This window comes from Lycium ferocissimum, chromosome 8 (genome assembly GCF_029784015.1).
Source record: "Lycium ferocissimum isolate CSIRO_LF1 chromosome 8, AGI_CSIRO_Lferr_CH_V1, whole genome shotgun sequence".
Taxonomy (NCBI): Eukaryota; Viridiplantae; Streptophyta; class Magnoliopsida; order Solanales; family Solanaceae; genus Lycium; species Lycium ferocissimum.
In genome coordinates, this window is record NC_081349.1 from 48,405,386 (window position 1) to 48,477,474 (window position 72,089).

General features: G+C 34.4%; 5 protein-coding genes across 14 annotated transcripts in view; 3 read left to right on the top strand and 2 right to left on the bottom strand.

Moving 5' to 3' along the window:
* Positions 1 to 3,010: 3,010 nt before the first annotated feature.
* On the bottom strand, positions 3,011 to 5,287 carry LOC132068672 (small ubiquitin-related modifier 2). Its single transcript, XM_059462340.1, has 3 exons — positions 5,205 to 5,287; positions 3,566 to 3,715; positions 3,011 to 3,396 (listed from the first exon to the last, which is right to left on the bottom strand). The coding sequence occupies exons 1-3, from the start codon at positions 5,274 to 5,276 to the stop codon at positions 3,331 to 3,333; spliced, it is 288 nt and encodes a 95-aa protein (XP_059318323.1). The 5' UTR covers positions 5,277 to 5,287; the 3' UTR covers positions 3,011 to 3,330.
* Positions 5,288 to 6,690: 1,403 nt separating this feature from the next.
* LOC132068673 (uncharacterized) lies at positions 6,691 to 20,715 on the top strand. The gene is made up of 13 exons (XM_059462341.1): positions 6,691 to 6,918; positions 8,153 to 8,766; positions 8,961 to 9,121; positions 10,636 to 10,696; positions 11,180 to 11,245; positions 11,358 to 11,443; positions 12,233 to 12,296; positions 17,258 to 17,470; positions 17,887 to 17,952; positions 18,235 to 18,314; positions 18,396 to 18,522; positions 18,828 to 18,886; positions 19,987 to 20,715. Exons 1-11 carry the CDS (start codon positions 6,774 to 6,776, stop codon positions 18,508 to 18,510), a joined length of 1,671 nt encoding a protein of 556 aa, XP_059318324.1. The 5' UTR covers positions 6,691 to 6,773; the 3' UTR covers positions 18,511 to 18,522; positions 18,828 to 18,886; positions 19,987 to 20,715.
* Positions 20,716 to 37,931: 17,216 nt separating this feature from the next.
* LOC132066441 (uncharacterized) lies at positions 37,932 to 38,909 on the bottom strand. Its single transcript, XM_059459753.1, has one exon. The coding sequence runs from the start codon at positions 38,907 to 38,909 to the stop codon at positions 37,932 to 37,934; it is 978 nt and encodes a 325-aa protein (XP_059315736.1).
* A 12,725-nt stretch (positions 38,910 to 51,634) lies between these two features.
* On the top strand, positions 51,635 to 66,369 carry LOC132068674 (cell differentiation protein rcd1-like). 9 transcript variants are annotated; one of them, XR_009417466.1, is made up of 9 exons: positions 51,635 to 51,729; positions 52,904 to 52,975; positions 54,265 to 54,354; positions 55,306 to 55,348; positions 55,945 to 56,344; positions 62,021 to 62,115; positions 65,493 to 65,607; positions 65,718 to 65,787; positions 65,923 to 66,369. XR_009417466.1 is itself a non-coding variant. In XM_059462342.1 (6 exons), exons 1-5 carry the CDS (start codon positions 51,664 to 51,666, stop codon positions 62,105 to 62,107), a joined length of 420 nt encoding a protein of 139 aa, XP_059318325.1. In that variant the 5' UTR covers positions 51,641 to 51,663; the 3' UTR covers positions 62,108 to 62,115; positions 64,251 to 64,379. The 9 variants fall into 9 exon arrangements, 1 of the variants encoding a protein (XP_059318325.1); XR_009417464.1 differs by having other exon boundaries at positions 56,240 to 56,344; XR_009417468.1 differs by having other exon boundaries at positions 54,265 to 55,420; positions 56,240 to 56,344.
* Positions 66,370 to 69,564: 3,195 nt separating this feature from the next.
* Positions 69,565 to 72,089, top strand: part of LOC132068675 (DNA topoisomerase 1-like) — an 8,277-nt gene continuing 5,752 nt past the window's right edge. The window contains exons 1-3 of one of the 2 annotated variants that reach the window (XM_059462343.1): positions 69,565 to 69,640; positions 71,049 to 71,627; positions 71,719 to 71,913. In XM_059462343.1, the coding sequence (XP_059318326.1) occupies positions 71,091 to 71,627; positions 71,719 to 71,913 (732 nt within the window). In that variant the 5' untranslated portion in view covers positions 69,565 to 69,640; positions 71,049 to 71,090. The remainder of the gene's footprint in view (positions 69,641 to 71,048; positions 71,628 to 71,718; positions 71,914 to 72,089) is intronic. The other variant, XM_059462344.1, reaches the window with a different exon arrangement.

A 72,089-nucleotide genomic window follows, 5' to 3' on the forward strand; every position in this document is an offset into this window, starting at 1 on the left:
CTTATTTTTTTTCTTAAAAATCTGTATTTTCTAAAAATATGGAAAACTGAATTGTTTTTAAAAAATATGAAAAAATCCATTTTTTTTAAAATCTAGTTTTCTAAATTTAGTTTAAAAACTGGGTTTTGTACATTTTAAGAAAATAATTAATTTTTATAAAATTCAGTTTTTTCACATTTTGACAAGAAAAAAACTTTTTCCAGCTTTTTTTTTCTAATAATCCAGATTTTATTTGAAAAATAAAAGTGTCCTAAGAAAATGAAATCATGAAAATCAAGATTTTTTTAGGACATTTTAAAAAAATAATCAAGTTTTCCATATTTTAAAAAAATCCATGTTTTCAGTTTTGTTTTTTTTTAAAAAAAAAAAAAAATTAAATTTTCAGATCTTTTAAATATCCATTTTTCATTTTTTTTTTAAAATTGTCGCGAATTTTTTTTTTTTTAAAAGAAAACAAATATATATACGTGTGGCAAGGAGAGTGTATGTCGCTCTCCCATATGAGAGTGAACATCAGCGTTTATGGGGGTAATTATATCGTTTTAGAAAAAATTAGGAGGGTAATAGGACCCAGAAAAAAATAAGGTGTAACGTAGCAATTTCGAGTATAGTTTGGGGGTAATGATGCCTTATCCCTAAGTTTTTATATGAAACTTACCCTCCTGTGCTTATCTTTCACAAATCTTGTAGAATTGGACATCCTTTTGGAGGTGTTAAGACTTGATGATAAATACTCCCTGTAAATGATCAGAGTAACTATGACTTGGTGTTTTAGGTGAATATCTGATAGTTTAATATAAGGGAAAAGGTTCAAATATACCTGTTTACTTTAGTTTATTGGCTAACTTTACCCTCTGTTAGCTAAAGTAGTCAAATATACCCATCCCGTACAAGTTGGGGCCAAATATACTCCTACCGTTAGCAAAGTTTCAAAAATATCCCTCAATTCTAACATATTTCCACATAAACAAGTATAGTCATTGGAATTGGGTGACATGGACGTCACATGACATTTAACTTATTTTATGTGGTGCCTACGTGACAATTTTTTTAAAAAACAATCTATAAATTGATTTTTCTAAAAAAAAAAATGTTAAAAATGACTTTTATAAATATGAATTTTATTTGATTTTATAAAACCCGCTTCTTAAAAAAAAAAATCTAAAAAATTGGATTTTTTATTAAAAAATCTGGAAAATGATTTTTTGTAAAATCGGTTTTTCAGATTTTTTAAAATTAATCCAAATAAAAAAAAATTAGGCCACTTTTTTAAAAAAAAAAAACAAAACTTTACAATTTTCTAGATTTAAAACAAAAAATCATTTTCCAAATTTTTTAACTAAAATATCCAATTTTCAAAAGTATATTTTAAAAAAATGAGTTTTATTAAAACAAAAAGTGTCAGATTTTAAAAAGCCATTTTTTTCCATATTAGTTTTAAAAAAATCAATTTTCTGGATTGTTTTTTAAAAATTTGCCATGTCTGCACCACATAGAATAAGTTAAATGCCATGTGGCGTCCATGTCACTCAATTCTAATAACTAGACTTGCTTATGTGGGAATATGTTAAAAATATGTTAGAAATGAGAGTTCTTTTTGAAACTTTGCTAACGGTAGGAGTATATTTGACCCCACCTTATAACGAGACGGGTATATTTAACTACTTTGGCTAACGGAGAGCAAAGTTAGCTAATAAATTAAAATAGAGGGGTATATTTGACCCTTCTCCCTCAATATAATGCTCAAGAGAGGATTGTACTAATTACTTAGCTCCAAAAAGAACAATGGTATTTCTTAGCAGCCCCGACTTACATCTAGAGAAAATATAATTGTTTGGTCTGTCCAAAGGATACAATACGTTTCAGAGGGAAAAAAGAGAAAAGCAACCACAAACATTTATTTGAATGGAATTTTTTCATACGTTATCTTATTAGAATTTCCACCTATATTTTCTCCCCTATTGTTGAGTTTGAACGTTAATCTATAATTTTCTTCTTCAAATATTGCTACTCTTTTCAAAATGTAAAAGATATTTATTGCATTCAACTTTTACGATTGTAAGAAGGCATTGCAACTTTTACGATTTTAATAAGGCATCCAATCTATTTATACACAATTATTTTCTTAAACCATTTTAGGAAAAAAAAAATTTAGATTTAAATCGAGCGCATATCATTTAAAAACTTGAATAAATAACTATTCCAGGAAAATTACTCAATAGTAAGCTCTACAAAGCAGCCACAAAGGAGACAACTAATGATTATAAGGCATTAAGTAGCAACAGCTGCCACAAACATAAGTACCATCAAGACTAAGGACTTGAATGGGTTGTGTAGTTCTGATTCAAATTATATAGCTTATTAACGACTGTCTTTATATTTGTTTTTTTCAAACCTGTTTTGAAAAATTATTTTCTTGAAGCGACAATCTATCAGAAAATTTCTCTAGCAAGCGAAAGTAGGGATAAGGTGCATGTACAAGCCTCCACACCCCGCTTGTGAGATATTTGCTGGGTATGTTGTATATTACCGACTGTCTGAGTGAACCCTAAACTACTCGCGAGCAGCACACACTTGCTACTATTGAATTCATTATTACTGTTCCTACTATTCCTGTGCACCAGGTTTTAGCACACGACTGGATGCCATTTCCTATGGTAATTTCAAGGACATGAACCAGAGACAGATCTCAAATCAACGCATTTAACTAAACTCCTTATTTTCAACCTACATGTACATATAAAAAAGAGTTCATAGTACACATAATAAAATCACTCTCATTTTTGAACTGGTCTCACCTCTAATGATATCATCAGTCAAACAAGGCTCCTTCTTATATCAGTATTTACTTCTATCACATCAAGGAAATCTTACCAAAAAAATTTTGCTATTCCCAAATAGAGAAACGGGGTCGATCACCACAATCAACCTATTGTAGCATCAAAGAAAGTGAATGAAAGCTCTTAAACAAACCACTGGCGAGATATTGCCACACGAAGCTTTTACACTAGAGATGGGAATCCACACTCCGATCAAAACATGAACGTGCAGCTCAGCTCAATGGAGCTATTTGAGAAACACAATAATTTTAGAACCGACAAATATCTCAACTTATATCATTCCAACTAATGATATAGCTAACTAAAAGATAGATTTCACGATTTACTTGTCGGGTAAACGGTAAGAATTAAGTTCAACTCGGCTGGAGCAACTTAAGTAAACAGGCCAATCTCATTACATCATATGGGCCATAGAGTTGCAAAACCTGTCTCATTTAAGTTCAAATCATGAAAACACATAATAATATGTTCATTAACAAAGAGGGAAGATTCAGAAAGTTGTGCCTCCAGTTTGATGTAACATTGCATCGATTTCATCACCATCTTCCATCTCCAGCTGAAGCAAAGAAGAAAAATTGTCAGATTATAGGAAAATTTATTATGAGCGCTAAGCACATAAACAAGCAAAATGAGTGGGCTTTTCTGTGTCCCGTAGTCTTTTCCTTTCTTTTTTCTTAGGGGGTGGTGGGGGTGGGGTGTTACTCTGCTTGTATATAGAGAGAGACCTCATCTGGAGTCTGCTCCGTTCGAAGACGACGGCCATCAAACAAGAAGGCGATTGAATTGAAATCAACTGACTGCCTGTCACAATATGCATTCATCAATTTTTTTAGCTGAGTGCTTCTTTTGATTCTGAAGAAGACTTCGTTCCCATCCTGCAACCAATAAACCAACCAAATCAATCACTCAGTCGGCCATTTCCCTCCTCTGTAATGTGCATAGAAACATTTTTCTGAAATAATAGGCTCAACCTAATCCATACCATGAAGACGAAAGTTGAGATAACAGAAGAGAAAAGGAACCAAAATGTTCTTAACAGAACATTAACAAGCACATATGGGATCAACTGTACTATATTTCTCCAGTCCAAAGGCAGGCTTGTTAGTAGGTAGCACTAGCAAAATGAAATAGACCCTAAAACAGAAGAATAGGTTTCTAATTAATGGTATTATCCAGCCAACCCAGGTTTACCTTGACTTAACATGGAGAACCACAGCTACATTTAAATCATTGTTGATAGCTATAGTCCTCTATAATAAAAGCCAAAAAAAAAAAACCATCACTTCCCATCCTTTTGATAACTTTCTACAAAATCCATAAAATCATTTGTTAACATTGTCAAAAAAAAAAAAAAAAAAAAAAAAAAAACCATAAAATCATTTAGTTCAGTAACACCACCATACAAACAAAAGCAACATCCGGACCCACCGATTTATACTGTAAAGACACAAGACCACACGATCATTTGCATCCACAATATTAACCAAGACTAAAGTTGGTTTAAGCTTTAGCATCGACAAAACATATATTCAGATCTCGGGAAAGACCACAATAAGTGGCACACCACTACCATCCACAGGAACCAAATTTACCATTTTATACCTATTTTACCTTGTTATTAATAACCCAAAATTTTCAATTCATTTGCCAACACTTTGGATTTATAATAGTCAAAGTTGGCTTTCAAATAGCTAATAAATGTCTTCAGCAGCGTCCCTCCATTACTCCACTTTATTATATGTGTGTGTGTGTGTGTGTGTTTGGGTGGAACCTTATGTTGCTTCTTAAACTTATTACACTTGTATCTTACCTAGTCGCGTCTGTTTTCTTTTTTTTTATTGAGAAGGTAACATCTAGTCGTGGCTGTTACCTTTTTTTTCCCCCTCATTTTGTCTATGCTTATTACTCCCTCTGGATCAAAAAGAGTGTCCACTTATCAAATCAAGAAAGAATTAACCTTATTTTTTCAGATTTTCACCCATTAAGTGCTATGTGATCAAATCCCAATACCTATTTAATTAGGAGCAATTACCTATTTTTTGTTCTAGGAGTTAGTATTTTCTTAAGGGTTGTGCAAATGGCTAAGTGGACATTCTTTTTGATCCGGAGAGAGTATCAAATAGTCCTATTTTATCCCACCTAGCTTTACCTTGTTACCCTACTTTCTTGTAGGTTTATCCTTCAAATTTGGTGGTGTGTGACACTATATAAAGACGGAAAACGAAAAACCAATACAGTACAACACAATAGGATATATTATGTAACAACCATCCAAACAGAAAGTACTTTTAACAAAGGCGTACCAAAGGAAACCCTAATTGTCCAATACGCTAAAAGAGCATATTGTAAGGGAAGAGAAAATACCTGGCCTTTAACTTTGAGATTGATGTGAGCAGCTTGATCCCCTGTGGGCTTCTTGTCTTCCTCTGTTGACATCTCTCAAACCCTTAATCCAAAAATATGGTTCCACGCTCAGTTATTTCTATCATTTTATTTATATTGGGCACCACTTTGGTTTTGTATGGGTCACTGCTCTGGCCCAAGCCCTTTAACCCTATACTATATATTGCCTTAAATATCATTTTTTTTTTTATGTAGTTAAACCAGGGATCGGAATAAATAAAGAGAATTTCTGTAGTTAAAAATCCCAAAATATATTCTCTCTGAATAAAACAATTCCAATAAATACTTTCGAACATAATTTCAAACAAATAAGGACCTGTTTGGCCACGAGAATTTTTCACTTTTTTCGAATTTTTTTTTCATTTTATTTGAAAATCAGCTTTGCTCGTGAAAATTTACAGTTTGAAGTTGTATTCGGTATTTGAAAAACATCTAAAATCATATTTTCACCCTTATTGACTTTTTTTCGCTTTTAGTATGTTCAAACAACCAAATATTCTTTGCAAAAATTATAAGAAAACACAATTTCATCTTCAACTCCAACTTCAAAATTTCAAATAAAGTGAAAAATATTTGTTTTTCATGCCAGATGCCTACTTAAAATGACACTTGTACAAAGCTACTCAAATAATGCTTTTGCGTGAAACCTCAAAAGAGAATAATTGAGCAGGCGTTTGGACATTATTTGATTGAAATATTAGAGGAAGAAGGTACTCGCTCCAACTAGTTTACTTATCTACTATATTAAAAATAATTGTTCAATTTTACTTGTTCATTTTAAAAAATTCAGAGATAATTTACCAATTTTTTCTATTTTACTCTTAGTATTAATAAGTCAAAATGTTCAATTCTTTTTTTCAACACTTTGGAATTATACTACTTAAACTTGGCTTTATGAAAATCTTGGTTCCACAACTAACTTTTTTGAAGAATATATGAATTGTTGGAAAGCATGACTTAATTAGTTGGTTGCACATTTTGTTTATAGACTTCAATTGATTTCAATCATTAGATAATTAGCAATAATTAGGGGTAATATGACAAATAAAACTGGAGAGAGGGAGTGTACTTACTACTCCATCTGTTTCAATTTATGTGAACTTATTTCTTTATTATTTTGTACCAAAAAGAATGACTTCTTTCTATAATTAGAAATAATTTACCTTTATAAAATAATTTATAGCCATACAAATCATACGTGGCTCATTTAACATCACAAGTTTAAAAGTCTTCTTCTCTTTTTTAAACTCCATATCCAGTCAATTGAGTTCACATAAATTGAAAGAGAGAGAGTTTAATGTTCCCGTTTTTCCCCCCGGTCGCTAAACAAGAACACGGACGAGGGTAAACCAAAGGACTTTGATCTGAAAACACATTATTTGACAAGAGGACTTTTAACAAACACTTGATGTGCATTTCTTTTAACCTCAGGTTTCTTATTCTCTTCTTCTTTCTGAGCAGTCATTCACAACATTCTCCTCTTGCTCTTTACTCCTGTCACTGCAAAACTGGTTCATTTGAGCACATCCAATGGCGAAGAACAAGGCATGGAGAATAATCCCAAGACCCCTCCTCGAAACAGTCCTTAACAACCACGCTCAACACCACCGTGTTCCTCAACCCCTTTTTCTCCACGGCCCACGTGGCGTCGGCAAAACCACCCTCATTCTTGAACGTAAGCTAATTGCTTCACTCTATTACACTATTCATTCTTATATTAACTCCAAATGGCTTTACTGTATTTTATACAAACCCATTTAAAATTTTTGGCAAAAGCTTGTCCTTATGCCAAGGGTCTATCGGAAACATGCTCTCTACCTCTCGAGGTAGGGGTAAGGTCTGCGTACACTCTACCTTCCCCAGACCCCACTTTGTGGGATTATACTGGCTAGTAGGTAGCTGAGGGTGTGTGGGGCACAAGCGGATCCATAATTTAACTTCTACGGGTTCAATCTTAAGATTTTTACTTTTTTAGTATTGAACTGTATCTTTAAAGTTATGGGTTCATATCTACTATTTATTACAATTTTAATAATTTTTTGCACATAAATTTATGCTCCGCATCGAGATTGGGGGTTCAATGGAGGAATACCTGGAGTGTGTTACTTATTCTCCTCATTTACTTTTCCTTCAGTAGTAGTACTCAGTTATCACTTATTTTTCGATGTATATTAATAGCTATTGCTGCATTTGTTTTGTATCTTGCTATTGTGCTGTCTATTTTCTTACAATCTTGCATCGGATACCTTTCTTTTGAACTGAGGGTCTATCGGAAACAACCTCTCTACCCCCACAATCAGTGTATTACACAAAATTTTCATATTAGCGATTACCAATCCAAAATTCAAAGTCAAACGGGTTTAGTGTATTACACACACACACACACACACACACAGACACACTTTTAATTTTTGGCATGAGTAATTTTTGACCTTATAGATAGGAGGATGGGAGGATATGAGGGTTGCAGATTAGGGTAGGAGGTTAGTAGTTAGTTGAGTGTTGTCTCGCTTTTCTACGGGATAGGCTTGGTGGTAGTTTGGAGCACCGTATCTGTTGTATCTGTTTCTACTTTCTTACCAGAAGTATTAGAACTATTCTCATAGCTTTTTGTTCTTTGGTTATCGCATTATTTCGCTCTATGCTATGTACTGCCTTCCTTATTAGTTGTCATGTCTCCTTCATTTCCGAATTTCCTTTTTCAAATTGCTTTGAATTGTTTTACTTGAGCCGAGGGTCTATCGGAAACAACCTCTATATCTCCACGAGGTAGGGGTAAGGTCTGCGTGCACTCTGACCTTCCCCAGACCCCACTTGTAGGACTACACTAGGTATGTTGTTGTTGTTGTTATTGTTGAACTTGCTAATTAGACATGGTTTTTTTGTGTTAATACAACTATGTTTTTCAGGTCTTATGGGTAAATGGAACAGTGGCCCTCATATCACAGGCTACGTGGACTTTGCCGAATCCATAAAAGATCATCACCCAGTTCATGGCCAATCATTTCCATGGGGTTCTTGGTCTAACTGCGATCCTCCTTCGCTGCCTTTTCTTAGAAATCAACTCGAAAGTTGCTTGGAATCGATGGCCCAGAAAGGTATTAAGCTTGGAACTATAAGTTCTCATCAGATTTTCACTGTTTTGAGTAAATGGCATGGGCTTAATACAGCACTTAAACAGATCCTAGATGGTAGTAATTCCAACCCTAGAAAGGCTGTTTCAGTTAGGAATAATTCAGTGTTGAGTTTATGGGAAAGGGCGGTTTTTGCGTCTAGTGTTCGATTAAATGCCCAAGAGAAGAGTGGGTTGAGTTTGGAGGAGGATACATATTATAGGGAAGCAATGGGGGCTTTGAATTTGGCTAAAGAGGTTATAAGGGTGCAGCAGAAGTGGAGAGCTAACGCGATTAAGCACTTGAATCAGACCGGTGGGTTTTCAAGGCCGTTGGCCAATTCAGCAACTGATTGGCCCTGTTTGTTATTGGAACTCCTTTCATCCGCCGCTGAAATAGATTATTTTCAGGTAATCGGAATTAAGTTGGGTCTTTGATTTCATACAATTATAGGAGTTTAAATTGATATTATACAAGAAAAATGGCTATTTATATGTATTGGTGGAAATTATGAGTAGGGAGCTAATACCTGAAATACGAATAACTTGTGTCTGGTGCTTTATATAATATGATGTTTTCTTGGTTCGCATGTCAAAATGAATAGCCGAAGCTGGTGATAAACAATATTGAAGTTCTAAAGAATGCAATACTGACGGATGATTCTACAGTCCGTGCATCCTTGTATCATGATAGTCTGGTATGGAGAATAATAGCCTTGGGTGCAAATGAGAGATCTCTTCCAGTTATTCTTGTAACATCTGATAGGTAATGCAACTTAAAATTTTCTTTTGGCCCAAGACCAAGTCGTTGAACTTACATTTTATAATGCTCTGTTGCATCATGTTTGAAATGCATGCGTTATGTCTAGGATCTGCATTTGTCATGCATCTCAATGGATCAAATCGTCAAACTTTCATTTTATAATGTTCAGTTGCATCATGGGTTTGAAATGTATGCATTAAGCCTCATGTTATATCTAGCATCTAGATAAGTCACACAGGTATATATGGTGCCTCTCTGTTCAGAAATTTCAAGTTTAATAGTCACAGAATACAGACAAAAGGAAGTGTAGCACTCCAACTTCCATATTCTATAGAAGAAATGCGGTAAAGTGCTATGACCTTATTTAAACAAAAGGCTTTAAAGTGATACATCTTTTGTGGTTGAAGTGCATGGAGTGTAGAGGAATATAAGTGGCATGAGGTTGTCTGTGCAAAGTGCTACTTATCCTCCTTGGCACATCTGATGCATGTTTGAACGTGGAAATCCTCTGTATCTTCTATGAATTAGGAAAGCTAAAGTACGAGTCAGTTTTTTTTTTTTTTTAGAATAATTACAATTACCAAGAAATCTTTGAGGGCCAGTTGCCACACTGTTTGAACTCGGCATATAATGGCCCCCTCTCCTCTACCCTTCTCCACTTAAATATCAGGTTTTGTGTTTGACTCATGATGTGCACCTAACCTACGCATTACGTGTTGCGCTCTTACCACTAGACCAAAGACCTGAGGGGCAGTATGAGTCAGTTTTTCATTCAGTAGGTCCCAAAAGAATGATCTACATCCCTGGATTTGTGCAAAATGCATCCCTTGAATTGAATATGTGAATTTATGTAAGCTTCAGTGGTGTGCGGGATTAGCATGCTTTGGAGGTGAAACTTCATTGCAGCATCAAACATCATCAAAGAAACTTGGTGCATCATTTGTTTAGAATGCAATGGGTGATGCCGGGCACAGTGAAGGAGGCTTTGCATAGTTGGAATCAGAGAAGAGGAAAGAGAAGATCAAGGGAATGGAGTGTCGTCCTTTAGCAATTATGTGGGTCAGTGGGAAAGAGAGAAATAGGAGGGCATTTGAAGGGGTGGAGCAAGATTTTTTAAAGTTGCAAAGTAGTGTTTTATATCTAGTTTTCTTTTGGTGTACTTATGAGGTCCCTATTTGTATAGAGGATTGGGACTCTTTTGTTGAGAATCATATTTTGGTGTAGATTCTCTCCTTTTGGTATACGGGGATTTCCCCATTTGTTAATAAAAATATTTACCTTATCAAAAAAATTACTGTTGCTTGTCTAACAGTTAGAATTGATGCCCCTTTATGAGAAAACCATAACCACATGTAATATACTTGCAATATAATGATCTTGCTTTGAATACTCTTGCTGTCTCACCTGCCTTTCAGTAGTTATATTCATATTTGATTGTTATATGCTCTGAAGAACTATCTTTAGCTTCCTTTTAATTTGATTTGGAGATTCAACACTTAACAAGAAAATTATTGCAGCTACTATTCATATCGTGCCTATATGGATTTTGGATTTCCGGACATTTTCATCTCACGTGAGGTAAACACATCAGAATTATTTAAACTTACTGCTTCACCTCTCAATGGGTATGAATCTTTTGTTTTGTTAGCTTATCAAGGAAAAAGAAAGAGGATTCGAAGCTATTGCACAATTTTTTCTATGTATTGCTTTGGTAAAGTGCAAAAGTGTTATGATGCAGTTTAAACCTTTTTCTCCTGCCTTGTCTTGATGGGGGATCTATAAAACTATGAATGATTTTCTCAAGCGCATGCTGATTGCATGTTTTCTTCGCTTTTCCTCTTTATTTTATTTATTATTGACATGTCTCTTCATTGAAGTGATAGCGCCATCTTTCTCGTAGTGGTTAAATTTAATAGGCAACTTAATTTATGTATGTCTGGTTTCTGTTTGTCTTGCACGTCTTACTAAAATTTGCTTTTTCTTGTGAACTATGGATACATCTAACTTTATTTTATTTTTTGATAAGTAGCTGTGATATATCTCACTTTGTTGGAAATGCAGACTTTTGGGTGGACTCCTGCAGAAGCTAAAATGCATATGGTTGATGACTATTTTAGTCAATCAGAGGTATAGTCTTCTTTATCCCAGATGTACAATCATAAAAATATGCTTTTTGGCTCAAATTATATCATGATGATGATTTTGCATTCGGCTGGTCTTGAGCTCACTTATTTTGCAGTGGAATGTGATTGTTGAGGTGCTAGGACCAAATCCAAGACATCTATTTGAGATTTATGCACTCAAGCTAAGTAATTACTACCAAAAGTGAGTACTTATTACTTATTTTCTTATATTACAATTGATCTACGGCAATAGAAGCTCCCAGCTCGCGATTGTCATATAAATATCATGAAACCCAGTCAATTTCATAAACTGCTGATCTGGGGTTGTTTTTCTTATAAGAACAATAGAAATTCCAAGTATGCATTACACTGTGAGGGGAAATGTGGTTGACCAGTTTCTTAGTTATATTAAAATAAACCATTTTTCCAAGAGAGACCAATAGTACTGGTCATTTTTGTGTTTTTTTTATCAAGTGCCAATGGACAGCTTTTGGGAACTTCCTGGAAAGCTTTCTATGGCATGTAATCTGCAGCAATTTACATATTACTTTTTCTTTGGGAAATTAAAATGAAAGGGGTCTCCGGGAAAATAGACTAAGGTGGGGAACATTGTCATATACAACTTTACATCCCATGTCTTCCAAGAAAGCAACTGCTAAAGATCTAGATATTTCCAGTGCGACCTCTAAACCATTCATCATTTATCATGGTGGGGTTACATAGTACTTCTTTTTTGTTTTGGCTGAAGTATTGTTCCTTTATACTTCTTATATCTCAGCTTTGTGATTTACAGTGCATGCTTCATTCCTTCTTCACCTTTTCCCTAACATTGTCTTTTATTCTCCTTGTATATGTGACTTAAATCTCACTTAGATATGTGCAAAAATTGTCATTTCCTGTTAACATATGTGGAATACTATTAGATAATTTTTCCATCCTTGACTAAATTATAATCACATATTAAGCCACTCCTATATTTTGTGGAATCTAGGGTCATGAATGAGAAGAGCAGTAAATTTGAGGATATCGTGGACGCATACTTGGCATATCTTCAAGTAAGTTCCAGAATAAATTACAATTTTCACTGCTTTTGTTTTTTAACTTGTTTCAGTTGTGGAGCTTTTACCCCTGTAAGTGTATCAGCTGAAGTTTGCGAGTCAGATAAATGTTAAGAAAAAAAAAGGACAAAAGGAAAACCAACTTTTCAAAATCTTCTTATCTTGGGATTCCTTTAAACCTATTGATTTTGATCAGGATGCTCCTTTTGAGTTCATTCATAAAAATGAAGGCATGCTTCAGTTTTTATCACTTACTAGATGTGGTATGTCCGTGCAAGCACGGGCCTAACAAATTGAGATTGAATTACACTTCTTCGTACTTCTAAACATAGAGTAAACGCCATTTCATCGATTCAGACTACACCAACTTCCAATTGGCAAAACATAAACTAAAGCCAGAATAAAATAAAACTACAAAATTATACATCAAAGAAATATTTGTATTGTTCGAGCATGACCCAAGATTCTTGGGTCGTAGTATTTCTTCATTGCTTGGAGAGCACAACTCGTACTTCAATTCATGCCAGCGCACAACACGTGTTTCTAGAGTGCACTTCATGCAAAAACACAGCACTACAAGTCTACAACCTCCAATAATAGAAACACAAGTTAATAAAATACACCTAAAGATACAAATGTAAGAGGCAATGTCCTTATTTCCATATTAGTAAAGCAAAAGCAAATACTCATTGTAGAACCTTAATCTTTAACAACTATCTTCAATCCTACAAAAAAGAGCATATGCTCGATTGCTTCAGCCGAACTGAACAACCAAACATGTGGTTAATGATCAGTAGGTTAGAAAATAACAATACGACCCTTTCTTACTAAGTGATTTGTTCAACATATAACAAAAATCACCGGTTAGTCCCATCACTTGCCAGGTTGATGACCAACTTTTTATTTAATCACAGGACCTGTGAAATCCAGTACATACGCACGCCTTATATTCTAACAGCCAGATTTAAATGCATACAATATTTTATTTGTAACTATAAGACAATGTTGAAGGAACTACTTGGAGTTCATACATGAATATGCACCACATTAGGTGATGCACTTCTATAAATCTCACCTTTTATACTTTGAATTCTTAAATAGAAACTGTTAAGGTATATATCTCAAAAAAAGATCACAGCAATAGTAAACCTAACCACATGTCTACCAACAGAACAGAGGTAAGAACTCAAGTATTAGTACCAAATTACCAAGTGTGGAATACCTCCAAAGATCGGTCCAAAAGACACCAGTTAAGGGGTCTAAGCTCTTTGAAGACATGTATGGTGTGAAAGGAGACCGACTTCAAGAGTTGGTAGTTTTCTATTATGAATTCTAAGGCTAATGAAGTGCGTTATGGGCTTCTTTCCGTTTCCTGTAACCATGTACTTGTGTCACCACAACTTATGGTGGTGTTTACAAGGATTACCAGTTAGCTCTGTAAATTTGTTGATGACACTTCCACTTTCATGGCTGCTAATCTTGACTCTGCCAATATAATTCTCAATTCGGTATGCCCTAAGTTACATTTCAGACATTTGACTTCATATTTGAACAGCTTTATTTATCACTCTCAAGGAGTTGAGAATAAAATAAAAACTTTCATTATCACTTTTTAAAGTTCTTTAGTTAAGAACAAACTATACCCCATCATTGTCAGCTAATGCCTTGCCATAGGATTAGTTCAACTACCTTTCGGGCAACACATGCCAAGTTGCCAACAAAGGATTTGATTTCATTATGTAGCTTTAACTTGCTGATCAAATGAACAACCGTGTGGAGCAGGGAGTAAGAGGAAGAGATTCCAACGTTATCCACATAATTAAATCAAGTAGTAATCTAAGTTCTGTGATAAATCACCAACGAAAACACTACCAACTATCAAGCGATGAGATAGGAAATACATTAATCTTCTTTAACAATGTCCAGAGATGCGGCAAAATGATTTGCTCGATTGTTCCTCCAACCAACAACTCCTTCAAATCAGTACTTGTGAAATGCTGAGAATTAAGATAGTGTTGAGGCTTTACAAAATCTCTATAAATAAAAATATTGGCAGAAACTAATATTTGCAATTGATTTAGAAGCACCTTTTCCAATTGTAGTTGACAAATGAAAATCTTATGATTTTCTTGTCTTCACAAGACCTGGTCTAATATTAGGAGGTATAGGAAGCGTGGTATCAGGTATGTCTGTCATACTATAAAAATCCAACATGATAAATAGAAAGGTCCTGGTGTTTGTGGAGAGTTGATAAATCCATCAAGAATATCTGGAGAATGATACCTGCTTGCATTTTTTGGAGTATTTGGTTAGAGAGGAATAGGAGATGTTTTGATGGGGTCTCAACTCCCATATGCCATTAAGGACTAAATGTATTTCTAGTTTATTTAGTTGGTCCAGTTTGACCTCAGTAAATTGTCCAGACCAGTTGCTGGACTTCACTAGCTCTTTAGCTCTGGCTTAGTCAGTATTTGTATAGAAGCCAGGAATATTTTTTGTAAGCTTCAATGACTTATCTTGTAACTACTGTATCTTCTTGATACTTTTTTCTTTAATGAAATCACTTACTTCATCAAAAAAATTAATAGAAACAACTTAATAATTGGATGTACAACCGAGTCTTGTAATAGAAGCGCAAAATGTTGCACACACGAAGAAACAAAAACTGAAAGTACAACTGAATCTTGTAATAGAAGCGCAAAATGTTGCACACATGAAGAAACAAAAAATGAAAGTAAATTGAAGAGCGATACCACCTGAGTACGAAATGTTGAACACACAAAGGAAACATGAAATTACCGAAATGCCCTCAAACAGTAATGTAAATGACATTTTGCAAGTATTTGAGCTTGCATTCGTGATACTGCATTTGAGCTTGCATTTGAGTCACGCATTTTACAGCTCATAGTTGAAATTACTGAAATGCCCTCAAACAATAATGTAAATGACATTAAGCAAGCATGTCGATCTGAGTCCTCAACCCATGCTTCTATAATATTAGAAATAAGCTATAGGTACTTAGGACTTTGCAACTATTTGAGCTTGCATTTGAGTCGCTAATTCTTGTTTTATTTGCCTTATTTTATTCATGACTAATTCTTGTTTTATTTGCCATATTGTATTCATGTATAAAGTTCATGTTAGCTTTCGTACAAGCTCATTGCTGTTAGTTTTCTCTCCCATATAAAAAGATTTATACAACTCTACAACTAGGAATAGGCAAGATATCTATGAATACAATTGATATAAAAATGGAAAGAGTGGAATGTGTAATTGGGTGTAATTACACAAACTTGCTGTGATTGTTTGACCACGTAATTACATCTCAAGGAATGTAATTACTTGGTTACTTTTTAGTTTGTTTATTTTTTTACTTTAATTTCTTTTTATTTTTAATTTATTTTTATTTCTATTATTTTAATTTTTTTTATTTTTAATATTTTTTTATTTCTATTATTTTAATTTCTTTTTTATTTTTACTTTTTAATTATTTTTATTTTTTAAAATGTATTTTTCTTTTTATATTATTTATTTTTCATTTTCTTTCTTCTCATTCCCAATCTTTACTTCTTGTGGTTCCATGTAATTGCTCGTATTTTTTTATTTTATTCATTTAGCATAGCCTTGTTATTATTCTAATATTTGAAACTACACCTCTTAATATTGAAAAGAATGAGTCATTAACAGAACTTACATAACGTTATTAAAGTAGCATTTTATTGTGAATGAGGTTATAGACTTCCTTTCTTTTGAATTATTTACTTAAGTTGTTGAACTTACTTATGTAGTTGGAATTTGACATAAGAGTATTATGTTGAACTTTTTCTTTTGGATTTTGAATTTAGGTTATATTTCCAATTTTAAGTCATTTGCTTTCACAATGTTGTTTATTTTTAACTTACATTTGATGGATTTTTTGTGTCAAACATTTGAATAATGTTATGGCATTATATTTATTAATATTTTTTTTTTTATCAAACATCCAATCCATGATGTTCTCACAAAAAAAGTCTTCTTTTAAGTTTTATAATTAATTAAAATTAAATATTAATTTGAAAAATATATATTAATTATTTTTGTTACAATATTAGTTACAAATATATGATTATTAATTAATATATTTTCAAGAAATAATGTGTTATTAAATAGCTAATTTAATATCATTTATAAAGGCAATATTTTTTAAATATTAATTTTAAATTTTTATAATTAAATTTTATTTTTAAATTAAGCCCTCCTCTGTAATTACACTTGTGCAATCAAAACACGCTTGTAATTACATTGTAATTACGTTATGATAAACAAAGTCATTGTAATTACACTCGTGTAATTACTAGGCTGTGTAATTACTACCCTAGTAATTACACCAATTCCAATTACCAGGTGGCTTTCCAAACAGGCCCTAATGTGCTGAATTATCTCAAGGAAACTTGGTTGATTTTCAATTCATTACAAAGTCAAATGTCTTTTTCCATTTAGTTAAAAGTTTTCGAGCTATGTATTTCATTAATTAGTGAGAGTTGTGCCTTCCGTCTTGATTTGTTTGATCCAGAATGTAGACTGATAGAGAGACTGTTAGAGGAAAAAAAATTAAGGAGTTTTGAATATAATTTGCATCCTTTTGATATCACGAGTATGTGAGGAAGTGTCTCTAGTTTTGGTGCTTTAGTTTGGAAAAATTGAACATGAATTAGGGTTATTAAGAGAATTAAAACAGTATACAGAAAATTAAATGCCGAAAAACACTGGATTGGGGATCATAAGATAATTAAGGCAATATCCAAGTCACAGAGGTGTGAAGCAGGTGCGAATAGAAATCGAGCAGACTTCTTAAATTTGGATAATATTCTACTTTTCAATTACGAAAATGTTTCACGGCCAACATATGAGAACTTCTAAATGTTTAAAATCTTTGATGAAGTCTAAGCCCTCCTCTGCTATTCTTACCTGTATTGTAGGTAACAGTAGTTAATCCTGCCATGGATAGAGCATTGTCACTTATACAGAAGTTTGCAGTTGATGCACGAAATGGAAGAATTTTGAAGGACAAGCTAAGTTTTGGTGCTCCGTGGAGACACCCTCCATCTTCTGATGATCCTAAATTGTGTCGTCAATGGGCTAAAATTCAACTTATGGACTTTGTTCAGTGTCTTGTGAATGCAGAATTTGGGGTATCTTTCATCTTTTCTAGTTTTTAAGCTAATAAGCTGGTGCTAGCTATAACTGTCTAATATACAAGCATAGCACTAAATTAGTCAATGTGAAGAGCTTCATTTGTAGAGCTATTATTTACATGCTACTCTGTTGTTTTGTGTCTTCGCTCAGAAATCATGTAAATGATGTCTCTTTACATTACTTTCTGGTCTAATTTTTCAAAAAGTGCAGAAAGTATGAATACACCAGGACCATCATAAATCAGAAAAACATTTAAGGATAAAACAAAAGTTCTGATGCCATGGTTTTGTGCTCTTGTGATTGGGAAAGAAGGCATTCCAAAACTTGTCCCTAAATTTTGTACATGAAATATGATTACAGTTCTTAGAGCCATTAGTATCATAGATAATCATTTTTTTGCTCCAATTTCCAGGTCAACTACCTAGCTGATTGTAGTCTTGAAATCTTTGATGATCCATCTGCTATTGCATTATTAGAGGTACTTATGAGTCAGTAATACCTTTTCTATTGTGATGTTTCTGTGTTTTCTGCGGTTCTCATTTTTATTCTGAGTTTGAATTTCCTCCTGCGGTTGCTACAAAATTTGCTGTACAATATTTCGCTATAATTCCATGAATATAAAAGGAGGCATCATACGGAAAAAAAAGATGTGAATAACTACCTTCCCAATAGCTGTCCAAAGAGGAAACACAGATATTAAAAGAACTAAAAAAGTTTACATTCCCCTTGCACTGTAAATTTTATGTTTACCTTTTTTTAGGTCGGTCTGCTTTATTCACAACGGGATCCATCATTCCTTCGTCCTGTTTCTCGGGGTATTCAGAGATGCCTTGTTAGATGGTAGGATGTGCATTGTCATTCACCCTGGCTTTAGAACAAGTAAGACACATCCACGAGTTAACACTTTTCGTTGTGCTACAGGCTTGTCCAAGAGCGAATCCAACTGCACTCAAAGAGTTCACTCCAGTTTCTTTGGCAGCGAGTTATACGTGGGCGTAGCTATCGCCATCTGATGTTAGAAGTAGGATACAAGTAGAGCTCATTCAAGGTAATAATTTCTAATAAAACTTTCAAGGGATATTTTTGGTTATGGGTCTTGTGAACGTATATCTATGGAATAAGTCTCATTCATGCTGTGATTTCACTTCTTTATATTCTAGAATCACTCTGAGTCAATGGTGTCTGATCAACTCTTTTGACATGATTTGCCTGCTTACTAAGATATTGTAAGAAACAAATATAGAAAGCTATAACTACTTCTATTCAGTTCTACATCTAAAGGTGGTATTCAACTTTATGTCGTTTCCCTTATGCTTTTTGGTGGCTAACATACCATGTGCTATGGTCTAATAGGCGTATGGTGAATTAATTACTGTTGGTCAAGCTTTTTGATGGATATATGTTTACCTAAGGTTAGACTTAAATAGTTTTTGTTTTCTGGAGCCGCACTCTTGTTCTTAACATGACTCTTTCATCTGATCACATTTAATAAGAGCTTTGTATTGCTGCATTTCAGGTAATTTTGTACGATGGTGAAGATGTCCTTTGATCATTAAAAGAATTGTAAGTAAATCTTGAAGACAATTATTAATTACCCTATCCTGCAGAAGTAGTAGGTCTTCTGTTGAGTAGCCTGCGATCAAATATAAATATCTACTAAAGTTTATTATAGCCAACACTAGGAGTGGCAAACGAGCTGGTTGGATCAGATATGAGTGGGTCGAAAATGGGTTAAACAAAAATGGATAATATATCAGACCCACCCATATTTAACACGGATAAAAAAATGGGTCATATTATCCATTGTTTCAGGAATATTCAGGTGAGAACACAAGTTGAAAGCCAAAATAAGCTTAGACTCCCAGAAAGCAAGAACTTGTGAAAAATAATAAGTAGACAAATGGGTATTGATAATATGGATATCCATATTATCCATCTGGATATCCATTATTTAGTGGATAATATCCATATTTTATTCATTTTTAAATGGTATGTTATCCAACCCATATCTAATGGGTCGGTCAGATTGGATGGTTACTTTTTTTTTTTTAGCCATTTTGCCAGCCCTAGCCACCATCAAAGGGTTTAAGTTTGAAGGAAGTGAAGAAGAAGGGACATTCTAGCTTTCTTCTAAAAGAACTGACCAGAATTCCCGATAAAGAAAACCGTCAGTGCTGTTTCAGTCTGACATATTGCTTTATTTCCTTGTCCTAAAGCTTCTTTGGCTTCCAGAGCCATAGTGCTATAGAAAAACTGCATTCTGTTTCACTAACATATTATGCACTGACTTGGTGTTTCCCTTAGGGAAGTTGTGTATAATCACCCTTAACGACTAATTATTACTTTTGCCACTATAGTATTCTCTTATCAGAAACATTTTTCATATGCTTCGTGTGGTGTTGCTTCTTGGCTTTGATCTTTTGCTTCATCATTGGTTTTTACTTGCAGTTGATGTGTAGACTACTGGGATTTCTCTCTTCTATATTCATTGAGCTAAAGTTAACATTTGCAGTGTACTGTTGGTTGGAGCTGTTACAAATTTGTTAGGAGCAATATTGTTCTCATTCATCATCTGTGATCCTTCGAGTTCGTCCCTCTTCGGTCGAATATAGCATCCCCACCATATATTTTGAATGGTGAAGAATAGACCTAGAAACATCCAGACTAAAGTACAAAGTCAATTGTGGACTTCTTTTATTGGAGCTTGGTGGGGGTCTCTCTTCAATACTTGAAGTCAGTCTTTTCCTTTATTGAATTGGTATGGAGGATTTTTTTATTTCATTTTTGGGTGGTGCGGAATGGAAAGGGAGAGAGAGAGAGAGAGAGATACGGCGGCAACCTTGAAGATCAGCCTGCAACACTTCACTGCACGCGCATCCATGAAAAGCATTCAGCCGTTGATTTATGAAATCAGATATACCAAGACTCTGGGAGGCCCATTTTTATTTGGTGCTTCGATAAGCAATAATTCCACATATACTCTTAGGAAGGACTGAATTTATCCATGTACAGGAAGAAAGTTTAGATTTATAGTTGAGAACATCTAATTCTCTCAATCTGCAAGGGAAAAGCAATTGAGAAACATTGTTTTCCTTAAAAAAAATTCACTTAAGGGTGCTCAGGCAGCTTCTTGTCCTACTTCTAGATATGATTGAATAAATTTGACTGTTATAATGTTGATGGTTAAGCTAGTCGGATGGTTTGTTAGCAAAGCATTATCCTCTCTTTTGGTCTGCTTCAATTCTTTCTTATTTTCGTGTATGTCGTGTGGAGGAGGATTGGAAAATCATGACTTTGCAAATTCTTACTATTTCACTGCAGCCACTGTAGTTGATGATCTCCGCCCCTTAGCATATTTTTTGCCATTTGAACTTTTGTCCTCATTTTATGCTGATTTTTAATTTTTATCCCATAACAAACAAGTTTTTCATGGGACATAAATTTATATTTTCGCATCATAATATTCCACAAGTTATGGCCCGCATGGCTTTTGCTCTTAAAGAACTTATGCTAGGCATAAGTTCGATTGCTAAAGGACAAAAATTAAAGACCAACTCACTTAGACGGGTAAAAATTAAAGACCAGCCCATTTGAAGGGCAATTTGTGCGATTTTATCATATTTCACCAATGCAAGCATACCTGTAGAATGAGAGCGGTTGGAAGGAATTGCACGTATTGCCCTTCAAATGAGCTGGTCGTTAATTTTTTTCCTTTAAATGGGTGGGTCCTTAATTTTTGCCCTTCAAAATCGAACTTATGCTTAGTAGGGTATAAGTTCGCCTAAGTTCTTTACGGGCGCGGGGCATAACTTGTGAAATATTATAATGGTAAAAGGGGCTTGAACTGGGTTGGGCTTGAGTTTTTAGCCCGCAACTTGTGACTGGTCTTGCCAGGTTAGCAGCCCATTATGAGAAATGAAAACCAAAATCCCCCACCCCACCCCCCCCCCCCCCCAAAAAAAAAAAAAAAAAAAAAACACGAAGAAAGAAGAAAAGTCCATTTTTCTGTTCAATTAGTTCTTCCTGTTAAAAACTAAATACCGTATACCGTGCGGCAATTTGCAGGATTGCCCTTCGCTGGGGTGGTCTTTAATTTTTGTCCCTCAAAATAGTGGTGTTTAACTTTTGCCGTTCGAGGCGAGAATTTCCGCCGAGGCGGGGTGCGAGGGATTCGAATCCGCAACCTCGAGAGGTATTGAAAGGCAAAACTTAAAAACCACCGATTTGATTAAAAATTAAAACCACCCCAAATGAAGGGCAATCCGCGCAAAAAAAATGTATACCGTGGTAGAGCCAAATATATGGAACCCTTTGTTAGAAGATTAAATTGTGTATTTATATAGGTAAAAATTACTTTTGATATCTGTATATTAAATTTTGTGCAAGTTTAACGAAATTTCTGATTTCGCCACTAAGACTGTATATCCTTATGTCTCTAGAACAATAAACATGAAATGATATTATTCATAATAATTGGTTAATAATGAAAAAAAGAAAGTCACACAAGTCAAATTCAAAGAAAAGGATCACTAACACTTTCTGTTATAGCTGTGTTGAAATGCCTTTCAAAAAGACAATTGAGACACAAAATACTCGAACCTAAATTTTGGATCTTAGGTTTTTTCGAAGTTACAAAATTACTAGTATATGATAGGCCAATACTATGTTCATTAGTCTACTAACAAAAAGAAAGAAAAATATATCTTAACTAAATGTTGTTATTAACCTCTACGAAGTGAAGTGAGAAAGATGTATGTGTTGCGCTATAGCTCAATAGTTAGAACTTAGAAGTGATTATAATTTAAACTGCAGTATCACGAATTTAAATTAAATGATCTTACAATTATTACAAATTCGTCGAAGGAAATGAAAATTTTAAACAAAGATAAGATCTGCCTAATGGTGGACTTTAGAGATATTGCAGGGCCCTCATATTTGGATGATTTCAAATTTGTCGGAAAATAGATTTCATTTAAACACAGATAAACCAAAAGGGGGCCAAAAATATATATATCTTAATTGATCCACGTTATACAACTTTTCACTTTGTCAAAGTTGAACAAAAAAAAAAAAATTTGTATAGTCTTGACACGTTATACGATTAATTTTGTATGGATCACGTTATACGTTTCATTAAAAAATAGTTTGTAAGACGTTGTCTCTATTTAAATCATAAGTTTTAATAAAAAAAATATTGATTTTTTTAATTTTTAATTATTAATTTCAATAATTAAATTTATTTAAAATATTTATTTGAGTTATTTTAGTCAACTTTATATGTCGAGAAAATTAATTGACTTTACTATATGCTTTAAAAATTGACATTCACGGCTACATTACCAAAGGATTTTTACGTTGAAATCTATTGCGTAACATCATCGTAAAAAATCAATAATTTTTTCGAATGGGATAAAAGGTGTTTTTTTAAAAACACGGTTTGTCCGCGTAGATCTCGAAAAAATATGATTTAAACGGAGAGCGCAAAGTTATGCAACGTTTCTTACAAACTATTTTTTTAGAATTAGATTTATATTCAAAATAAAGTTATGTCTTGGCTTAAATTAAAATTAAAAATAAAATACCCTAAAGTTTCCAAATAAAACTTACTTCGGACCTTTTCAACGTTAAAATACAAATAACGTGTCCTTGATGTATTGTCGCGAGAAAAAATACGGAGAAAGTATGGAAAAACACTAAGTCTTTGGTTGCAAAGAAAAGATTTATTGATTTATTAATTATTGCATGTGTTAAAATATTTATTTGAGTTATTCACTGAAATTAACTATATGCTTTAAAAATTAAAAAAATCAATAATTTTTTTTTTATTAAAAACACGTAGAATATGATTTAAATAGAGGCAACGTCTTACAAACTATTTGTAAAACGTCGGGGAGAAAAAATTAATGAAACGTATAACTTGGACTGATCCACGTTATACAAATTTTTTTTTTTTTCGTTTGGTTCGATTTCGGAAAAAAAAAAAAAGTTGGGGTATAACGTGGATCGCTCCACGTTATACCCCTTTTATATATATATTTTTATACCCTTTTGGTTTATACCGTGTATTTTTATACCTTTTAGGCTCCGGACTCTAGAGGCTTGCATCATGACAAATAAGGCATTTGGTTAAGAAAATTTGATAAGGTGTCTTAATTTCTTTGTAGAAATGAAATGTAATCATAATCATCAAGGTTCATGCACATGCTTTTTTTTTAATTTTTTTGGGTCCTTCTTACAGCTTTAGTTCTCACTCAAATCAACACAAAAGAGGAAAATTGTTCCACTATAATTACAGTAATTGCCCCACCCCAAGTTTTCTCTTTCTTTTTCTCCAGTTTTTTCTTTACATTTTTTTTTTTTTTCAATTTTCCTTGTCTATTCTATTACCTTTGACAATGATTTTGGAGCCCCAAAAAGAAAAAGAATATACAGAGAAAAAACGACCAGTCAAAATCCCATCCATAAAAGCCATAGCTCTTAGCCAAGCGTGTGAGTTTCTTTGGTTTAATTAAGTTAATTAGGAGCTTTGGAATGAGATCAAATTAAAGGTCTATTTCTTTTGTTTTTCGATTAAGAAAATGTGTGATTCTCTATGGTGTTTAGATAGATTTAGAACGACACTAAGCGTTTAAAATAGGATGAGAAAGTGCATGCGCAAACACTCGGCATAAAGATTACATGAACTTTCTAATTTTAATTTGTTTTTTATTGAGATTTCTGTTTTATCTAGTTTTGAATTTACTCATAGAGTATCTAATTTGACGCTAACGGACAAGCAGTTTTTTTTTTTTTTGGTCAATGAGAGCTTGGCCTAATAACTAGAAATTAGGTTCAAAATGTTATGAAAGTTTAGGTTCATTTACCTTCTGTGATTATCGTCTAATTGTTGAGACTTGAGAGGAGGGGAGCAAATTTTCTTCGTAAAAAAAAGGACATTTTTCGTTGTTAAAAATAGACGAGAGATAAAACATTTACCTTCTCAGTATGTGAATTAAGTAAGCTTAAATATAATTTATGGGGCACTTGAGATTAGCTTTTACTTCTTGGCTAGTTATATATCACTACTAAAAAAAAGGGCGTTTTCGACCAAAAAATTTCGACCACATTTTTGGTCGAAAAAAAATCGACCACACGCGGTCGAAAAATCAACAATTTAATTTTTATTTTATTTTCAAGAGGATTTCGACCACACGGGGTCGATTTTTTAAAATAAAAATATAATTTCGACCACGTGTGGTCGAAATTAAATTTTGTATAAATAATAAATGGGAAACGTTTAAATTAAAAATTAAAAAATTAAAAAAAAACCAATTTTCGACCACATGTGGTCGAAAATTGGAAAACATTTCTACATCAAATATCTGCCAATTTCGACCAGTGCACTGGCTGGTCTTGTCTTTAATTTTCTAATTTCATTTCATTCTCTCTCTCTTTCTCTTACTCTCTCTCCCTCTCCCTCTCTCTACCAACACACACCACCTCTCTCCCTAGATCTCGTCTCTACCCACACCACCAGCCCAGACCATCAACCCACCGCCTTCCGACCACCGCCAGTCCACGTCGGCGGCGCAGCCATTCAGGTACGTTTTTCGTTTTTTTTTTTTCCAACGTCATGAACACTTACCAATGTATAATAATCTCATGTTATTAGCTACATTACCTTCTATATTTAGTAGATTTGATAACTTTATTTAGTTTATTTAGTGTCCAATATTTGTTTTAGGGTTTATTTTAGGTTTTTTTTTTTTGGACTTTGAGTTGAAATTGTATAATAATCTCATGTTATTAGCTACATTACCTTCTATATTTAGTAGATTTGATAACTTTATTTAGTTTATTTAGTGTCCAATATTTGTTTTAGGGTTTATTTTAGGTTTTTTTTTTTTTTTTGGATTTTGAGTTGAAATTGAATGTTATTTTTTGGCCGTTTTGGTCCTTTTTTTGGGATTATTTTGATTCTTTATTTATGTGCTATTTATTTATTTTGGTTCTTTATTTATGTGCTCTTTATTTATTTTATGTGCTCTTTATTTATTTTTTGGCCCAATATTATATTTTTTTGAAGTAATATCAATAGTTTAAGTCCTTCATAAGGCAAGACAGCTTATATGAACCACATAGTGCTAATCATGATCAACCATTATTTTGTTGGTTTACTTTGGTTATGTAGATTTAGACACAATTAATTAGCTCTTCTTTACTAATTGTTTTTCCCCTAATTGGTTATACGTATTCTCCATCATCTGTATGTCAATGGAAAAAAATAGAAGCATATTTCGATAGCAAAGTTTAATTTGTCATTCTTTTGGGCGCTTAAGTTGTCAATTAGCAAAGTTTTTGGCTGTTTTGGTCCTTTTTTTTTGGAGTATTTTTGTTCATTTTTTTGGGACTGTTTTGGTTCAGATTTTGGGACTGTTTTGTTATTTTTTTGGGACTTGTTTTTGGTCATTTTTTGACCGTTTTTTGGGGCTGTTTTGTGGACTGTTTTTTGGGACTATTTTGTGGACTGTTTTTGTGGACTGCTTTTTGGGACTATTTTTTGTGGATCGTTTTTTTTTGACCGTTTTTTTTGGACGTTTTTGGTCATTTTTTTGTCTCGTTTTTTCTAGTTGTTAATACATGGGTGGTTATTATGTAGTTATTAATTAAAGTTAAAAAGATTTAGGTATTTTATCTATCTAGTTTCAAATTAGCATTACGAGGTAGGAAGGTTATACTTTGAAATAAAATTCTTTTACTAATCATATAAATTAAATATGGTTTAACAAGTTCAAACTTTCTCGCAATTTGTGTAGATGGAATCTCGTAGTTGGATGTAACGAACTAATCGGTCGATTTGGGTTGAAGAATGAATTTGTAGCCGGCGTTTATGATTTTGTTGACTATGCTAAAACACTTGAGGATTTTACAATTCATGGTGTGGTTAGGTGTCCTTGTTCTAAATGTGAATGTATGAAATTTAAGACCCCGCAGATTGTTAGGCGACATCTAATGGAAAAAGGTTTTAAAAGTAATTATACGAGTTTGGACTAGTCATGGAGAAACGCGTAACAATTTGGGTGAATTTCGAACTTTGTTGTGGGTGAAAGTAGTAGGATGGTAGAACCCTCGTCGAATTCTAGAATGCACGACATGGTTCAGGATGGTTATGGCATGCATTGGGGCTTTGAATCAAGTGGCCATGTTGAAGAACCTCCCAATGAAGAGGCCAGCCGTTTTTATAAAAAGTTAAAAAAAGCTAGTCGGCCCTTACGATGGTTCTACCCACTCTCAATTATCTCTGTCATTAGATTATTGAGTATCAAAGAGATAACAATGTTCCCCGAGGGGCAATGGATTCGTGATTGACCTCGTACGCATGAATCGTTGACCCGACTCTAGAGATACCCGATAATGACTATAAGGCAAAGAGATTGGTACCAAAGTTGGGACTCGTCGGTGAGAATTGATTCTTCGTGAAAATGGGCGCGATGTTATACTATAATGATGACGTCGATCTAGAATCCGTAAGTTTTGTGGTAGTGAACGGTTTAGGCATACACGTAGTGGGAGAGAGTGGTTGTTAAGGCAATGCATTATTTACCTCTAATACTAAGGTTAAAGAGGTTGTATGCATCTAATAGCTCTGCTCTCATATGAGATGGCACAGTGAAAATAGAAGGCCACCGGGTGTTATGTGTCATCCATCGGATGGTGAGGCCTGGAAGCATTTTGATAGAACCTATCCAGACTTTGCAGCTGAACCACGTAACGTTAGGTTGGGTTTATGTTCTGACGGATTCACTCCGCATTCTGGCTCTGCTGCTCCATATTCTTGTTGGCCTGTGTTTATAACACCGTATAATCTTCCCGTAAATGTGTATGACTAGTCCATATATATTCCTTAATTGCATTATTCCCGGCCCGCGTAATCCAAAAGTCTTGATTGATGTGTGTACTTTAACCTTTGGTTGATGGTGAAAAACGATTGTGGGTCGAAGGGGTTGAGACATATGACATTTCGCGTAAGCGGAATTTTTTAATTTGAGTCGCTTTAATGTGGACTATTAATGATTTTCTGCGTATGGGATGTTGTCCGGGTGGATGACGATACCGGAAAATTAGCGTGTCCTCACTGCATGGAAAATACTAAGTCCTTCACTTTAAAAAACGGCAAAAAAAATTCATGGTTTGATTGTCACCGTCGGTTCTTGCCGATGGATCATCCCTTTAGGAGAATGAAAAATGCATTCAAGAATAATACAATTGAACAAGATTGTCCACCTCCAATATTGTACGGTGAGAATATTTGGGAGAGGGTTCAACACCTCCCAAAAGTTACCGAAGAAGAAACGTACGACTACGATGGGTATGGGGTTTTACATGGACAAACAGAGCATATTTTGGGAGTTGTCATATTGGAAGGATAATCTTCTACGCCATAATCTTGATGTCATGCACATTGAAAAAAATTACTTTGATAATTTGTTTAACACAGTGATGGATGTGAAGGACAAGACGAAAGATAATGTTAAGGCTAGAATGGACTTGATTGAGTATTGTGGACGAAAAGAGTTATGGTTGCAACCTAAACAGAACAGGTTCTTCAAGCCTAAGGCTAGCTATTCTTTCACAATAGAGCGTGACGAAAAATTTGTGAGTGGAGAACTTAAAGATGCTTGGGATGGCCATGCATCAAATTTTGGATCACGTGTTGATATGGAGCAAGGCGGGATACATGGGATGAAAAGTCATGGATCACGTTTTCATGGAAACTTTACTCCGTATTGCATTTAGTGGCTTGCACGAACGAACCGAAACCTATGTCGAAATTAGTTTATTCTTCAAAGACTTGTGTTCTAGTACATTGAGGAGGATAACCTTTGTCGGATGCATCGGAATATTCTGTTATCACAAACAAGTCGGAGAAAATTCTTCCACCGGGGTTCTTTGATGTGATGGAACATCTTCCAATTCACCTTGCATACGAAGCCCGCTCGGAGGCCCATTCAATATAGGTGGATGTATCCTTCGAGAGGTAATGAGTCAATTTTTTTTTTTTTTTTGTTCCTATCTAATCTATGTCGCAGTTTTTTAAAAAATACACCACGATATAAATGCAGGTCTATTGGTAAGTTAAAAAGGGCTATGAAGCAAAAATCGAAAGTGGAAGGCTCGATGTGCGAAGTTTATCTTGCCAAGGAAAACATCCATTCTGTTTCGTGCCTTACTTTCGAACGATGTGGCTTGTTTGAGAAACGAGCCTAATCGACACTATGATGAGGTGTGAATAACTCTTTGTTGAAGCCCATATCGATCTTCAATCGACCAGGTGATGGGTCCAAAAAACGTGAGAGACCATTGAATCAAATGGAGTATAAATCAGCTTCGACACATATCTTGTTAAATTGCCCAGAAGTTCAACCTTATTATGAGTAAGTTTACAAAAATTGCAAAATTTCATCATTTAAATTGAGAATAGGTGCTAACCTAAATTCCATTTTGTTGACGATCTCTTTGTGGAGATACATGGCCAAGAAACTGTGTCCGACCAATTTGGGACTTGGTTTAACAATTATGTAAGTTTTATATATAATTTTCTAACCTAATGTAGCAACATTACTAAGTTTTGAGTTCTAAGGATGCGTTACTTAGAGCTCGTAATAATTGCGTGCAGCCTGATTGGATTCAAGATGAATGGTGGAAGGACCGCCGCACTCTTTGGGCAACTCGATCCGACTTTTTCGAAACGAAGTGAAAATGGGAAGGCCGCTAGAGCCTCGGTGGAAAGGTGGATGGCCGCACACTAGTGGCGCCACGAGTCAAGTGGACTTGATGAAAGCTTGGTGGTATGTCTCCTTCTTTAGCTTTGTCAAATGACATTTCTTATTCTTGTTGGTTCAAATTTATGGAACTGTTTTGGTTCTTTATTTTTTGGGGCCCATTTTGGTGATTTTGTTGGATTGTGTTGGTTCGATTATTTGGGATCGTTTTAGTTCAATTTTGGAATGGTTTTAGTTATTTTGTTGATTTGGTTTTTGGGGTTTTGGACCGTTTTTTTTCGAACGTTTTTGGGAGCTTTTTACAATTTGTTTCGGTCATTTTTACGATCGTTTTAGTCATTTTTTGACTGTTTTAGTCATTTTTACGATCGTTTTAGTCATTTTTTGACCGTTTTAGTCATTTTTCGCATCGTTTTTTATGAACTAGTTTTTCGGGACTGTTTTTTTGAACAGTTTTTTGGGACTGTTTTATTTTGCTCTTTCTCTGCACCAGTAACAATCAGAATCTCGATCCTTATTAAATATGTAAAGCAACTCTAGACTAAAAAGGCAATATAAGTATCACTACTAAAAAAACAGGGATTTTCGATCAAAAATTTCGACCACACGAGGTCGAAAAAGCCTATATTTCGATCAATTTTTTCGACCACACGCGTAAGTCGATGTGCCTTTTCGAAATTTTTTTTCGACACACGTGGTCGAAATCACATTCTACCGAAATTAAGGGAAAAATTGTTTTCGACCACAAATTATTTTTATATTAAATTATATTTAACTTTTTCGACTACGTGTGGTCGAAAACATTATTTATATTTAAATATATAAAAAAAATTTTAACCCCGACCACTGTGGTCGAAATTGAAAATATTCCAGATTTTCGACCACATGTGGTCGAAATCTGGCAACCATATTGCTAAATTTCGACCACATGTGGTCGAAATTGTATTTTTCTGGGTACAATTTCGACCACGTGTGGTCGAAATTTAGCAATATGGTTGCCAGATTTCGACCACATGTGGTCGAAAATCTGGAATATTTTTTCCAAAGATTTGTTCGTTTTTGACATCCCACCTGCCAATTTTCAAATAACCAAATTCACCAACCAAGAGAGTCATCCAATTCATCAACAATTCAATACAACAACCATAAACAATGTTCAAACAATTGAACACTTAAACATTGTCCATTCAAACACTTAAACATCATAAACTACGTTCAAACACTTAAACATCTTAAATTAAAAGTACTTCTAGTTCAAATTAAAACCACATTCAAACCCTTAAACATAATATACATATCCATTTAAACATAGCAGAATTAGAATCCAAAAGCACATTAATCAAAAAGGTCAACGTTCGGTGTTAGAGATGCATGATCCGTATCCTCCCCTACTCGTACTCATCAACAAGAGCATGATTTATGTCGGCTTGCGACCAACGTCGTCTACCTTGGGAAGGTCGGGGTTGCTAGGGGGGAGGCTGTGACCTACGAGCATCCCGGACAGGGGGAATCGGAAACGATCGCGAATTAAGTAAGCTATTAATGTGCGTTTCCATACCCAACATCCGGCCTCCGAGGAATTAAGTGTTCTTGTTAGCAGGTCAACTTGGATGCTTCATAGCTTCATACTCCTTAGGATCAACCGTCCCATCATCGGTAACACCTACGGCTTCGGTGGCCGACGGTATCGACGAAGGCTCGATTAGGCATCCCATAAACTCGTCCCATGCCTTGTTGGGGGAGCAACCTTTCTCAATCCATTGTTCGTATTAACTCATCGGTCATCTGCGTAGTATATTATGTTTAAGGGTTTCAAAACTCCCCAAAGTGTTGTTGAAATTCGTTGAAATTAAAGGATGCAATGTTAATAGTCTAATTTAGTACAAAATATATTATTATTGTTAACTAACGACTTTTAAGTTGCTCAATTGTTCAACCCACGATTGTTTATCGCCGTTCTTCTCCTTCCTCGTGTGTGAGTTATCTTAAAGATCTCATCTTGGTGCCCGACCCCTCCGGAGCTCCTACAAACAAATCAAAATTAACAATTAAAAAAGTCCGCAAAAAAGCTGTCCAAAAAATGATCTAAATTTTCGTAAAACAATCCCCAAATGATGCCAAAAAAAAATTTTTAAATTTCGATCCGCAAGTGGTCAAAATTGTACAAAATATCCCAAAATATAAATAATGTTTTAAAACACGTCCTCAAAAAGTTACAAATATAATTTAATATACCAAAAAAATATTTTTTCGACATTAAAAGTATCCACAAAAAATTTTTCAAAAAAGTCGGTAAAAATGACTAAATTTCCTTGATCGTGTGGTAAAAAATAGTCCGTAAAACCGACCTACCGTGTGGTCGAAAAAATTCGAAAAACCCGTCCCGAAAAACCAATCCAAAAAATGACTAAAATGTATCCAAAAACAGTCCGTAAAAATGACTAAAACTTTGTTTTTTAGTAGTGATCACAAAAAATATTGCCGAAAAACGATCTAGAAAAACTTTACATAAAAATAAATCAAAAAATGACTAAAATAAATTCGTAAAAATGACTAAAAATAAAACGATCCCAAAAACTGCGTTCAAAAAACGATTCGAAAAACTAGTCCATAAAAAACGATTCAAAAATGACTAAAGCGATCCAAAATGACTAAAAAGTCCGTAAAAATGACTAAAACAATCCAAAAATGACTAAAACGATCAGTAAAAATTTAAAACGATCAAAAATGATCCCAAAAAATTCAAAAACAGATTAAAAACGATCCATAAAAAGCGATCAACAAAATAACTAAAACCATTCTAAAATTGAACTAAAACAATCCCAAATAAACCGAACCAACACAATCCAACAAAATCACCAAAAGCAGTCCCAAAAATAAAGAACCAACGATTCCATAAATTTGAACCAACAAGAATAAGAAATGTCATTTGACAAAGCTAAAGAAGAGACATACCACCAAGCCGTTTCATCAAGTCCACTTGACTCGTGGCGCCACTAGTGTCTGCGACGATCCACCTTTCACCGAGGCTCGAAATTCTTCCATTTTCACCGTTTCGAAAAAGTCGGATCAGTTGCCCAATAGCGAGCAGTCCTTCCACCATTCATCTTGAATCAATCAAAGCCGCACGCAATTATTACGAGCTCTAAGTAACGCATCCTTAGAACTCAAAACTTAGTAATGTTGCTACATTAGGTTAGAAAATTATATATAAAACTTACATAATTGTTAAACCAAGTCCCAAATTGATGGGACAGTTTCTTGGCCATGTATCTCCACAAAGCCGTTCAACAAAATGGAATTTAGGTTAGCACCTATTCTCAATTTAAATGATGAAATTTTGCAATTTTTGGTAAACTTACTCATAATAAGGTTGAACTTCTCGGCAATTTAACAAGATATGTGTCGAAGCTGATTTATACTCCATTTGATTCAATGGTCTCTCACGTTTTTGGACCCATCACGGTCGATTGAAGATCGATATGGGCTTCAACAAAGAATTATTCAAACCTCTATGATAGTGTCGATTAGGCTTGTTTTTCAAACAAGACACATCGTTCCGAAAGTAGTAAGAACAGAAATGGGTTGTTTCCTTGGCAAGGTAAACTTCGCACATTGAGCCTTCCACTTTCGATTTTTGCTTGATAGCCTTTTTTAACTTACCAATAGACCTGCATTTATATCGTGGTGTATTTTTTAAAAAACTGCGACATAGATTAGATAGGAACAAAAAAAAAAAAAAAAAAAATTGACTCATTAGCTCTCGAAGGGATACATCCACCTATATTGAACTGGGCCTCCGAGCCGGGCTTCGTATGCAAGGTGAATTGGAAGATGTTCCATCACATCAAAGAACCCCGATGGAAGAATTTTCTCCAACTTGTTTGTGATAACAGGAATATTCTGATGCATCCGACAAAGGTTATCCTCCCTCAACGTACTAGAACACAAGTCTTTGAAGAATAAACTAATTTCGACATAGGTTTCAGTTCGTTCGTGCAAGCCACTAAATGCAATACGGAGTAAAGTTTCCATGAAAACGTGACAGTCATGACTTTTCATCCCATGTATCCTGCCTTGCTCCATATCAACACGTGATCCAAAATTTGATGCATGGCCATCCGGCATCTTTAAGTTCTGGAGCCACTCACAAATTTTTCGCTTCTGCTCTATTGTGAAAGAATAGCTAGCCTTAGGCTTGAAGAACCTGTTCTGTTTAGGTTGCAACCATAACTCTTTTCGTCCACAATACTCAATCAAGTCCATTCTAGCCTTAACATTATCTTTCGTCTTGTCCTTCACATCCATCACTGTGTTAAACAAATTATCAAAGTAATTTTTTTCAATGTGCATGACATCAAGATTATGGCGTAGAAGATTATCCTTCCAATATGAAAACTCCCAAAATATGCTCTGGTTTGTCCAGTTATGTAAAACCCCATACCCATCGAATCTGTACGGTTCTTCTTCGGTAACTTTTGGGAGGTGTTGAACCCTCTCCCAAATATTCTCACCAGACAGTATTGGAGGTGGACAATCTTGTTCAATTGTATTATTCTTGAATGCATTTTTCATTCTCCTAAAGGGATGATCCATCGGCAAGAACCGACGGTGACAATCAAACCATGAATTTTTTTTGCCGTTTTTTAAAGTGAAGGACTTAGTATTTTCCATGCAGTGAGGACACGCTAATTTTCCGGCTGTCATCCACCCAGACAACATCCCATACGCAGGAAAGTCATTAATAGTCCACATTAAAGCGGCCCTCAAATTAAAATTCTGCTTACGCGAAATGTCATATGTCTCAACCCCTTCGACCCACAACTATTTCAGCTCATCAACCAAAGGTTGCAAGTACACATCAATCAAGACTTTTGGATTACGCGGGCCAGGAATAATGCAATTAAGGAATATATATGGACTAGTCATACACATCTCTGGGGGAAGATTATACGGTGTTATAAACACAGGCCAACAAGAATATGGAGCAGCAGAGCCAGAATGCGGAGTGAATCCGTCAGAACATAAACCCAACTTAACGTTACGTGGTTCAGCTGCAAAGTCTGGATAGGTTCTATCAAAATGCTTCCAGCCTCACCATCCGACGGATGACACATAACACCCGTGGCCTTCTATTTTCACCGTGCCATCTCATATAGAAAGACGTAGCTATTAGATGCATACAACCTCTTTAACCTGGTATTAGAGGTAAATAATGCATTGCCTTAACAAACCTCTCTTCCCACTACGTGTATGCCTAAACCGTTCACTACCACAAAGCTTACGCATTCTAGATCGACGTCATCATTATAGTATAACATGCGGTACCATTTTCACAGAATCAATTCTCACCGACGAGAGTCCCAACTTAGATACCAATCTCTTTGCCTTATAGTAATTATCGGTATCTCTAGAGTCGGGTCAACCAATTCATGTACGAGGTCAATCACGTAATCCATTGCCCCTCGGGGAACATTGTTATTCGCTTTCGATACTCAATAATCTAACAAATGGACGAGATAATCGAGAGTGGGTAGAACCATCATGTAAGTGGCCGACTAGCTTTTTTAACTTTTTATAAAAACGGCTGGCCTCTTCATTGGGAGGTTCTTCAACATGGCCACTTGATTCAAAGCCCCAATGCATGCCATAACCATCCTGAACCATGTCGTGCATTCTAGAATTCTGGACAGTAGGTTCTACCATCCTACTACTTTCACCCACAACAAAGTTCTGAAATTCACCCAAATTGTTACGCGTTTCTCCATGACTAGTCCAAACTGTATAATTACTTTTAAAACCTTTTTCCATTAGATGTCGCCTAACAATCTCTGGGGTCTTGAATTTCATACATTCATATTTAGAACAAGGACACCTAACCACACCATGAATTGTAAAATCCTCAAGTGTTTTAGCATAGTCAACAAAATCATAAACGCCGCTACAAATTCATTCTTCAACCCAAATCAACCAGATTAGTTCTCGTCGTACATCCAACTACGAGATTCCATCTACACAAATTGCGTAAAAGTTTGAACTTGTTAAACCATATTTAATTTATATGATTAGTAAAAGAATTTTATTTCAAAGTATAACCTTCCTACCTGTAATGCTATTTGAAACTAGATAGATAAAATACCTAAATCTTTTTAACTTTAATTAATAACTACATAATAACCACCCATGTATTAACAACTAGAAAAAACAAGACAAAAAAATGACCAAAAAATCAAAAAAAAAACAATCCCAAAAAAAGCCCACAAAAATAGTCCCAAAAAAAAATGTACCCACAAAAAACCACAAAAAAATTCCTAAAAAAAATCCACAAAACAAATCCCAAAAAACAGTCCAAAAAATGACCAAAAAACAATTTCCAAAAAATAACAAAAACAAGACAAAAATCAACCAAAACAAATTCAAAAAAATAAACCAAAATACTCCAAAAAAAAAATGGACCAAAAAACGGCCCAAAAACTTTGCTAATTGACAACTTAAGCGCCCAAAAAGAATGACAAATTAAACTTTGCTACCGAAATATGCTTCTATTTTTTTCCATTGACATACGGATGATGGAGAATACGTATAACCAATTAGGGAAAACAATTAGTAAAGAAGAGCTAATTAATTGTGTCTAAATCTACATAACCAAAGTAAACCAACAAAATAGTGGTTGATCATGATTAGCACTATGTGGTTCATATAAGTCGTCTTGCCTTATGAAGGACTTAAACTATTGATATTACTTCAAAAAATATAATATTGGGCCAAAAAATAAATAAAGAGCACATAAAATAAATAAAGAGCACATAAATAAAGAACCAAAATAAATAAATAGCACATAAATAATGAATCAAAATAATCCCAAAAAAAGGACCAAAACACCCAAAAAATAACATTCAATTTCAACTCAAAATCCAAAAAAAAACCTAAAATAAACCCTAAAACAAATATTGGACACTAAATAAACTAAATAAAGTTATCAAATCTACTAAATATAGAAGGTAATGTAGCTAATAACATGAGATTATTATACATTGGTAAGTGTTCATGACGTTGGAAAAAAAAAAATGAAAAACGCACTGAATAGGCCGCGCCGCCGACGTGGACCGGCGGTGGTCAAGGCGTGGGTCGAGGGTCCGGGTCGGTGGTGTGGTAGAGACGAGATCTAGGGAGAGGTGGTGTGTGTGGTAGAGAGAGAGAGGGAGAGAGGTAAGAGAAAGAGAGAGAAATGAAATGAAATTAGAAAATTAAAGACAAGACCACCGGTGCAAAGGTAATCGGTCGAAATTGGCAGATATTTGATGTAGAAATGTTTTCCAATTTTCGACCACATGTGGTCGAAAATTGTTTTTTTTTTTAAATTTTTTTATTTTTAATTTAAACGTTTCCCATTTATTATTTATACAAAATTTAATTTCGACCACACGTGGTCGAAATTATATTTTTATTTTAAAAAATCGACCCCGTGTGGTCGAAATTCTACTGAAAATAAAATAAAAATTAAATTGTTGATTTTTTGACCGCGTGTGGTCGATTTTTTTCGACCAAAAATGTGGTCGAAATTTTTTGGTCGAAAACGCCCTTTTTTTTAGTAGTGACCCTAGTACAGTAAAATCTTGAATGAAATTTTCTCAAATTGTAAAAAATGGAGAGAGAGTTTAAAAGTCAATGTGAAGTTGACGACTCAATACAAAAGAAGGGGCCAAAAAAAAAAAGAAAAAATGGAAACTTAGCAGATGTTAAAGTTGAAGATTCAACAGAACTATGTTCGGGTCGTCAATTTGATTTTAATAAATTTCCTGAAGATGGACATGAAGCTTTCGACAACAAAGAAATACAAAAAACACTTGCGATAATGTTAAAAAAGATTTTTCCTAAGTTTTACTAAGATAATTATGTTGCTGCTAGTGGCTTTTTCATATTCCTTTTGGACTTGAAATTATATCTATAATCTTTGTGTTTGTTTCTGTTCGGATAATCATTTGGTATTGTTTGGCTTCTTTCTAGTCCTTTAGTATTAAAACATATATTTGCATCATTTGTTGTTTTTTACTTTTACTTCATATAGTTGAGTAGAAGCTAGAAATGGATATTGGTTGGTTTGTTATTGGATTAGTGATTATCGGACAGTGCATCGAATAATTTCTTGTCATAACTTCTTCACCCACTTGAACCGGTTATATTCAAATTGAAGGGACGGGAAATATAAAAACATATGATTGGTAGAAAGTTGGGGCCTGGGAGTACAAAGTTGCCATTAGATGGGTTTGTAGAGAGATGCGCATTATGCATAACAGTATCAGTACTACTTAACTATTCCAATCAAAAAAAGAAAGTAGTAATACTACTTAACTATACTTTCAATAATGATGAATTTATATACCTCCTGTTTTACGAAAAATACCATATTAACTGAGAGCAATAGTGCTCCATAAGGATGATGCCAAACAAGCTAAAGACACAATTTTACCGAAAAGTTTAAATGTAATACCGAGTGCCATTGTACATGAAAATCGAGACTTGAGATGTGGTAAAATCAAAGCAAAAACTAGGCTCTTTCGTACATGTGCAGCCCCAGAAGACACCAACCAGTAGTTGAATGAGGAATTCTTACCAGTACACAGACATCAGCCAAAATGAAGCATTAATGTAACTAAAACAACCACATCCTAATAACCAAGATACGAACTACAAACTAAACTGAACCTAAATATCTGAGAGTTTCTTCTACTAAATCGGGATCACACTTTAGTTGAATAGGAAGTTGACCTTCCTTCTCCAACATCTCTTTCTTCATATGTGGAGTTTGGTACTTTTTTGAGCCTTTTTCTTTCATGATCTCTACCATGCATGATTGTAATGTTAAAAAGATGTGATTGGACCTGATTGATAGAAAAGATTCATACACATTCACAACAGCATCAATAAGCTCGTCAATTGTTTTAGGTGCCTCCTTGTGTTGTAAGGATTGAATGGCCCTGAAAAATCCAAGGTCCAAAATATTTAAATCGGGAGAGTTTGGAGGTTGACACATTAGACGAATATCGAACCCGTCTTGAGTGGCTACTTGACGAAATTCTTCATCATCAAGACAAATGTGTGTTCTCGCATTATCTTGTTGAATAAATATTGGAGAGCCTATGTCCTCTCTTAGCCATTTTGCTTTGATGGAAGGAATGACCTTCTCGATAAAGTATGACCGTGAAATGTCTCTATTTACCGAGGTTAATGCCTTTGTCTCCATTATGCCTGCAGGTCTATTGGCGCTTGCTCTTTTGGCTGGTTCTCGCTTGACAAACGCCCATAAACCAATCTTCCCAGAGAACAATTCCTTTCCTTCATTGTCAAACCTCGGACGAGCTAAAGCAACTAAAAACATCACTTTTGCGATGAAATTTTTGCTCTTACAAGTTCGCAGTGGCTCATCTTCGTCCGATAGCAGGTAGTAGCACTGAGACTTTTTTGTCATGTAAAACCACTTTTCGTCAATGAGGACGATGTTAAACATGTTCTTGAAAATTGGATCACGTGGTATACTACTACCTTCAATCATTGATATGCAAAATTGCTGACGAGCTTTTTTATCTTCTTCACTTAGATGGAGTTTTATGACACTCGAATGCCTTCGTATATCTCCATGCTTGAAGCGTCTATGCAAACTGCACTTCGGCATACCCAGTGAACAAGCTAAAGTCCGGATATTTGTCCTTTTATGCAACGGAATCCCTTGAACTCGATTAAGGTCAACTTCAATTCTTTTACGACCACTATTTTTGGTCTTTCGAGTAAATACATCATTATGTATACCACTGTCCGATTGCTTCCAAATTCATTGAACCGTACGTCTTGAAACTGAAAAAAACGATGCCATGGAACTCATCACTCCTCTTTTCAATTTTTCATCAACACTTTTTTTCAATAATTTTTCAAAGATTTCTCTATGTTCATCATTACTCAAGTTCTTCGATGATTACGATAATTCTTCGATTATACTGCTTTCACCTATATTTGCATCTGCTAAAAGTTAAAAAAAAAAAGGATAAGGATAACATAAATAAAAATGTAAAGTTTGAAAAAAAAGGATAAGGATAACATAAATAAAAATGATTGTAATGGACACAAACTCTTCTCATCAGCAGAACCAAAATAGCATGAATTATTATAAATTGAAAAGGCAAAAATGAGAAAACATTGCAGTGATTTGGTTTGTAGCATTACTTATATTTAAATTGCTTCTCTCAAAGTACTTCAACATACTTGATATACGAATAGAATTTCAACTTACCAATATTTATGTCTGAATTTTCTTGTGATACTCGTGATCCTGCTTCTGTTTGTGTATCATCTTCTATACTTGGGTCAGTGTTTAAATCAAATTGCAGTCCTGCTCCCAGTTGTATGTTATCTTGAGCATTTAGTTCAACATTTAAATCGATTAAAAATTGATTAGCTGAAATTTGATGAGACTGGTTTACATCTATTGGGACCTCTAAAATTTGATGATTTTCTATTGCAGCCATTCTTAATCCAACATTTGAACAAATTAACCTTTCTTTTATAGGACATTTTTAGTGGGAAGCTAAATGATGAACACAAAATTCAATTTTTTAAAAAACAAAATGGAACTTTGGCTCCAATTTTTAAGTTGAAATTTGGCATGTTAAAGTTCTTATATTTCACGTGAAAAGAAAGTTTTGGCCTAGGAAGACAGGATTAGTAAGAGGCAAAAGAATTAGTAGTGCTCTAAATGATGATGGTTGGATTCCCAATGGACTACTTGTGCATGCTTTAATCATTAAGAGGAAAAAGTACTTTTTTTTTTTTGCATAAGGGTAATTTGATAAACTTCGCACTTCATCATTGGTTTCTTAATCTGCGTGTTTTTGGCTAAGGCGACACTTATTATGGGACGAAGGGAGTAGTATATTCTCTTCAGTACAGGTGTGTTATTATTAAAGGGATGATAAATAATAAGCAAAAGTTTAAGCACCTCTTGTTTTCACATGATAACTCATTAGCTGAGATATATAGATGTATGTTTTGATGTTGTAACCGTCCATGATAAAGACAAAGTTTGAATTTTTAGTTATAGGTTTCGAATTTGAATAAATTATTTATATATATTAGATAAATTTTTAATACACACACAGAATTTGAGCGTAAGTTAATGGGTTCTGTCGAACTCATAATCACATTGCTGGCTCCGCTCCTAGTCGAGAAATGTGGTGGGATGGATGAAATCCCCTCACCCTTGATCAAATACTTCGAGCCCGAACCTTGGAATAGAGTATTCTCTAGTAGATAACACTTTCACTTAAATATGTCCTACACGACAAGAAATTCAATTGACCGAGGTAGCAAATTTCAAATACTAAATGGTTAAAAGAATAGTAATATGTTGCTCCGAAATTTTATTTCATGTTTCCTATTAATTGTATAAAAAGATAAATGAGAGAACATCACTACTTCAATACACACATGAATTTTAAAAGGCTTTCAACAGGCAGTCAGAATTTCAGGCAACAGCCAATCAGCCAATAGTCTGACATTGTTGCATAATATTTTCTTGTTTCTATGTAGAAGACACAAATCCTAGTTATTTCTAGGGCTGGCCAGTGGGACGGGATGGGATTAAGGGGATGGGGATTTGGGGGGATGGTGGAGTGGGTCGGGATCGAGATTAGGGGGACGGGATTTGGGGGATGGGAAGTGGTCCCATCCCGTCCCACATCCCAATATCGGGGGGGACGGGATTTGGGGGGACGGGATGGGACGGGAAGGGGGATTTGGGGGGATTTTTTTCAACTTTTCTTGGACGCTTAATTTTAAAAAAAAAAAAAATGTTTAAACACTTAAATAATCGAACAAGAGAGTGAAAAAACATCCCAAAGGCTAATAGCCTCTTATGTTATTTAGCGGAAGTATTATTTTTATTTCTAATACAATTTCAAAATTGCAACTTTATTTTGTAGTTCAGAAGTTGCAAATCACAAAGTAGAATTGGCATAAAAAAAAATTACATATGCAACCATATTTTTTCTAATTTTCTGACAATCTCTTAAGGATCTTCAGTCGGAATTGGGATTTGTTGGTCAAATTCTTCAACGTCGCTTCCTGCTCCCTCGGATAAGATTGTGTTGTAATTGTAGTCTCTTCTTCATTGATCTCTGGTTGACTGCACCTTCTACGCTCCGCTCTAATCCAATCTCTAAATAAAACTGCAATCTCCAAACTGTCTCCCGCCAATGAGTGTCTATGCTCTCCTATTTGAAACCTTCCAGCACTAAAAGCGCTTTCAGAAGCTGTAGATGACGCTTGAATATTCAACACATCTTGGGCCATCTTTGATAGAGTCGGAAATGTCTTTTGATTCTCCCTCCAGTATTTCAGCAAGTCTTCATGTTCATTTTCATCAGCAATTGATTCGAACAGTACAACACCCTGTAAAACATAAACATCAAACTCGTATATTTATGAAGCACTTTAACCGCTATACATTCTATTTCGAAGGCCTTGAATACTTGAAGTAGAAATAGCATGTTTTTTATAAGGTTGAACTTCAAAAGAAGAGGGTACAGAAGTAGGTTGATTATTTGCACTTTCCTCTTGGTAATACATATACATAGCTTTGCATTGTGGTTGTATGCCAGCGATAACATATTCCTTAGTTGGTAATTCCATTTCAAGTATTTCTGGGCATTGATAAATTGTTTCAACAAGGGCATTACAACCATCTACTTTAATAGTAGGATTTAATACAACACCGATAAAATAAATAGTGGGAATAGGAAAAAAATATTTTTCAATCATTTTTGTAATAGCTGGGGTGTAAATTGTTTTTTTCTTATATTCATTAAATAACAAAGATATTAGAGCTATATAAAATAACACAGATGAAATAGTAGGATAATAAACACCAGAAAATTCCTTAGTAGCTAGAAAAAAATTTAAGAATACAATAAGTTCCCAAATTTGTTCCCAATCATCGTCTACAAGCATATCCGAAGGATTTTAATTATGGGCGTTAAATACTAAAGTTAAAAGCCTTCTATACTCGTGAGCAACAATTAATTGTTCATACAAAGAATTCCACCTAGTTGCAACTTCTTCTGGAATTTTCCTAAAAGGCAATTCACAATCCTCACGTCTTTTTTTAAACTCTTTACGTCTTTGTATTTTATTATCTTTAAAAACAAAGTTGATAGCAAACTGTACTTTATCAAGAATAGAGCTAAAAAGTTTTAAGACATCCTTTGCAACTAAGTTATAAATATGACATGCACATCTAACATGAAAAATATGGGGAAAAGATGGAGTCCATCGAGTTTTTAAAGTGTCTATAGCTTTACAATTACTAGAAGCATTATCTAATGAAATAGTCATAATTTTACCATTAATTGCATAGTATTCACTAATTTCATGAATATTTCTTGAAATAAAATTTCCAGTGTGCCTTTCATCAATATATCTATATGCTATAATACGTTTTTGCATAAACCAATTGTGATCTATCAAATGACATGTGACAGTTAAATAATCATTACCATTAGTACTACGACCTATGTCAGAAGTAATAGCCACTTTACCCTCAAAATGATACAATGCATAACGTAAATATTGTTGATATTCATGCGCAAATTTAAAAACATCTCTTCTAACAGTTGATTTAGGAAAATCGTTAAAAGCAGGGTTATATCTTTCTCGAATGTAATGAATAAAACCAGGAGAGGAAGGAAACGAAAAAGGCAAACCCTCCACAGCAACTAATTTGCTAAATTTTCCCGATCTTTGTGTTTATCATATTTCGGACCTATAATTCCCCCCGTCATTGGGTTAATTTGAGCCTGTACTTGGTCATGAACACTATGTGAACTCTATTCCGACTCAGAAGGCATTTGCACACCCGAATCATGTATTGGTTATACCTTGCTTTGTGATCTCCTTCCACGTGTCTCATTAAACCCCCTGTCTTGCCTTGACCTTTTCCACTTTTAAACTCATCAGCTTTGTGGTAAATTTTACAAATAGCTAGCTGATTAGGAATGTCCTTATCAAAAAAAATCCCATGCAAGTGATTTTATTTTTCGTTTTGTTGGGCCTCTTCTCATATTAGGGGGAATAGGAGGGATTCTAGTTCCAACCTGAGACTCCGTCTGAGCCTGAGGTGGAGCTGCACTAGTGGGTGTGTCATCTAAATTTTCTTCTAATTCATTTTCTAAATCATCATCAGGTTCAATAGTTGGAAAAGCTGCAGATAAAACCTCGTGATTTAATGATTGCACATTTGCATTAACCTCAATATTATAAAGATCAGTTTCATCTACATGAGTGAAATCATCATAATTAGGAATAGGATTACTAGAAGATATACGCTTACCCCTATTACCCCCACTACCCCTACTAGTAAAACGCCCACCTCGTTTCATTATAATTATGTAAATAAAGGATTAAACTTGAGAAAATTAAGTACATAATCAAAATTAAAAGATGGAATGAGTGTACCAAATGCCAAGGTATTGTCTAGGTGTAATTGAGGTTGAAAATTGAAACGTTACTTGATGATCCTCAAGCTAGTTGCTAACTTCACTCCCAATTTCCGATCTTTGAAAGCAATTAACAAATAAAAAATAATATTTAATTTGCAATTTAGACTTATAGAGAGAGAGATTGGAGAGATGGTAGGAAGTTTTGTGAGAAAAATGAGAAGAAGAGAAGGTATTTATAGTTGGAAATAGGGTTAAAATGTAAATATACTAACTCAGGGGTTAAAATTAAATACTAAGGGGGTAAGGGGTTTTGGGGAGTGTTTGGGGGGCCAACGTGGCGGTTTATAGCCTTTGTCAATGGCTAGAATTTCAAATGGCCGTTTGTGCAACGGCTATTTTCAGGCAGATTTAAAAAAAAAAAATTGTGTTAACTATTTTATTATTGAATGTAGTTTCCTTAACAAAAAGCATTGTGGCCGAATTGGTAAAAGTGCAGGTGAGTGCTCCTGAGGTCATTCGAACCTCCTCAACTCATGATTAATTTTACCCTTTAAAACTGTAAAGGGTCGGGGCGGGATGGAACCAGGCCGGTGCGGGTCGAGATTGGAGCGGGCCTAGTGGGATCGGATCATGCGGGACAAGCTCTGCTTCCATCCCGAGTTCGAGCCCACCTAGCTACAATCCCCATCCCCTATTTTTCCAGCGAAACGGGGTGGGCTGGGGCAGGATCGGGCTGTCCCGGCCCACTGGCCAGCCTTAGTTATTTCTAAAGAAAGATGAGCTATACGAATATTAGAAAGAAAAAATCTACCAGTTCTTCAACTTTTTTGAGCTACCAGCTCTGATACCACTTGTTAGGATCCAAAAAGGGGCGTCATGTGAAAGCTTTCAATTGTAAACCTTAGCGACGATAAATCAGAAGATAAAGAAAAATATACTAGAAAGTCATAATATTATAATATGGTGTGGTCAAGTGACCTACATATTGAAAAATTAATATAAAAAAAAAACATAAAACCTATTGAGAATAAATCTCACATTAAGCAAAACTCTCTAAAGAAATACATTGTGGATGATTTTCGATGTTATGAATGACAAGAAAAATATTCTATTTATTGAAGTCCAAAACTTTTCCTCCAAGAAAAGGATGAAAACCTTTACCAAAAAACCTTTTTGAAGTAAAACACAACTATGTAGAATTAAAATAAGGTAGGAAATTCAAAGTAAACCCTAACAAATCTCCCTTGGCCTGAATTTTCTAGTAAAATAATTTTCATCTTCCTGCTTCACATATCCTCATTATTACTGCTTGTCATGGTTAAAAATAAAGTTTAAAATATTATTGGTTAAAAGTGGTATAATTTTTTTTCCATAGATGTAGTAGCAGGAACGTTGAAAATATAGCTGAAAACTCATCTCCACATGCAGCACTCCAAAATCTTCATTATCGTGAAATTGGTTGCAACTTGATTTGAATCTGCCTTAAAATTGCCTTTATCGTTAAACATTGGTTGAAGCATTGGCTTTGATACCATATTGAAGTATGTGACCATCCCATCTAAAATCTTAAGCTGTTAGAGAGAGCACACTTTTAATATTTAATTATATTCTCAACACGCCCCCTCACGAGCGTCGTGCGGGCCTGATTTTTTATTTTTTATGGGCCAAGCATGTGAAAATTCTTTTTGATAATGTAGCGGTGAAATTCGACCCAAAGACCTCTGCCTGCTCTGATACCATGTCAAATTCGGCATTGGATCTAACTCAACCCGAAGAGATACTCTTCAGTACAAGTGTGTTATTATAAAAGGGACGATAAATAATAACCAAAAGTTTAAGCACCTCTTGTTTCTACGTGATAACTCATTAGTTGAGATAATAGAAATGTAATATCATAATTAATGTTGTAACCGTCCATGATTTAGACGAATTGATTGTTTAATTATAGGTTTCGAATTCTGAATAAATTATTTATATACATTAGACAAATTTTTAATACGCAGACATATTTTGAGCCTGAGCTATTGGGTTCTATCGAACTCGTAATCACAATGCTAAACCTGCTCCTAATCGAGGAATGTGGTGGGATTGCAATCCCTCCACCCTTGATAAAATGCTTCAAGTTCGAACACTGAAATAAAATATTCTCTAGTAATGTAACACTTTCCCCTTAAATATGTCCTACACTTACAATGAGGATTTCATTTAATCGAGCTAGTAAATTTCAATTGCTAAATGGTTAAGAGAACAATGATATGTTGCTTCGAATTTGTATTTTATGTATCCTATAAACTGTATAAAGAAGGGGAGCTTTAGAGCAATAGTAAAGTTATCTTCGCGTGACCTATAGGTTAGGAGTTCGAGCCGTAGAAGCAGTTATTAATGCTTGTATTAGGGTAGAGTGTCTACATCATACTTACACCCTTTAGGGTGCGGTCCTTCCCCGAATCTTGCTAATGCCAAACACTTTGTATACCAAACTGTTCTTTTTTATTAACAGAATAAAAATAAAATTAGAAAAAGAAAAGTCCACCCCCACCCCTCCGGGGGAAATACAAAACCACACATCATCCATCCCCTAATTCCAAATTCTCATTTTCAGTCAAATGAGCTGTAATGCCCTGTTTACTAACCACAAAATCTTTACCAAAATTTTAAACAAACCCCTCTTCATTTTCAAACGTCCCTTTTTTCAAATATCTTCAACCTCTTCATACATGGATACATAACCTTCTCTTCATTCTCCCATTTCCTTGTTTTTTATTCCTCCGTTTCTCATATTCTTTTTTATTAAAATCCACATTCTCTCTTTTTCTTCGTCTTCCTTCTCCTTACAAAGAAAAGGAAAAAAGAAGAAGAAATCATTTTTGGGTTCTTTCTGGAGAAACAAGAAACCTTCAATATCATCATTTTTCCAAGGTTTTCTACCGTGTGCATATAATTTTTTGTCATTCACATAGGTAATCTCCTTAATTCTATGCAAATGTTTGTTTTATTTTCATTTTCTACATTTTCTTTTTGGTAATTGAAGAAGGATTGCACAGCAGGTTGACGAGCTAAAGATTCACATTTTCTAATATTTTGTCTTATTTTCAGTTTTTCATTTATTTTATATCTTTTCTGTTGGTCTCAAGCTCGAATTAATAAGAGTTATGCTACAATAACAATCAACAAAGGAAAATTATAGATACAAAAGATTCATATTGTCAACTCTTATTAAGTTAGGTTTGAGGTATAATCAATACTCCTTCCGTCCCAATTTACGTGGCATCTTTCGGTTTTCGAGTTTCAAACGAGTTTTTCTTTGATCATAATCTTTTCATCTGTCTTTAAATATTTGAATCATTAATTATTACGACTTATAATGTAGATTTCAATATGCAAATTTTATTTCAAAAAACTTGAAGAATTTATGTTTGAATCTATTTACGGTCAAAATTAAAAAATTTAACTCAAAATCCGAAAAATATCAACATAAATGGGAACAGAGGGAGTTTTTTGTTTTTGATAATATAGAGAGAGTATCCAGGGTTTATACAAAACATATACACGTATTATATATATTATATGTATATTTGTGTATTATGTGTATGTTTATGTATACAATATGTATATTACATTATATGCAAAACGTATATATTTGCTTATTATTTTGTAAATTAGAAAACGAAAGTCATTGGACTATAATTATCTCTAGTTTTTTTTGGTGGCTCTAGCTAAATTTTGATTTCATACAGAAGGGAACAAACAAATACCTCAGAAAAAAAGAGGGGGAACAAAAATGGACGGTGGAGATAGACCGAAGACGTTATGGAAGAACTTGAAGCGACGACTAAGATTAAATGGGCTGGCTGCTTGTTGTGGGCCTTCTTGGAACCCTAGGGTATCCGATGTGGCAGTGGAGGAAGAAGAAGAGTCGGCCCAATATTACGTAGACGAAGAGGCCCAATATTACGTAGACGAAGAAGAAGAGCCCATATTCGAGGCCCATTATGGACCGGGTCGGGTCAACTTAGCAATGGTATTAGAAGCAGAGAGAATGGGGAGCATGACTCCCACAACACAATTTAAGACGTTGATGAGATTGTTTGAAGAAACGGACGGTAGAGATGAAAAGAAAGAAGAGAAGGAGATTGATACGGTGTGTTGCGTGTGCATGGAAAGGAATAAAGGTGCAGCTTTTATTCCATGTGGACATACTTATTGTAGGATTTGTTCAAGAGAACTTTGGTTGAATAGAGGCTTGTGTCCTCTTTGTAACCGTCCTATTGATGATATTCTTGACATTTTCTAATATTATATCATATTTTTCTCTCATTTTTTTCTTTCATTATCTTTGTCTGATGATGTTGATTATGATATTTTTCTTGGTTATTAGAAAGGGGAGTTGAAATACTCCATAATTGTATTACTGAGGAACTAATCGGCAAAGAAAAGATATGAAAGTAATACTAGGAAAAGAAGTAAGGAAAAAGGTTGATATTCTAAACCTTTGAAGTATTTTATCATATTCTATCAGACGTAACATTTTGCTAGATTAGCAATATTATGTGATGAATAACAGTCTTAAGATAACATATGTCCTGTATACAATGGCGGAATCAGGAATTTCATGAAGGATGTTCAAGCTTTGAATAAGTAATTTTTTTTTATGAGCGGGTGCACTAATTTTTTTAAAATTTAACTACACAATATTAATAAATAATTTTTTTGTAATGAATGGGTGCATGGAAAATTTCGAAATCACTATGTAGTATTTAGCTTTAATGAACATAGAAAGAACAAAAAATTTATTCATATTTAGTTTAACATCAAGTGAACGGATAGAGAAAAAAGAAAAAGAAAAATAGGACTAGCTACGAGACATGAAGAACGGAGAGTAGAACCAAAAGAGGGTTTTTTTTATTTCTTTATGGATCCTTTCTTGCTTTCGATTTTCACAGAGTTGTAGAGAGTGTTTACGATTTACTTATTAAGTATCTTTTAATATATAATTACTTTTAAGTTTTGTTTAGAAAATTTAATGGAAAAAAAAAAGAAGTCAAAGACATCAGTTGGAATCCAATTGGATATTGGCACTTTCGTTTTTTAAAATGAAAAAGTTGCGTGTGAGGTTTGTAATAGTGCTGCTTCATAGAAATAAATAAAAAGTAGGCCAATATAGCCGATAATTAATGTGTATTAATTAACTACGTACTGAGAAACGAACCTACAAAATATACTCAAAAGAAGCAGCTGCTGAGGATCGAACCCACGTAGTTGCAATTGAGGTTCAGATATATTTTTTAAATCTCTTTTTCCTTTTAAAGTGACAATTGAGGTTCAGATATATTTGATACTCAGGTATAATTATTTTAATTATTTTATATTACGTGTCATATTCCTATTGGATGAAATTAAATTCCAACATACCCAACTTTGTCACAAAACATACAAATTATTTTATTTGTTCATAAATTTTTTTATTTGTTCACCAACAAAACAACAAAACAATAGTATTATTTTATTTATTCACCCAACTTTGTCATAAAATATACAAATTATTTTATTTGTTCACCACAGAAATTAAAAAAAATCTTCTGTTATGAACAAAAACAATAGAAAATTAAATTAAGATTGCTGATTGGTTCATAAAATTAGTATGTTATGAACAAAAACAACAAAAAATGAACAAATAAAATAATGATTTTAAAAATGGAGGAATTACAAAATTAATAAATAAAATAATAAAAATGAATAAAATCTATGTTTTAGGAAGAATATTTTAAAAATTACAAAATATATTACAGATAAAACTATAAAAGGCTTGATCAAATCACAATTGTGTATAAGTTATATAATGTATAATCATAACTTTGGAGCGACTAATTTATATGACTTTTTGGTAATACTCTCTCCACTTCAAAATAAATTAATTTTTGAGGCTTTTTCTTTGGTCCAAAAAATAAATGAATTTTTCAAAGTGTTATTAATTAAAATTTTCAAATTTTTCCTTCTTAATAGTTTTTTTCAAATCCCAACTCATTATTTCAATCTTTAAGAAAAGTTTGGGAGAAAGACATAGGATAATTTAGCCAAATGAGCATTTAATTAATGTCATAATTATATTTTTTAACTAGTGTCATTTGTACGTTAAAAATTTAATTTGTAGACATTTTAAAAAAAAATTCTGCTCTTACTTCTTTATTTTTGTAACATTAATTTGACACTTTAAAAAGACTTCTAAAATTTCAAAGTACAAAAACGTATATGAAAGTTATAAAACATTTTTCTTAGTTGTATTAGATTCTTTTTTAAAAATAAAAAAAAATCAAACAATAGAAAGCTCTTCTAATTTATATTTTACTTAAATCTTTTGAGATTAAAGCCTCCGATGATCCAAATTGAGCTTTTCATATGTTATATTAATTTCATTTGATTCTTCAAATTGAGCCCATATTGGCTAACTTATTTTTTACCAAAAGATATTACAATATTAGATAAGTTTTATGTTAAAAGTGTGCGCATGTAAAATTTGATTAATTATTATTGTACTTCGAAGTTCATTTTTCGATTGAAACGAAAGGACTATAATTTACATTTTAAAAGTATTTAACATTAATATAAGTTTATATGTATTTATTACTTTAATTTTAAACTTAATTCTACCTTAAGTGAAATCTTTGTTAATTACTTATTTTGCCAGCATGTACGACACAAAATTACAGGAGAAAATAAAACAACTTTACGTCTAACCAGACGAATAAAAACTAAAAATAGCAAATGATAATTAGTAAACAATATCAACAAATACTAAATAGTATTATAAGAACAATATTTTAATTCAATAATTAAGCCTACATTAAGATAGAATTTGAATGACAGGATAATTCTTTAGTCTATAATAAATTCTTAAGGAAAAATATATTTTAAAACAAGTTTAATAATATTTCCTCAAGACTCAAATATATATGAGTATGCTTTGTGGGGTCTACTATAATCTTTTTCATGACATCATTATTTTTAGTGGCATAAAAAAAGTCCCTAAAATTCTCAAAATTTACCAAAATGTTTGAGGATTCACAAAGTCATAAAAACTTTAATTAAGGGTAAAGAGATAAAATAAATTCATTTGAAGACTACAAAAAGTTGGTATTATCAAAATCCATGTGGAGTGGCTTTAAAAAAAAAAATGAATGAGAGCAAAAAATGAAAAATGAAAATATGCAAGAAAAAGTCAATAAGAGAAGCAACATGTAAGCATCTTATTAGTGTTGTGAGGATGTGAGGACTACAAAAACTCACTATCCTCACTTATATATAGTAGTAATGAGTGTGTCATGTCCCAAAAATATACTTATTATAGAACGGAGGGAATATTGTAGTACTTGAGAGCACTTTTATATTACTCTCTCTGTCTCAATTTATGTGATACAGTTTGGATTTCGAAAGTCAAACATTTTTATTTTGACTTTGAATTGGACATGCAATCTTTCAGTGTTTTGAAAAATAGTTTACATATATTTAGAAACTACATAAAAACCATTATAAGTCACAATAAATCAACAATTCAAAATCTTGAAAGGGTATATAATTAAATCACGGTAAAAAAATTTTCTTGTTTGACTCTCATAATATTCTAACCGTATCAAGAGGATCACCAAACACTTCAAAGTCTTACAGTACTTTTACACAGCTCCTATAAATTTGGCTATTCTGCATGAAACGCAACCCTTCACCTCTCCTCACACCCGGAAAACGCTTGCCGCTAACTATATAGAGTATATAAATATAAAATCTATACTTTCTGTTTCCCTCATCATTCATATACAAACAAAACTTTACTATCAAACAAGAAAAAAGAAGAAGATGAATTGCTACTTCGTTGTAGTGGCCCCCACTAGCTAAATGTATAATTTTCCGCCGTCATTTCTGGGAATGGTGACGACGGAGGAGTTGATAATGTATCTTATTGACATTAATCTTCGTGGAGATGTTCTTATTCATCTCAACAAACTCATTAAACAGGTAATTAACCTAACTTTGTTTAATTTATCGCATTGTTATTACGACTACATATTACTACTTCTGACTGCTTTATATATCATGCTTTTCTAGTATTCTGCCATGGCTTATTCACGCACGTTATTTATTTTCCATACTGCTTTGCACTATTTGTACTTATGCCGAGGGTCTACCGGAAATAACCTCTCTGCCTCCTAAGGTAGAGGTAAGGTCTGCGTACAGTTTACCCTCCTCACACCCCACTTTGTATGGGTATGTTATTGTTGTATTTTCAGTACTGCTGAATCGTGAGCGATTTATGTCCTATAATTCCCCATTGATTAGTTCAATTGCACATTGGCCCGTGAATCTGTGTGTGTAGTTTTAGTGATTTGTTTGAGTTTTTGTATATATATGCACACTGCCTTTGTCCCAACTTATGTGGCAGAGTTTGAATTTCAAGAGTTAAACAATTTAATTTTTGATTGTGAATTTGGGCATGGGAATCTTTAAATTTTTTGGAATAAAATTTCACATATTTGGAAACTGCGCCAAAAGTGCTATAAGTCACAATAATTGAAAATTTTACATAAAAAAAAGACTGGTTTGAATTTTTATATCCGAAAGGTGCCAAATAAATTGGGACGGAGGAAGTATATATGTTGTAGCAAGTTTTGTGATCAACTAAAAGTACTCAACTTATTCAGGCATTGCAGAGAACCACTACGTCAACAACTACTATGTGGAAAAGAGTAGAAACTCAGTAAATGTATGTGTAATTTTAGTGATGGATGAGTTTGTATTATGAGTTTTAGATGTATGTTGATATATCTATATATGATATTGTAGCAAGTTCTTTTAATCAAATAAAAGTACTCAATTATGTGGAAATGAGTACAAACTGATCAATAAACATACTATGAAGCAGAACAAACTGTGCGATCCTATTTCTTCTTAAGATAAAGAACAGATTGGCATCTTCCTCATTCAATTTGATACTTACAAATAAATTAAATGTGAAGAATAAGGTTAATTTTAATGCGGCTAGATCATCTTGATAAATGATAAGGTGACCCATCTTTTTTCCTCCAATTATCTTGTACTTCTGAATTTGTGCATGTCCAGAATCTTTTTTTTCTGAAGGTGGTATATTTATGGTGACAATTCTGAGATGGTAAATTCTTTTTTATTTTATTAGAGGGGAGAAAATTGCATCGATCTTGCTTTGGAGTTGTGGAACTCCTTTAATACAGTCTACATACTGCTACAGGTATGCCTCTTTTAATTTTTGTCAATTTTTTTGTCAACTACACTTACGATTAAACTTGAGGTTGGTGCTTCATTTCCTCCTTGATCGGTAGGAGAGGCACCTATGAACTAGACGTTTATTTATTCGGTTTCCTATGTAATTGTAATATAGACACTGAATGATGCAATGTGAACTCAATTACATAAGTATGTTATTTGACTTCCCATTCCAAGATATCTAAGTTAGCTTATCAAATGAAAGTTTTTAGGACAGTTGTTTTATTATTTGCCGGATGTTCTTGGTAAGAAGAAATGTATTCACTTTGTGGATGCAAACGTTAACAACAGTGCAAAAGTTGAATTTCTTGAATTTCAGCTGGATATCTTCTTTATAGCTTGCTACTGTTTGACAAAAATGGCCAATTGCTGCTGTATTCAATAAGGGAAAGGGAGATGTAAAAGAAATTGATAGCTTGAGTTTAATCGCTATTTACTCTTGTTCCTTTTTAGGGAACTTATCAGTTCTTCACTAGAAGTAACCTATGTGCATTTTATTTCTAGACTCTGAGATTTTTCTAGAGATGGGAACAACGAAATCGCAAAACTTTTTTTTTATTTTAACTTTACGGTTTAGTTCCCTTTTATATGTTATTATGCTCATTATATTCGTTTGAGTTGCTTTATTGTAAGTTAACTCTTTGGTTGTATTTGGATTAGTTTTTCTAAATTATTTTCTGCGATGTGTGAAATTGAATATAGAAATGATTTAAGGTCTACACGTTCTGGTCATATAGCCAGAACAGTAATTTTTCATGAGATTTATAAAGCAGTAGGATTTGAGATAGATTGAAGATGGTTGCAATGAGCCTTGCACATTGGAATTAAGATTTAAAACTGATACGGTTTGTTCAAAAACATGATTTCTTATCAATTATTCCATATGAAGCCTTTTCTGTAAGCAGCAAAAACAAACCTGCTAGGACATAATCTTCAGGCAGGGAGCAGGAGCAATTAGCTTATAACAGACCTGATGGCCTTTTCCCCCCCTACCTTCATCACTTAATGACCTGGATTGTTGTAGTTCTTTCACACAAACTCTGTTGCTTCCCTATTTTGGTTTGACTTGCTCAAGACAAGCCATATACATCCTATGTTATGGCAAAGATGTAGATGGACCAGGAGCTCTAAATTGCTATGAGTTTGTAGCGCTCAACTTTTCTCTTCACTTTAGGAAGTATTAGCAGACTTTTCTCTTTACTTTAGGAAGTATTAACAGTGTATGCGAAGGCTTAACTTTTCTCTTCTCTTCAGGAAGTAACAGCAGCGTACCGGAGGTTTTCAACCTCGACATTAACCATGGAGGAATCTACTCGAGTTCGTAATGCTCTTGCTGTACTTCAGGTGAATATATCCTATTATACCACTGTACTTCATGCAGGTTTTCAAATACCTTGGTTCGGCATGTATCGTCAACTTTACATCTCGTCCATGCATTTTATATTTACATGTTTATTATCAAGAAAATGTAAAAGTTTTAATCAGCAAAAATAAGCATGCTTTCAACAGCATCTTCTTCCTGCGCTTGTTTCAAAACTAGTTTGACTAGAATGTAAGATTAGAATCATACCTATGTTAAAATAATTTGCTATTACAGTCTGAATGTTGTCTTTCTTTCTCGTGGTCTCACGGTTTTTCAATGTTAAGATGATAAGAGGTTATAGCATCTCATGTGTGCATGAGAGTAAGAATATTTGATGACCATAACCTAGGAGAAGGAAAGAGGAGCATTCTAGGAGTAAAGGTCCTACACTTTCCCCCCTGAAATATCCATAAAACATTGACGTACCAGCATAAATGCAGAAATCCGTTTATATTTTTCCGTGGATATCTCATATCACAATCAGTATAATTAGATGACAGCACTGGAATATGAGTACCAACCTGCTTTAAAATCTTCATGCTTAGTTCATTTTTATGGATAATTTAAGTGTGATATGTACAGAGTGTCATCAGGTAAGTAAAATTCATTGAATAATTGTTTTTGAAGTAATATTCATGCAGTGCAATGCTAGAAGGCAGTAGTTGGGTTTTAAACTTTAAAATGCAGATGAAGGGAAAAATTGTCAGAAGATTTTGTGCATGGCTACATGGAAACTGTACACAAGGTATGATTCTCCCAAAGTGAAAGTTTCTTACTGAATAGATGATTCCGTAGTCAGTGATCTTCTGGTATCAAGAGGATGAAAATCATAAAATGGATTTGATGTTATTATATTGTAGTTTATTATTTCACCACCGTGTGCCTCTTTCGTGATATGTAACAACCACTCTTTTATGGCTATATGAGTGCAGTGTATGGTCTCTCACCCAGAAGCAAGATGGGGGCTTATCAAAGGTAGCGTGCTTCTTCAATGCTTCACACTAAAATGAATTGTATGCCAAATCTTTGTCAATCTACTGTTAAAAAGTAAGTATATTAGTACAGATGCAAATGAGTATGCACATATCTATCAAAAACAACAGGTTTCAACTTAATAGATTTTCAAATGGACGAGTTTAGTTTTGCCTTTTCATTGATCTAAGTGTTATTACAATACTACAGTTCTATTCGCTTTTCTTGGCATATCAAATGAGAAAAAATTGTACCAGTGCAGTTCTTTTTTTTCATAAGTCAGTTCTTTATCTATGTTATTCTTTTATCGCTGTAAGCCAGTCCTTTATCTATGCCTGTGCCTTGTTATTTTTTTCTTAAATGCAAAAGTTCGACATGGTTTCTGATTCTAATGTAGTCCAAACATGAACTGTAAATGTTCACACCACTATCATTTTTGTGTTTTTGTGCACATTGTGCCTGCAAAAACCTTTGCTAAGAAGCATTGTCCATTTGCCGATCTGGTTATCCTCATACACTTGACTTTTATGCACTTTATCAATATGTTTTATCCTCTTATTTCTACCTTCCTGATTTTCTTTGTGGATTGTGACAAGAAGGGGAGCCTTGGCGTAACTGGTAAAGTTATTGCCATGTGACCTGGAGGTCACGGGTTCAAGCTGTGAAACAGTCTCTTGCAGAAATGCAAGGTAAGGCTGCATACAATAGACCCTTGTGGTCCGGCCCTTCCCCGCACCCCGCGCATAGCGGGAGCTTGGTGCACCGGGCTGCCCTTTATTGTGATAGGGCACAAGTAAAAGGGATCATACACTGATTGCAGAGTGAACTGGAAATTGTTCTTGGCTCCTGTTATTTCAGAAGTAGTTTATTCTTCTAATACTTTTTTTTATGCAGCAAACATACCACATTATCTTTACCCATTTCTCCAAATTTCTAAATGAGAAGCCTCTGGAATTTGTGAGGCTTGGCAGCTTGGATCTTATCGGTGCCCTAGCAAAGGTGATAATATAACTTAAACAAATATGCATCTGTTCTGTCCCTAGTTCTCATTACGTTGCTTTTCACTAATTGATTTTTCATTATTCTTCAACTTGGACAAGATGTTGAATAATCAAACTTAACAACGTAATTTAGCCTAGCATGAATAACTGCACTGCATGGATATTACTTCAGAAACAATTTTCTTTCAGAAAATTAGAAGCTATTTCCTTTATTCTTTTGAAAATTCGAAGCTATTTCACTGCTGCTATTGTCCATTTAATTCAGCAGAAGCATGAGTCTTTCAAGTCCCTTTACTTACAGCAAACATATAGATGCATTAAGATGGGTTTCATGTATGGATCATCAACCCATGACTCTTCTCACCTCTATTGTGTAAGTCAACAATTGCATGCAAGTAAATTCCTTCTACATTCTAATCTGCATAATAATTATCAAAATACAAATCTGATTTCCTGAAGTGTTGTCTCTCTATGATGTATGGTAATGTGACCCTTGACCTGATGCAAGCCCAACTCCATCGAGCTTCATGAAGATGGAGCCTTTGAAGATCATGGGAGGTCAATATAGGACGGCCTTCAAGATATGGGAGATAGCTTGGATGGAAGGCTTCAAGATGATGACATTCAAGATATGGAAGATAGCTTGGGAGGCTGTTTGTGAAAAAAGGCTATTTGGAGAATGAGTCTATGCATGCAAAAGAGGCTAATACTTAAATACAAGCCTTTTCAAGTTTCATTTACAAGGGAGACATCCAAGCAAGGCGCTTCTTACTTCATTAAGCAGATAATTGTAATAATGCAGTTGTCTTCCTTATTTTCTTAGTATAAATAGTAGACTAAACATTTCAATATTGAGATTTTGATGAATTGATGAATATATTGAGTGTTTTAGGGTTATCTCTAGAGAGAGAAACTTTTGAGAGGCCTTTGGTAGGCTCTTGTTGATTATTGTTTATTGAGAGGATTGGTTCTTAGGAATTGATTCCCTCGAGCGTCATCCAAGAGGTTGATCTTATCTGAAGTGTAATTAGGAGGTCTTGGTTATTGAAGAACGTGGTTGCCTAATTGTGCCTATTTTTATGTCAATCTATCTATCTTTTCTTTTCCTTCTGTTTATTTTCTTAATTTCTCGTTTTCGCGTATTCGTTATTGTATCAATTGGTATCAGAGTCTAAATTAGGTTTGTTTCAATAAATTTAGCTTGGGAGATTCAACAAAAAAAAAAATAAAAAAAATTCGAAATTCGAAAAAAAAAATAACTGAAATTCGAAAATTCAAATTCGTGTTTGATCTGTCCTTGTTTGTTATTTTTGATACTAGATTTGAGTTCCCTAGTGTTTTTTTGAGTCTAGATCTTGAGTTTCAAGTTATTTGAAGTCATATTGAGTCATTCACCATTGTTGGAGCTTGAAGGTTCTAGAACTTGAAAGTGGATTTTGAAGAAGAAGTAGAAATTAGAGCTTGAAAGTCATTGGGTTGTGTTCTCCTAGTGAAGAAGGTTAAGAATCCAAAATTTGAAGTAATTTGGAGTATTTTTGAAGGATCTACCATTGTTGAAGTTTGAAGCTTTTAAAAAACTCAAGAAATTGAAAAGTGGGTCATGTGATTCAGTTGAAATTGAAGGTTGAAACCTATTGGGCTTTGTTCTCTACATCAAAGAAAACTTAAATCCGAAATTTGAGCTAATTTGGAGTTGATTTGAGGGTAGTTGAATTTTTGAATTGTTCTTGTGTTCTTGAAGACCTTCAAATCTTCATAAGGAAGAAGACTCTCCAAAGGGCCATTTGATCCAAAAGTTGTCAAATAAAGTTGTGAAAAAGTGTTTGTGGGCCAAAAAAAAAAAAAAAAAATCGAAATACTTAGTCTAAATTTCGATTTTTCAAAAAAAAAAAAAAAAAAAGAAGGTGCCACGTCATCTGCAACGTCAGTCGCCACGTCAGCGATGACATCAGCGGTCTGACGTGCCTCTGACAGGCGCGTGGGGCCCAAATTCAGAGAGTAGGAGTTTCCAACACTTGAAAATTTTTCTAAGTGTTGGCAGATTTTGGTCCAATTTTGAGGGGGCATATCTTTGTGTGTATAAGGAGTTACGGAACCCTTAATATATATAAATTCAAGTTCAGCTAGTCTACTTTCCGAATCAACAAGCCGTTCATCAATCAGAGGTCTGCAGAAAAAGTTATGGGCGTTATAAAAATATGATGCAAGCAGTTCCAAATTTTCTAAGTGTTGGCCAAAAACTTCCCAAATTTGTCTAAGTGTTTGGCCAAGGTTTGTTCACTTCTTCTTCTCATTTCTTTGATTCTCTTAGCTAATTAACAACTAATAATTGATCCTTACTTGGTTGTTAATTAGTTCTTAAGTCCTTTCTTTCAAGCCAATTCTTTTCGTTCTTTTCTCGTTTTACAACTTCATCGTTAATTTCTTGATTCAAGTGCGTTTGTTTTAATTGAGTCATCCTTTTTTTTCTTCGAGTCTAACAAGAATCCATTCCGATCTCGAGTAGTAATTGTGCACCTTGCAAGCAATCGAATCCAATCAATAATCAACAAATGTAGATCCCGATTGAGTGGTAAAAGGCAAAAGAGTGTGAGTTAATTTGAGTGGTGCTAGCCAAGTACACAGAGTGTAAACACGAGTGTGGTGAGGTTTTTTTACTACTAACGTGTTTGCTAAGTGTTCTTTGCAGGTACTTCTCCATGGATTTCGATTTATGTAACGGTCAAAGTGTTGTGAGTAGAGCACAACCTAAGGCTAAGATGAAAGGTGGGCCTAATGGAGGATTTCACTCAATGTTAGTGAAGGTGTCAGAATATGAGGGAGTTTGCCTTGAAATTGATGATTTCTTTCGTGATTGTTACATTACCCCTCAAGCGGTCATATGGCTAGGATTGTCTTGTGTTAGCAAAAGAGACCCTTACCGTGATCCAAGGGGATATTGGGTTGAGAAGATGGTGAAGGTATTCTTCTCTTTTGGGGATTATCAAGAGGAAGTATGGTGTGAAGTGCTTCCTATGGATACATGCGACTTATTAGCTTGGGATTTGCTTGGTTTGAAGTACATGGGATCCCGTATTAGCAAGATTGGCATCGGTATGTGTGTGGATAAAGGGGGAAACTTCTCTTTCCACGCATACTTCCTAGAAAGAATCCAAGTGTAAAAAGCGCGCAAAACCAATGTGAAATGGCCTACATTGACTATGGAAGCTAGTGGAAAAGAATATGAGAAATGGGAATTGACGATGGATGAAATTTTTGCTAGTTGCAACTATCCACAAGAAAAGAAGATGAAATTGGCTATTCGAACTTTTGAGAAGAAGCTTGCACCTTGTGGGCATACAAGATGGGAAGCAATACTTGGCATGCATTGAAGAGGGAATTGAGATGCCATTATCCCGAACCACGTCAAAGGGTATAGGAGCAAAACCACTTCCCAAAGAAGAAACCAAAAGAGAGGAAAGCAGGTAAAATAACTTATCCTAATACTCTTACTTCTTTGAGTTATTTTGATGTCAATTCGAGTATGAAGTTAGTTTGCCTTGCATTGAGCTTGATAATTCTTTGCATGTCTTGATAATGTCATTGTTGAAAGTGTCACTACACTAGTTGATCCTATTGATGACCGAATTGATCCACGCAAGGTCGATTTGTGTCCACCTAGTGTTGACACTTGTGATTTGAATGGACTAGCATTATCAATTGAAAGTGCTCAAACACTAATTGATCCTTTTGATGACCAAATTGATTCTTCTTGCAAGATCGATTTGTGTCCACCTAGTGTTGAAATTTGTATTGATCAACTTGTTTGTCGTGATAATTCACTATTTGAGGATCCTTGTGATGTGCTTAATGTACCTCTTGTTAGTAATGATGTTGATGTAGTTGGTCAATTGAAAGAATGTGACATCTCACCTTTGTTTGTTTCATGTCAAAATGAGTCTCTTGATCTTGTTTTAGTGTCATGTGATAAGACTTAAATTTGTAGTGGTGATATGTATCACGTCTCTAGTCATGTGAATGAAAATGCATTGCAAGATGACATTGGTTCTTTTGAGAGTGAAATGATATGCTTTGACTCCTCATTGTTCATGGATTACTCTTTTGTAAAGGATAATGTTTTATTTGAGGATGACGTGACTATTGAGAATGAAGTACCTAGTGGGATGTTTTGTAATGTTGAAAGTATGGCCACTTTTGGTGACTACATGATATTTGAAAATCCACTATGGAGTGATGACGTTCTTCCCTATGATGGAGATCTTCCCTTAGGGAATGATGATACATTTAGGGGCAAGGAGTGTTTTGAAAAGGAAGGTGATACTTGTTTAGAAATTGTTACTTCTTCTTTGTGTGTTCAAAATTGTAGTAGCATGCTAGATCTAGTTCTTGAACCTAATAGTGAGGCTACATTTGAGGACACCATAAATGAAGTTATTTTGCGTGACACCTTTCTTTACTATTTATTTGCGTATGATGGTATTCATGCTATTGTTGGGAGTACATCTTATGTTGGGCGGGGTCCTATTGCGGTATATAGATGTTGTTTTGACCATGATATATGAGTATCTTTCCCTTTTGACCCCGGTGAAGTCTTGATTTGGGTGATTGGTTTAGCTTGGAATTAGAGGATCATTTGTGGCTTCATGTTTCCTAAAACCAATATGACCTTGACTACTTGGTATTTTGAAACCATTGGTATCTTTAGGATATCCTCATTTCATGACCGTTGGGATAGCCAATTGGTTAGTGCTCTATGTGAGAGCTTGTTCTTCATAAAATTGGTAGATACTTCGGTATATCACATATTTGTGCATCATTGGCATGTTGGTAGATTGGTTTATTCTTTCGCTAACCCTCATGCTTTGAGGAGCTTGTTTTTGTTTGCTCCCTTATGATTTTGCGAGGTTTAGATTCGAGGACGAATCGTTTTCAAGAAGGGGAGAATGATGCAAGCCCAACTTCATCGAGCTTCATGAAGATAGAGCCTTTGAAGATCATGGGAGGTCAATATAGGACGGCCTTCAAGATATGAGAGATAGCTTGGATGGAAGGCTTCAAGATGATGACATTCAAGATATGGAAGATAGCTTGGGAGGCTGTTTGTGAAAAGAGGCTATTTGGCGAAGGAGTCTATGCATGCAAAAGAGGCTAATACTTAAATACAAGCCTTTTTCAAGTTTCATTTACAAGGGAGACATCCAAACAAGGCCCTTACTTCATTAAGGGTATAATTGTAATAGAGCTAGTTGTCTTCCTTATTTTCTTAGTATAAATAGTAGACTAAACATTTCAATACTGAGATTTTGATGAATTGATGAATATATTGAGTGTTTTAGGTTATCTCTAGAGAGAGAAACTTTTGAGAGGCCTTTGGTAGGCTCTTGTTGATTATTGTTTGTTGAGAGGATTGGTTGCTTGGGAATTCAATTCCCTTGAGGTCATCCTAAGAGGTTAGTGCTATCTAGAGTGTAATTAGGAGGTCTTGGTTATGGAAGAACCTTGGTTGCCTAATTGTGCCTATTTTTGTGTCAATCTATCTATCTTTTCTTTTCCTTTTGTTTATCTTCTTAATTTCTCGTTTCCGCGTATTCGTTATTGTATCATGACCTTACATTTCTGTGTAGTTATCCTAAGGAGTACTAATAGGATGTTCTGAATTCACTTTCTTGTGCAGTTTGATGATCAATATGGGCCAGAAATTCTTAATTTTTTTCTAGATACACAAGGTGCCTGCACTGCATGGATCATGGTGATAAACTGACTGGGAAAGTTAGGCCTGCCTACAATTTGATCTTTTGCAGAAATATTTCATTTTCATCTTCTATGAGAGTGGTATTTCGATATAAAAATAAATATACATGTGATTTATCATCAGAAATGCTTATACTGTGCCCAACTTCTATACGTGTAGTTCATATGAAAACATTTTGAATTCTGGAGTAAATTAAATGAACTTATGAGAATGATAGACCACACCATCGAGAGCAAAGCAGAGGAGGGGTTTTTCCAAGAAGCCCCTTCCAGAGGAAAAATAATACATAGTAGGACTTTGTTGCTTTCAATGAAAGTCTGGCATGGAAGAGATGACCAGTATATTTAGAAGAAGAGCAGAAACTTTGGTCAGTTAGACAGGCCAAAAATAGATGGATGGGTGCGCTTGAGATACGGAAAAGTAGACGCTGACATCTCGCAAGAAGACCTGATAATTAGTAGCAAGTTCAGTTTCTGATCTCCCATCTCATCAAATGTGGACCTACAACAGAAGTGCACATGCAGCTATTGCCTCCTGCTTGAGCTGTATCTTCTTTATATAGGAAGATATGGCGGTAGAGGATTAGGGTAGAAGGTTAGTAGGTAGTTGAGCGATTGTCTAGTTTCCCTTATTAGGATTGTTATTATTACTCTCCTACTATCTTATTCTTCTATTTTACTATTACCTGTTGTTTCCTTTGCTTCGGTTTTCGTATTATTTGTTGTTACTGTTCTCTTCTCCATTGTTTTCAGTTTGGCTTCTTCACTACTGTATTTCCTTTACATATTTAATTTTTGATATGCTTTACTTGAGCTAAGAGTCTATCTGAAATAGCCTCTCTACCTTCACAAGGTAGAGGTAAGGCTACGTACCCACCACCCTCGCCAGACCTCACTTATGGGATGTGTTTTTGTTGTTCAGATACATGATACTAGAGAGCAGTGAGAGGATAGGCACATGTATTGCCCCATAGAGTTCGCGCGCATAGGAAGCTCCAAGTTTGAACCTTCTGAGAAGCGTGGCTGGACCTTCTTTTCTCTCTCCCTTCTTGTTTTTTTGGCTGCTGCTCCTTTTTATTTTTCTGTTTTCTCCTTTTCTCTTTCTTCATCAGCCCCGAAGCTAGCTGCGAAATCAGTGCCGACATGTTTCTCGCTTTCCTGTTCACCAAATTCTTCTGTCTTATCTCTCCCAAATTCCAGACCGGGCATACTACACGCTACATCCAGGTTACATGTGACATTCCCTTTTCCTGTCTCTTTCGTATTTCCTCTGTTTTTATTTTTCACTAATGTCGCGTCCTTCAATTTGTATTCTCTGTTACATGATTCTCCAAGAAAATTTACGGTTCTACAAATAATTGATTCTAATAAGATATGGTCCCTCATTACCTCCTCTACCATTCTCCTTCCAAGGTATTTTCTAACTCTGCATCCCTGGTTCCAAACAGTGCTTCGATCCTAAATTCTTGTGCCATGTCTGAAGCAATTAAATCTAGAATTGTATTACTCACTCTGTTTATTTGTCTTTCCTTTTTAGGCAGTTTAAAAAGGAATGTCTCTATATGTTAGTAAGTTTTTACTTCCAACATTGGCTTGTTTAAGACCACAAGATTCAAAGGGTATTTTTGGTATGTTATACACCTTTAGTTTAAGACCACAAGATTCTAAGTTGTGCTTTACATTCTTAAACTTTGTCTTTTAGTCAAACTAATAACCTGTTTGACCCAGCTTCCAAAATCTGCTTATTTTTGAGAAGTGCTTTTTGTCACAAGTGCTTTTGGAAAAAGTACTTGGAGTACTTGGAGAGTAGTAGTTTGTGTTTGACTAATCATTTATTTAAGTTATTGCTTTGGTTAGTGGAGATCCTCCTTTCTTCTTCCGAAATCCCATTGCTTATTTGAAATAAACTTGAAGTTTGGGAAGTCCAGACATTTGCTAGAGAGATCCTTTTTAAATTGTCAAAATGGATATTCCTTTTGTGGTGTTTAACATTGGATTAAGTTATGTGATGTCATCTTGTTGATAGAGAGAATCAGAAATTGTAGAAAAGGAATGAGTAAAAGAGTTGATTAACTGGCCGACGAATGCGCTGTTGATCTGCGAGTTCCTGTCAAATTTTATACATTCTGTAAACAAATCTTTATTTCTTGTAGGTAGTTCGAGGTGGTCATATTCTGCTTCTTTACAAAGAGCATGAATTGTATATGTCTTCACCTTTTGCGCCGAAACTTATTAAGGTTATCAAAAGAATTGATACTGGAGTGGAACATTGATTGACAGCTAGGTGAACAAAGCGGCTTGACTTACTGGAACTTAGACATGGTTATCAGATTAATTGATGGGTGGCGTAAGTTGGTTTGTTTTGGAATAAGCCTTTTCTAGAATCACCTTTTCTTGCTCTTTGCATTCTTCTAGTTTTCTCATGTAATAGTCCAGCAATTTTGAGTCTCAGTGTGTATCTTCTACTATTTCTCATTGATTCCTCATTTCTTTTGAACTTTGTTAACCAAAGAACATTTGTATTTTTTTTTTTTTTAGTCAAGAGATCCACCTTGCTGGTGGGGGTTAGGCTGTGCCCAACCTGGTATATATATCAAAAATCATCAGTACACGGAGGAGGATATAAACCTTAGCCTCCAAAACTGAATATACAGTGGTGATAATCCTATCACATTCCCTTTGACAGAACCACCCTAAGCTAAGTAAGAGAGGTTCTAAAATTACTTCAGATGGATAAATATTTCTAAGGCAAAAAGCCATAAGAAAAACTACTACATAATTACACCAGATCATAGAAATATCAACAAAAACAATTCTTCTTGGATCTGAATCTAAAATTTGGGATGCCATCTTGCTTCTGCTTCAAAAAAGCTCTGACTTGCCTAGGCAACGAGAGATCTGCATTGAAGGCAGAAAGATTTCTGTTTTTGGCTCCCACATTAGCCATATAGTCAGCTATACATTTGTATAACTGTGCATGTCTTTGAACTAGTTAGGATATCATCTATTTGTTATCAGGTAGCCTTCTAACTCTTACTCTATTGTCTGGTAATTAATTCATCACTACTGTTAAGTTTCTTAGCAACGGGCACCCACTCGCTCCAAATCCTTCTTCATTTCATTTCATATATAATTTGTTTAGTTTGTAAAGCGGTAAAATGCACATCTTCATTTGAAAGTGAGCCAAGATAAGCAAATTTTCTGTGCAAATTTTTCTTCTTTGTTCTGAACTACTATTGCTTCTGCTGATATGGACCGATTATATCTTCTTTGGGTCTTATAAATGTAACTGAGTGTTATGTCTGTGCAGGCTGCAACACTCACAGTTATGAAAATCTTGATGCAAGAGGCAGGCTTAAACTATTGTTGTGAGTTACCCGTTCGTGTTCTGTCAGTGGTGCAAGTCTTGCGTCAACTGGTAGACAAACTTACTGGAAGCCCTGATTTACAGCTGCTAAAATATGCTGTTCAATGCTACCTAAGTCTTTCACGAGGATCAATGTTAGGCGGGTAAAATTTGTTGTCCCTGCTGCTCTGGTTTTGTAATAATGGTGATTCTGTCTCTAACTATCCATTAATATTTTATATGAATTATTGTTTGATCTCCCTTCATAATACAGGGTATATGATGCTTTGAGATGCAATTTTCCTCCACAGCTAACTGACTACACCTTTCACAACTTTTTTCGTGTGAGTCCATCAGTTTCTTTCTTCAACACACAAAACATAATGCAATAATTGACATTACTGCCATGCAATAATTTATATAAATTACTGCCATGGACTCGCTGTTATAATTATTTATTTTCGCATATGCCTTCGCAGGAAGATCCAGAGATTTTAAATATGCTGCAGAAGATATTGTGCAATATAAATCGGCCGGGATATAGATCATAATTTCTGGGAAGAGGAGTGAAGCATCGACTAGCATGTGCAGATAGCAAACATCACAAATGTCTTGGGAAGGAATTCAACCAACTTGCTTTAGAGAATCCAATCCCTATATACTTGTAGGTAGAGGTTATTCGGCAAAGGAATAAAGAGCTTTCTTGGGTAACTCAAATTGTGCTGTTACTATAGTTGAATCTTGTGAAGCTTGAAACTTCTTGCAGAGCTTAAACTAGGAGTATTAGTATTTCCTTGGTAGTATACTACAATTTTGCAGCTTTACTGCAGTATGTGTAAATGTTTTGAGTATGAACCTCCAACTGGTCTTACTGTTCGCTTGCAGCTTTGCTGTAGTATATGTAAATGTTTTGAGTATGAACCTCCCACTAGCCTTACTGTGGATAAGTTCCCACCTTGGAAAAGTTAAAGCTTCCTACACAATGTTAGGAATGAATACGGTAGTTAATTAATTTATAAATGACCTGATTTAATTTTGACAGATTATGATCAGACGCATAATGACTCATGAAATATTTAACTTTTGCTAATTCAGGTTCATGTGTGCTTTTAGGATACCTCTAGTGAGCTGCTCTTATATATATATATATATATATTTTTTTTTTTTTTTTGGATATATCTGATTATAGAGTAGGCCGTAGGGACATCAGGAAACGATTGATGAGGTGTGTTATGAAGGATTCAAGCTCTTAAACTTGCATGCTTATGTCCAAATCTCCTTTTTAACCTCCATGTGACCATGTCTTTGTTGATATCAAGGTCAACATTTATATTACTGAAATCACCGATACATTTATATTACTAAAATCACCATTCTCGGTGTGCGACGTAGCATCATCACTTATCTTATATTTACTCCCTCCGTTCACTTTTACTTATCCACGAAGCACTTTGCACATTTCTTAAGAAATAAGAAGCGCATATTTTACCATAATACCCATATTAATTGTGTATAATTGTATTGGATGTGAAAAATAATTTGGAATGAGTAATTAATGCTAAGGTAAATCAGGAAAAACAAATTATTTTTCTCTTGATATGCGAAAATGGACAAGTAAAAGTGAAAATTTATTTTTGAAATAGTGGACGAGTAAAAGTGAACGGAGGGATCACATGTTATAACATTATAATCTGGAATCTGGATTTTCTTTGAGTGGAAGAGGTCTCAAGGATTAAACACATCCATTATATAAGCATGCGTCAACTTGAAGCACGGCAGCATCTGTAACTTTTTACATGCATAAAATATTCAAGAACAAAAATATGGTAAAAAATGTGTTTTTAATTCACTTCGCTGATTTTTGTGAAGATGGATAAATGCAACACATTCAAAACCTCTGAGAGGTAAATTCAAAATTATTGGAAAAATCATAACATCAGTAAGAGCTCTAAACGGTGTTTGAAACTTGACAAAATATGGAGGAGTCTGATTAATTGAATACATTGCAAAATCAAGGGCTTTCTCCGCCCCAATCTCTTTTCCTTCCCATCTATGTGGATTGATTTCAGTTTTCTCCCTTTATATTGAATCTTGTTGGAATATAAAATTAGTAGTTCTTTCATGTTTGTTTTGAGTTTATTGATTAGTGGGGTATTTTTTTTTTTTTTTTCAAGGTGGAATCTATCTTGGTAAATAATAAGTTTTAAAAGGGAATTCATGAGATTTAGAAGTCGCTAACGGAGTAGGAACATAGAACATAATTTAACTAGTTTGCACCATCGAGGCACTTTTATCCTATTTTTATAGTTCAGAAATACTGTTTGACTAAAATCAAATGGAGTAGATATTCCCCTCAATTTTGCGATTTAGAGCAGATATATTTCTCAACTTTGCGATTTAGAGCAGATATATTCTAGTTAAAAGAGTGGTGCATATATATCCCTACCGCTACATAAATGATGCAAATATACCCTTTACGCTAATGAAATTAAAAAAAAAAAAATTAGCTTATTTTTTAATTCAAAATGTCATGTGGCTTTTTGACTTATTTAACTTAAACCCACGTGGTAATATTTTTTGATGGATTGGGTTTATATGCACCAAATTTTTAACAAGGGATATATATGTTCTAAATCGTAAAGGGTGTATTTGCACCTTTTCCCTTTATTATATTATCAATAATTCTTTCTCTGACTTCTTTTTTAATATTCTTGGGCATATCTGTTTTATAGACTTGTGAGGGCATATGTTATACTTGCAAAACATTACTAAATTATGTGATACACTTTTCTTTCAGTATGACCTAATTTCACTTAAAACTTCCTTTTTTTTACTCTTAATGAAGTGAATCAATAATTTACAACCACACAAATATTTGTGGCTTGTTTTAGACCATAAATTTAAAAAGTAATCCTCCTTTTTAAATTTCGTGTCTTGTCAATCTATATCACATCAATTAAGACAGAGGTGTATAAAACAAGGATAAAATATTAAAGGTTGAAGTTAAAATACCCCTAAACTTGGCGCGGATTATTACTTTAGTCCCTGAATTATGGCTAGTATTAATCTCTTCTAAATGAGTTTAAAAACACCCCAAATTGCCACATGGCATAGCAAGTGGTCTCAATCTCTTCTACGCGCGCGTGAGAGCCTAAAAAACATGCGACATAAGCAGCCAAAACGACCAAAAAAAATCCATTTTTTTACATTTCCCTTTATTTTTTAATCCCAACCCAAAAGCTAAAAAAATTCTTTCTTCTTTATTTAAATGCTCCTCCATTAAGACACACCCCATGTTCAACTCAAATTTTTTCTTGACCATCTTCTCTAATTGCTAAAGTTCTTAATTATATTTTTAGGTTTCTCTCTCAATTATCTTCACAAGTACGAAAAGTTCAAGATAGAAGGAAAAAAGAGGTGGGTATTGAAGTTACTATAAAAACAAAGATGACCCAATTGAAAAGGGTGAGGTAAATGCGTTTAAGAGTTGATTAAAACTTCAGCCATTGAAGGGAACTACAAAAAACTTCAAATTTTTTGCAAGTGATACAGTTGAGAAGAAAAAGTCAAATTGGGTATTTGAAGAAAACACGTATAATGGCTAATTAATCCACACCCATCGCTACTTAATAGACCAAAGGATCAATAGAATACGACCGTTGCAACCAATGTTTATCAAGATTTCTTAGCTAAAACACTAAGATTTCTATGGAAATCAAAGGATATGGGTTTTGCGATTTGAGAGAATTCTATGAGAGAGGGAGACTTTTAGAGGGTTTTAACGGGTTGGGTAATTTATTTGATCGGGTGAATTATTAGGTTGGATGTTTTAATAGGTTAGTCTTTTTTCTAGATTATTTGGCTTTTAAATTATCCAAGTGAAGGACACATTAGCTGGAAATTCTAGCTGGACCGCGAGTACTACACTCACTAAGTTGTATGAGCTCGGATGTGTATTAAAACCCACTTAGCCAAGCTTAGGATTTTTAAGACTAGCAATAATTTGGGGACTAAAGTAATAATTCACGCCAAGTTAAGGGGTGTTTTAACCACTTGAGCCAATATAAAATAGTGGGGTGAAGAAGGGTTATTTGAGTAAATCAGCCCCCATCTATAAATGTCCGAATAAATTTTCGAATTCAACCCAAATTTCTCATCTGCATGTCCATCTCTTTTACCGGCCAATTCGTGTTGTAGGTTACTCCTTTTTCTCTCTCGCTCTCTCCAATTCATACTCTCCTATTATGAGACATTACAAATAGTGAATTGGATTTCTAGCCCCATGCACAAAGAATGTTAGTTCAAATTTGTTATATTTGTGATTTTACAAGTTAAAAACACATTCTTATTTGCTACTATACTATTATTTGTTTGAATACTAGGAAAAGAATAAGACCCGTAAATTTGGAATGTTACGTTGAGTTCTTGGTCCTTTTGATGAAACTTGAAAGTCATATATTTATATCATTCACTTCCTTTAAGCACTTACCTTGTAGTGCTCCCCCCCGCCCCCCCCCCTCCTTTTGTGGGGGTGGGTGGGGGGGGGGGGGGGGGGTAGAGAATTTTAAAAGATATACAACTTTTGAAAATTATTACGCCACGTAGCCCAATATACAATATTATACTTGGGGGAAAGCATTATATATAACGTATAAAGTGTATAAAACACAAATATGAGCTAAGTCGGGTAACAAACTCAAAATATGGGCTACGTGGTGTAAATATTTTCAAAAATAGACATAGAGCGTAATTCTTTGCTGGGGTGGGGGTGGAAGTGGGGTGAGGGGCAGTGATAAAATCAGGATTTTCACCAAGGGGGTCCAAAATATGGAGAAGTAAACATACGAAGTAGTCTAAGGGATTCGACATCTACTATATATACTTATTACAACAACAACAACGAACAACATACCCAGTGTAATCCCACAAGTGGGGTCTGGGGAGGGTGGGATGTACGCAAACCTCACCCCTACCTTTGTGGGAGTAGAGTAGAGAGGCTGTTTCCTGTATATATGAAAAATAATTATAACCTTGTATATATAGTGTAATTTTTGCGAAAACACTGTTTTTACGCCTCGAACCTGCGTTGTCCAAGTCACCGATGGAGCCTTTTATGTGTTTTTTTCCAGGTTCAGCATATAAGTGTATAAATGGGGAAACACTTTGCCCATTTCCTGTTTTTGTTTTGTCTTATCATGAGGAGGATTCAATATTTCAATTTAGGCTTTAGAAGACAAGGCAAGTTTAGTGATCCTATAACCACTAGTAACAAGAGTCCAAGACAAGAAACTAACAGGAGAAAAAAAAAAGTACAAGTAACTGGAATTTCATTGATACAAGAGATCTAATTCTCCTAATCTTTTTGAAAGTTGTGAAAGAGAGAAAGTAAGGGTTTCTTGCCATATCCTCCTGGATAATATATGGATGATTTTACCTTTGGCTCTGTAGTGCATCTTCTATATGCAGATTAACTTTTCTTTTTCCTTTTAGTTATGATCATACTGACTTTAGTTCTGATCATACTGACTACTGTTGTCCCACTTATCCAAAAATGAAAAGGATACTGACTACTGGTGCCCAATACTTTATACAAAATCTTTTACAGATAAGGAGTAAACTACAGGTTGGGTTGGAGTAGAGCGAAATCATGGCTGTTGAGGATTTTGCTAAAACAACTGGGGGTTCTACTAGCAAATCTTATGATTCTGCAGAAATTCAACCTTTAGGAACCAAAGTTCAGAAATATGGGTCAGCTAAGAGACCTCCATGCGAGGTCACGTCTACTGCTCAGGCTTCAGTTAAAAAGCCTAGGATTTATGATGCATCTGCACCAGTTAATAGTAAGCATGCTTCTGTTAAAACTGAAACAAAGGCAGAACATGACGATGGCGACGATGTTCCTAAATCCCAGAGGATAAAGAAGTCTGCAACTTCCGCTAATAAATTGTCATCTCCAATGAAAGCAACTAAAGTTGTTTCATCGTCACTGAAGGAAACGAAAAGTAAGTTGAAGAAAAAATCCAAGTTCTCTAAGTCATCGAAAGTACCTCCAAGCTCAGGTGAAGGACTAAAATGGACTACTTTGGTACACAATGGAGTGATATTTCCTCCTCCATACAAACCTCATGGTGTTAAGATGCTCTACAAGGGAAAGCCTGTTGATCTCACCCCAGAACAAGAGGAGGTCTCTATCTGTCTCCTCTGTCTATGTGCACAAGCAAATCCATTTATGTATTTATGAGTTTATTCTCACTGTAGCTTTTTTCTCCGTGCAGGTTGCAACAATGTATGCAGTGATGTTAGACACTGATTACATGAATAAACCACAATTCAAAGAGAATTTCATGAATGACTGGAGGAAAATACTTGGAAAAAAACATGTCATTCAAAAGTTAGAAGATTGTGATTTCACCCCAATATACGAGTGGCACCAGAGGGAAAAGGAGAAGAAAAAGCAAATGAGTGCAGAAGTAAGTAGATGGTCCTTGACTGTTTTCTGTATGTGGCTTGAATACAGAATAATCATCGTGGTCTTCTATCTTCTATGAGGTTTTCAACTCAAAAATTGCTTGACCGATACATTGATTATTTTTATAAAAAGTATGTTATGTTTTGAAAGGTATTGTGAAGAAATGAATTTATAACA

Excerpts from the sequence above, each read along its gene's own strand:
- LOC132068674 (XM_059462342.1), top strand. The coding sequence starts at position 51,664 with ATGTATCTTATTGACATTAATCTTCGTGGAGATGTTCTTATTCATCTC. Across the intron at positions 51,730-52,903 it reads TCAACAAACTCATTAAACAG|AGGGGAGAAAATTGCATCGA; the intron begins GTAATTAACCTA and ends TTATTTTATTAG. Across the intron at positions 52,976-54,264 it reads CAGTCTACATACTGCTACAG|GAAGTAACAGCAGCGTACCG; the intron begins GTATGCCTCTTT and ends TCTTCTCTTCAG.
- LOC132068672 (XM_059462340.1), bottom strand. The coding sequence starts at position 5,276 with ATGTCAACAGAGGAAGACAAGAAGCCCACAGGGGATCAAGCTGCTCAC. Across the intron at positions 3,716-5,204 it reads ATCTCAAAGTTAAAGGCCAG|GATGGGAACGAAGTCTTCTT; the intron begins GTATTTTCTCTT and ends TATTGGTTGCAG. Across the intron at positions 3,397-3,565 it reads CGGAGCAGACTCCAGATGAG|CTGGAGATGGAAGATGGTGA; the intron begins GTCTCTCTCTAT and ends TCTTTGCTTCAG.
- LOC132068673 (XM_059462341.1), top strand. The coding sequence starts at position 6,774 with ATGGCGAAGAACAAGGCATGGAGAATAATCCCAAGACCCCTCCTCGAA. Across the intron at positions 11,246-11,357 it reads ACTATTTTAGTCAATCAGAG|TGGAATGTGATTGTTGAGGT; the intron begins GTATAGTCTTCT and ends CTTATTTTGCAG. Across the intron at positions 17,953-18,234 it reads CTGCTATTGCATTATTAGAG|GTCGGTCTGCTTTATTCACA; the intron begins GTACTTATGAGT and ends ACCTTTTTTTAG.
- LOC132066441 (XM_059459753.1), bottom strand. The coding sequence starts at position 38,909 with ATGCCGAAGTGCAGTTTGCATAGACGCTTCAAGCATGGAGATATACGA.